General features: G+C 42.8%; 2 protein-coding genes across 2 annotated transcripts; both read left to right on the top strand.

Moving 5' to 3' along the window:
• Window positions 1–20,800: 20,800 nt before the first annotated feature.
• Window positions 20,801–30,354, top strand: LOC137049950 (meprin A subunit beta-like). The gene is made up of 12 exons (XM_067428699.1): window positions 20,801–20,834; window positions 20,916–20,988; window positions 21,086–21,203; window positions 21,433–21,611; window positions 21,741–21,959; window positions 23,677–23,832; window positions 23,915–24,139; window positions 24,209–24,649; window positions 24,793–24,963; window positions 29,640–29,748; window positions 29,988–30,084; window positions 30,154–30,354. The coding sequence occupies exons 1-12, from the start codon at window positions 20,829–20,831 to the stop codon at window positions 30,352–30,354; spliced, it is 1,995 nt and encodes a 664-aa protein (XP_067284800.1). The 5' UTR covers window positions 20,801–20,828.
• Window positions 30,355–34,999: 4,645 nt separating this feature from the next.
• LOC137049949 (mucin-2-like) lies at window positions 35,000–59,829 on the top strand. Its single transcript, XM_067428698.1, has 53 exons — window positions 35,000–35,179; window positions 37,890–37,966; window positions 38,086–38,193; window positions 38,276–38,368; window positions 38,458–38,565; window positions 38,654–38,761; window positions 38,850–38,957; window positions 39,046–39,153; window positions 39,235–39,327; window positions 39,417–39,524; window positions 39,612–39,704; window positions 39,796–39,888; window positions 39,977–40,084; window positions 40,174–40,296; window positions 40,384–40,491; window positions 40,583–40,675; window positions 40,764–40,856; window positions 40,938–41,030; window positions 41,122–41,199; window positions 41,281–41,388; window positions 41,478–41,585; window positions 41,669–41,761; window positions 41,849–41,956; window positions 42,045–42,152; window positions 42,241–42,357; window positions 42,446–42,538; window positions 42,627–42,734; window positions 42,823–42,930; window positions 43,019–43,126; window positions 43,216–43,323; window positions 43,408–43,500; window positions 43,589–43,696; window positions 43,786–43,893; window positions 43,978–44,070; window positions 44,159–44,251; window positions 44,341–44,448; window positions 44,538–44,645; window positions 44,729–44,821; window positions 44,910–45,017; window positions 45,106–45,198; window positions 45,287–45,394; window positions 45,483–45,590; window positions 45,681–45,788; window positions 45,872–45,964; window positions 46,048–46,140; window positions 46,229–46,321; window positions 46,410–46,502; window positions 46,591–46,662; window positions 46,750–46,821; window positions 56,937–57,127; window positions 59,158–59,281; window positions 59,379–59,635; window positions 59,705–59,829. Exons 1-53 carry the CDS (start codon window positions 35,000–35,002, stop codon window positions 59,827–59,829), a joined length of 5,682 nt encoding a protein of 1,893 aa, XP_067284799.1.
• Window positions 59,830–72,089: the final 12,260 nt, after the last annotated feature.

The following is a 72,089-nucleotide window of genomic DNA, read 5'->3' as shown; positions in this document are numbered from 1 at the left end:
TGTTTGACCCGTGGTTTATCAGTCGTTGTACGTATGTATTGTGGTGTGATGAGCTCCTTGTTTATCTTAGTTTTCCTCAGTAAATGTTCCTCCAAAAAGATCTGCTTCCTTGTCTGCTCATTCCACACTCATCGTTACAGAACGACTGATCAAAAATGGATCTAGCAGGACCATACCGGGACCACTTGAGTGCACTTTGTGCTATTTTTCAGAACGGGCGGTCAATAGAATGTTTTGTGGCGGAATTTTTTGGCTATCTGCCATCTCACTCACTTGGAGGAATCCTCTCTGATAGTCTGTTTCTGGAGCGGGTTGGACAATGACATCGCCCAGCTGATGCCATGGGAAACCATCGGATGGACCCTGGCCCAGTACATCGAGCAGGCTTTGCAGCTGTGTGGGTCGTCTTTCACTGTGTGTAAGGCAGAGGAGGATCCACCCTTAAAACATTGTTTTGAGCATAGCTCACCGCAGCACCAGTCAGCGACACGTTGGCCACGGTGGCCATCCGGGAGTGGAGAGGATTGGTGTCCAGTGTGGACGATCCACCGCTGACTTCAGCGCGAGTAGCTGGCATCCCGAGGCCTTCAGCAAGCCCGCCGCCTGCTACGCACTCAAGCCCGCCGCCTGCTACGCACTCAAGCCCCCCGCCTGCTACGCACTGAAGCACACCAGTTCCGGTGCCGCTTGACTCTGAGGTAGACTTTTTGATTATTGGTCTACCTGTAATGGCTACAGCCATTTTGTGTGTTTGGGCTGCACAAACTTCACCTATTTTCCCAGATGCAGCGGTGGCAGGTATTTCTGAACTCTCTTTGTTCCCAGATGTTTCTGCTGTGAGCACTATTTTGGAAAGTCATGTGATCTCTGATGCCTCTCTTATGGCCACTGACCTTGTTGCTGAACTCTCCCCGTTTCTTGGTGCCTCGGTTTTGTATGCTGACAATGTTTTTGAATTCTCTGAGTTCCCAGTTGCCTCTGTTTCGGTAACGGGTACCGTTTCCGAACTTTCTGTGCTACCTGACAGCTCTGTGTCCCCTGACTTTAGTATATGTCCAGCTGCAACCATAGAGACCACTTATGAACTCCTTGTCCATTTAGAGAGGACTAAATCTCCTGAATATTCTGCCAGCTCTGTCATGACTAAGGAGAAGGATTTTGAATTCCCCACCTGTCGCTCTTTGGCCTTAGGTGCCAATTCTAACCTGTCTGTTCCTTCTGTTATAGTTTTGTCAGTCTTTTTAGATCTGCCGTGGATGCCTCCCTGGCCGCCTGCTCTGCCTGCGCCTCCCTGGCCGCCTGACCAGCTTGTTCCACCCTGGTCCCTTGTCACGCCTGCTCCATTTCAGTCTACAGGCCCTCTCCCCCTCCACGGTCCTGGCCCTCCATCCCTCCCCCTGTTCTGCCGCCGTTCCACCTTCCATCTGGACTTTTTGTATAGGTTTCTTTGAGCATCTGGAAGCCGCTCTTAAGGGGGGGCTCTGTCACATTCCCTGTGTGTTTTTGTGGACTTTTATGTTATTTCCTGTTGTGTGTTTAGTTTTGTAGTCCTTTGTAGTTTTTCATGCTGATTTAGTTCTTCAGGTGTTTTCTATCTGTTACGCCCCCTTGTTTCCTTGTTAAGCTTGTGTATTTATAGTACTTGTGTTTCACCCGTGGTTTATCAGTCGTTGTACGTATGTATTGTTGTGGTGTCATGAGCTCCTTGTTTATCTTAGTTTTCCTCAGTAAATGTTCCTGCACGTAGCTCTGCTTCCTTGTCTGCTCATTCCACACTCATCGTTACACTGGTTATTTTAATGTTTTATTCGTCCAGTCTGGAAAGTAAATCCCTCTTTCATTTGTCCCAGACAAAGATTAAGGTCAAGCCCCTACAGACATCCCTGTTCATTTATGATTTTGTGCGTGCTGTAAAGCGGAGGTGATTGGTTCATCCCAGCTAACAATTTTAGTTTATACGAACGTTCCCATTGAGTTATAAAAACTTTTTCTGAATTTTCTAGGAACATTAAAATGTCCAGTTTGTGAAACGTTGGATTAACGTTCTCATTAGCTTATAAAAACGTTAAATAACGTTCTTATAAGGGTATGGAGTATGATCAAATAAAATATTCCCTTTTCCTTTAAAAGTACTTTCATTTGTTTATTGACATCTTATTCTTTCTTTAAAAAAATTAAACCACTTTTATAATTGACTTTTATATTTATTTTATATTTAATACATAATTAGTTTACTAGATTTTTCTTCTGATTGTAAAAAATATATATTTTAACGAAAATATAATTTAGGTGTATCATTAAGTTGTCACTGGATCTAAAAATGATGTATCTGAAGTTTAAGGCCCCATCCATACGGAGATGCGTTTAGCCGTATACGTATACATTTTGTACTGTATCCGCATTTCATCCACACGGATCCGGCGTTTTGGAAGCATGAATACGATATTTTTTGATACCGGGTCCCAGAGTGGATAAATCTGAAAACGACAATCTTCGGTTTTCGTGTGTATAGCGAATCCGTATATTTTGTCAAACGGTGATGTCATCACACTAGGTCCGGCACGGTGAAAGACTAAAGGAATACAACTACGGGCACCAGGCATGCGCAGATCAATATCGCGTCATTTAATTACCGTATCTGCATTATTGTATGGGTATGTTTTGGGTTGGGGTAGGTGTAGGCATTAATAAAACACACCTGTTAAGTAGCAAATGTATTTATTGTTATTTTATTGTGAGATTTTGCCTCACCTCCTACCACTGCTATACCCCTTCTAGCCACAACTCTTCTTCTCCGTTTTTGGTGTATTTCAGTGGCAGAATTACAGTGCCACACACTGCGCTGGCATGCAAACTACATCGTTTTTAGTCGGTTTTGGTAATCTCGTGTGGACGCAGATATTTCTTGAAACAAGGAAAAAAAAGATCAGATTGGGAAAGCTCTGGCTTCGTGTGAACGGGGCCTAAGAAAAAAGCTGTATGACTAATTTGTAATGACTAATACTTTTTTTTATTTTTATGTAGTAACGTTTTTAAAACGTTTCACTAACAATGTAAGAATAGCATTTTATAGCTAACATTTTTAGAACGTTACTCAATAGCAAAAAAAACTTTGAGAGAACTTCCAGGAAACGTTAGCCAGTGTTCTGAGAACGTTCCCTGTTAGCTGAGATGTCATGCGCGCCGCGCTGCCATTTGATTGAACTAAAGGCTTCAGTGATCTGTGAATGTAACGCCCATAGACTGTTAAAAAATAGGTCACGCCACATTAGACCAGCAAAAAATGTCGCGACAGCTCGAGAGATGTCAATACAGTCTATAAGAGCGCATTTCCAATTATTATTGTGAAGTTAATAATACGTTCAACTTTGCAATTCCACCACCCTGAAAGAAAACTCATCGGATCTACACGAGTCACATAAATTACATATTTTGATTAAAAACGGCAAATTTTGCCGAAAAGCGACTAGTTTGCAGGTATGAGAATAGCCAAATTTTTGACTTTAGACAATGATAATGACAATGTGAAATAAGTTTGTTTAAAAATTCATAAAAATTAAGCAAATCTCATCTACAGAAGTATTCACAGCCTTTGCTGAAGCCCCTTTGTGATCAAAACCATTCTTTTTTAACTGAACTTAATAATTATAATAATAATAATAATACATTTTATTTATAATGCACTTTTCTTAAAGCGCTAAAGTTAAGTTGAAATTGAGAGCTTTGGATTATACTGTAATGTTGAATGTCAATCATTAATGTTTTAAGAGATCCATTTCATAGAGTGTCAGTGATACTGGCCCTCATTCATTAAAAGATGAATATTGACAGTCTTTAAGTTGTTTCTACATTCATTTGGAGTGTAATTCAATTTCACTGTTCATCTTGACAGAAAGGCGAGAATCCATTATTATTCCTCGATATTTCAATTCATATAATAGCTCAAGTTTCTGTCCCTGGATGAATATGTCTGCCTACACATCATCATTTGACCTTTTAGTAAAACACAAACGTGATCTCATGTCAGAGTGTGGCGAAACACCACCTCAACATAAGAAGGACAACGCCTGATTCTGTAGCCCCGCCCACCGACTCGTGCCTGACATGACACGGACAAATGTCTAAGCAATAAACATACAGCATAAGCTTCATTCAGATTCCAATATTGTATATAATTGTGTAAATGAGACAAACTTCTAAGCAATTAACATACTGCATAAGCTTCATTCAGATTCCAATATTGTATATAATTGTGTAAATGAAACAATCTTCCATCTTCTATATAACTAGCAGAGTTTTTTCGTGATATGTTTTATACGTTGAAAGGTGTAACCACATATGGAGCTGCTCAGCAGGTCTGAAGTCTTTCCATTGTGTTTTCTTTTAACTTTACTGCAAGGTAATTAATGTTTGAAAAACCCAATTATACAGGAATGTACGGTGACGTATTGCTGCCACATTGCATATTATTTTTTTCTATTCAATTATGTCGTAATAACGAGATGTCGTTAAAAATTTGTTTTAGTTAAAACAACATATTTTCTCGTAATAGGGGAATGTGTTGTATAGTGACACAAAAAAGTTTACAAAATATGGTTTTATCCACATCAGAGAATTTATAAAGCGTATGTGCCTTTGTCACACTTCCATGTTTGAAAAGCAGGGCAAGCTCAGCGTAAAATAGGCTCTTCTGCTGCCTGGATCAGTGGCAGTGCCCATGGTACAATATTGTTGAAATTTATTGATAAAGCTAACAGTTCATAACAGATTAACCGTCATCTAAATCTCACAAACTTTTTGGGGCCATGGACCGCTAAAGATTAGCCTCAGTGGCGTAACTTTAACCTACTAATGACGGACCCCGGTGCAGCCACAAATATCATAAATATCTATAGGCCTAAATATATATATATTCAAGAAATGTATTAAAAACAAAGACATTTGGCTAAAAGAATCTGGTGAAATACTTTATTACACCTCACATTAAAAGCAAACTGTCAATGCCAATCCCTGGGGAGCGAGCGCCGTTCTTCCCCCGGAGGGTGGTCCAGGAGCAACGCGCGCCGAAAGGTACCCAGTGCGCAGTACACAGGCCTGCGGCTCCCGGCCCAATCGACGAACCGATGCCCACGGAGGAACTGGTCCCACCGGTACGAGCATGGTTGGCTGGCTGCACCGTCCATCAGGAACCGCCCCGCGGAGCCCCGCGAACGGAGGTGAAAATCAATGGGCGGCCGATTCTTGCCCTTCTCGATTCGGGGAGCTCGGTCAGTCTCGTCCAGGCCGCCATCCTACCGCTCCAGAAGAACTCCAAAGCCCAGCTGCCTATCACCTGTGTGCATGGCGAAACTCATCACATCCCGGCCCGCCGAGTGACGATCTCCACTGGCCCGGGCACCTGGCCGGTTGAAGTGGGGATTATGAAGGACCTCCCTGTGGCCGTACTCCTTGGACGGGACTGGCCAGCCGGCCAGGCCGGGAGCCGCCACCGAGAGCAGCGCGGTCAGAGAAGGCATTGGACAGCGGGAGAGATGGTGAGTCCCCCTCCCAAACTCCTAACGTCTTCTTTGATGTATTCCAACAGGTCCAGGAAGGGGGCTCCTTCGCGAAGGCCCAGCTGGAAGATGACCGCCTAAAGAACCGTTGGGCTCAGGTCCGGACAGTCGACGGCCAGGACCATCAGCCAGCACCCCATCCTCTCCCGCATTTCATTGTACGGAACGGCCTGTTGTACTTTGTCGCCCAGCGGAGGGGAGAGGTCAAAGAGCTCCTGGTGGTCCCAAAGCAGAAGACAGAGATGATTTTGGAGCTAGCCCATGGCCATCCGATGGCCAGTCACCTGGGAGTCGCCAACACCATCCAGCGTATCCGGGACCATTTCCACTGGCCAGGTTTGGATGGAGAGGTGAAGCGCTTCTGTCAGGCCTGTCCGACCTGCCAACGAACCGCACCGCAAGCCCTTCCCCTCAGCCCGCTCATTCTGCTTCTCATCTTCGGGGTACCTTTCGAGCGAATCGGAATGGACCTGGTGGGGCCGTTGCCTAAGTCTGCCCAAGGACATGAACACATCCTGGTGATAGTCGACTACGCCACCCGGTATCCAGAGGCAGTTCCCCTGAGGAAAGCCACGGCCCAAAACATCGCCCAGGAGCTTTTCCTACTCTGCATTCCAGCGGAGATACTGACGGACCAAGGGACCCCTTTCATGTCCCGGCTGATGGCTGACCTCTGCCGGCTGCTGCAGGTAAAGCAGCTCAGCACCACGGTATACCATCCGTAGAGAGACGGCCTCGTTGAATGCTTTAACCAGACCCTCAAACAGATGCCTACGCCGCAGCCTACCTCGATGACGTGATCATCAACTCTGAGACCTGGCAGGACCATCTGGAGCGGCTCCGGCGGGCTGGACTGACCGCCAACCCCCGGAAATGTCATCTAGCCCTCGCCGAGGCTCAGTACCTGGGTTTCCGTATGGGTAGAGGACTGATCCAGCCGCAACAGAAAAAGGTCGACGTAAGCGTCGCCCTGGCAGCCAACTAAAAACACCTGCACGCAATCAGCACAGGCCGGACCGTCACAGCTGCAGGCCATCACCACACTCCACAAAAGCCTTCACTCTGGGACACCAGTCTGAGCACGATCTCCATGCAGCACTACGCTAACGCTTGTCTCTCTCTTTCACCCAGACTGCAGCCTGTGACGCTCCGGCCACACCGCCACACCCACGTCACCGCTAGAACCAGGGCCCCCGGAGGAGGACACCCACATCGCACCTGCACCATGATCACCCATGGTTTGTTCATTGTTTCCCCAATAAATCCACCCTCTCGGGGTTTTGCACCAATTTCATTGTTGCGTGATCCTTCACCCTGCCACAATATATATATATATATATATATATATATATATATATATATATATATATATATATATATATATATATATATATATATATATATCTATATATATATATATATATCATAGGCTAATATTTAAATAGCCTAACTATGAAACTAAAATAGGCTACATTTACATTTTCGATGAAGACACTGGCTATTTATTTCCCTTTATGACAGTGGAAACAACTCCATCCTTTTTAGCAATACAAATAAGTTAAAAACATAATCATAAACTGTCTACTTTTATTTGTGTACACTCACAATAACAAAAATTTGCATGCACTCCAAAAACTGTCTTCATTTCAAAAAATATATTTTGTTTATTAAACACAATGCTTTAATTTTAAAAGCATTTCTAAATTCAGCTCATATTTCCAACAACGAAATTCCAAGCCAAAATAACGAAGTGGTAATAAAAAGACTTAGCACCATGCAAATTGTCTCAGGTTACACATGTAACCATGGTTCCCTGAGAGGGAACGAGACACTGCATCAAGCACTGCGGGAATACCTCTATGTGATTGCATCATGAAGCTCTCATGAAATCAGTCCAATGGCGTGACGGGACGTCATAGGCGGGTCACGTCATTGACCAGGAAACTATAAAGTACCCCTGAACCAAACAGTGTTAGCTTCTTATTTGTTGAACAAGTTGGTCACAGGGATGCCGGGAGTATGGCAAAGCGATGCAGGGTCATGTTCCCTTTCAAGGGAACTAGTGCTGCGTCAAGGTCTGTGGGAACCCGCTACCCACGCCACCATAATCCCAAGTGCCTGAACATCACGTGAAATCTTAGCGCACAGTACGTTACAAGCACTCGAGACCTTGGAGTAAAACTCCTGATAGCAAAGCTGTAGAAGCAGCCTGTGGCAAGCAGAGAGGCGAGGGAACGTGAGAGCGGGCTGGTCTCGTCTCACGGAGGAGTGATTGGAGCATAAAAGGAGAAGCGACAACAGTGCAAGATGAGAGAGGACCAGGCCAGGAATTTGAGTTGTGTTCTGTTTAGGTTTTATTATGTGTGTGCGGGCAGTCGTCCGTGAGGGACTGCCCGCAGTACTTTTGTTTATTTATTTTGATTTTGTCTTTTGAACGTTCGCTGATTCCTGCCTCCTTCCTTCCCTAAACTACGAACTTTACTACATACCCGTACTCCGAGTAGAGTGGGATCGCCTCGGACCCGTAACAGTGAAGGCTGACGAGCCAACTCATAAGCAGCAGAAATAGCCTCGACTATCCACTTGCTCAGCGTCTGTTTAGATGCGGGCTTACCTTTACTTAGAGACCGAAAACATACAAACAACTTATCAGACTTACAGCACAGGGAAGCTCTATGGACAATAATAGTCCTGGTCTGGGTTAAAAAATGGAGGCGAAGAAATTTCCTGCAGCATTATGGGGCCTACCCATAGACTGTAAAAAAATATGGACGTAGTATTAGTATTTATATGAAATACCTTCATGAAAATAAAATTGAAGTTGGCTTTGTAGCAATCTATAAAAATGTCTCTCTAAATCTTAAGTCTTACCCAGTGCATCCTCAGGTATGACTCAGTGTGATGAAGGCACATAGGCTATATCAATTCTCTAATGTGGATAAAGGCATAGTTTGTACACATCATTATACAACACGTCTTTATTATGAGAAAATATGTTGCTTTAACAATAAAAATATGTTGTTTTAATGTGATAACATCTCATTATTACAAGACAAATGTTGTTAAAACAACATCTCATTATTACGACATAATTGGGTGGATATGGCAGCAATGCGTCACCGTAGGAATGTGCTCAGTCATTCATGGCAAATTCTTATTTAACTACTGCTTTGTTTCAAAAGGTTTTATTGCATGTGTTACAAAACTGATCTGAATAACAGGTTGAAGATCCAGGCGCAGCTTTTATTTACGGGAATCCACATCCATAATCCATAAATAGGCACAGGGCCAAAAAACATGGGCAAACAAGGAAATCCAAATCACAGGCAAAAGATCAAAACCACTCTTATTTAACTGAACTTAAGTTGAAATTGATAGCTTTAAAATATAATGTAATGTTGAATGTCTATATATGTCTATGTTTTAAGAAATCAATTTCATAGAGGCATCAGTAGCAGTAGTGTCAGTGATACTGGCCTTCATTCATTAAAAGATGCCATTGAAAGTCTTTAAGTTGTTTCTATATTCATTTGGAGTGAAATTAAAATTTCACTGTTAATCTCCACAGAAATCTGAGAATCCATTATTATTCCTAGATATTTAAATTCATGTACAACCTCAAGTTCCTGCCTCTGGATGAAAACTTTAGCCTTCACATCATCATTTGACCTTTTCAGTAAAAACCGATGTGATCTTCTGACAGTACGTCTATTTTTACCAAAAGTGTGGTTCTACCACACGTACATTTATGTACGTTTTCAATCACACTATAAAGTACACTAACTAACGAATGGACAGCTCTAAGAACATAAACTATTTACGTATACGGGTGAATGTGTAGCAGTTTCCATATATAATTTTTTTTATTTTTTTATTAATGTTTTGATTGTGTAAAAACCCGATTCCAAAAAAGATGGGACACTGTACAAATTGTGAATAAAAAGGAATGCAATAATTTACAAATCTCATAAACTTATATTTTATTCACAATAGAATATAGTTTACATTAAATGTTGAAAGTGAGCCATTTTGAAATGTCATGCCAAATGTCGGCTCATTCTGGATTTCATAAGAGCCACAAAAAAGTTGGGACAGGTAGCAATAAGAGGCCAACTGAACAACTGTACAAGAACAACTGGAGGACCAATTTGCAACTTATTAGGTCACTTGGCAACATGGTTGGGTAGAAAAAGAGCCTCTCAGAGTGGCAGTGTCTCTCAGAAGTCAAGATGGGCAGAGGATCACCAATTCCCCCAATGCTGCGGTGAAAAATAGTGGAGCAGTATCAGAAAGGAGTTTCTCAGAGAAAAATTGCAAAGAGTTTGAAGTTATCATCATCTACAGTCCATGATATCATCAAAAGATTCAGAGAATCTGCAACAATCTCTGTGTGTAAGGGTCAAGGCTGTAAAACCACAACATGGGCTTAGGAATACTTCCAGAAAACATTGACGTCAACACAATCCACCGTGCCATTCGCCGTTGCCGGCATAGGCCCAAAAAAGAAGCCAAATCTAAACATGATCCAGAAGCGCAGCCATTTTCTCTGTGGCAAAGTGGAAACCTTTTCTGTGGTCAGACGAATCAAAATTTGAAGTTCCTTTTGAAAATTTGGAAAGGACAATCCAAGTTATTAGCGCTCAGTTCAGAAGCCTGCATCTCTGATGGTCTGGGGTTCATGAGTGTGTGTGGCATAGGCAGTTTACACATCGGGAAAGGCACCATCAATGCTGAAAGGTATATCCAAGTTATAGAACAACATATGCTCCCATCCTGACGTCATTTCTTTCAGAGAAGACCTTACATTTTCCAACATGACAATGCCAGACCAAAAACTGCATCAATTACAACGTCATGGCTGCGTAGAAGAAGGATCCGGCACTGAAATGGCCAGCCTGCAGTCCAGATCTTTTACCCATTAGAAAACATTTGGTGCATCATAAAGAGGAAGATGCGATAAAGAAGACCTAAGACAGCTGAGCAACTAGAAGCCTGTGTTAGACAAGAATGGGACAACATTCCTATTCCTAAACTTGAGCAGCTCGTCTCCTCAGTCCACAGACGTTTGCAGACTGATATAAAAAGAAGAGGGGATGCCACACAGCGGGAAACATGACCCTGTCCCAACTTTTTTGAGATGTGTTGAAGCCATGACATTTAAAATCACCTTATTTTCACCTTAAAATTATACAGTTTGTCAGTTTAAACATTTGATATGTCATCTATGTTTTATTCTGAATAAAATATTAAAATGTTAAACTTCCATATCATTGCATTCTGTTTTTATTCACTATTTGTACAGTGTCCCAACATTTTTTGGAATCGGGTTTGTATTTTTCATATCAATGATGTTATTTAATAAATGTTTTTAGTCACATTTAGTAAATGCAGTTTACTGTCCTTACTGTAATCTTTTTCCTATACAGTGAATGACAATCACAAATTCACAAAATAAATACATTTTATTTGTTTGCTGTAATCCAAATCTTCCGAATCCTGCGAGGAACAGATCCAAATTTAGCCATTTATCCAGTGATCTTTATCTCCTTTCTTAGCAGCGATCGTAAACATCAAATACTGAGCTTGACTTAGGAATTCAATATTGTAAAAATTGTGCAACTCAAGAAGCGCTACAATTTTTTAATTTCTTTTAATATGTTTTATGGCAGTGGTACTAAACGCTCATTGGCTCTCATCCACTTGATCACAAATTGCAACATGCCGTGTGGTTATTTTAACCAAATTGTTCTGTTGTGTTCATTTTGCAATCTAGCCGGTTTTCCAGTCAGTTTCAGGGCGGGTTTAAGGCAGTGCTGCAGGGCGAATTAAACTAATAAAGGACTATCACTCCACATGTGAACTCACAAAGCCTCTTCAGTGACTGGAAACTGGTATGTATCGCTCCTTTAGCTCCTGAGTTAATGGTCTCTAATATATATACAAATGCTTGTAGGTTAATAAAAGATAAGATTTATTAATCAAATGTGGTCATTATGATTTGCAGTGAGGATGTATTTATGTGCTTTTCTTCTGCTGAGCGTGGCTTTGGCTCTTGGTCATGCATTACCTCTGGTAAGTTATATAGTGTTCAGTCATTGTACATGTTGTCATTAGCCCTGTTCAGACGGTAACTGTTTCTCATGGGGTCGTAAGGTATTCTCATCATTTACAGGGGTTAATCTGGGATTTTATTGCTGTCTGAATCCAGTATGTCAGTGTTTTTCTCCCGCCACCTGTGTAAAAATCCTGGCTGAATGATCTGCTGTTTTTTGCTGTATATGTCAAGTCACCTTTATTTATATAGCACTTTTTACAATACTGATTGTTCCAAAGCAGAAAATACTGCAACAGAATTTGATTCGGTTGTACACCAGCTCTGGAGAAAACGGTGATTCATATAGTGTCAATGCAGGCAGATTAGTAATTTAGTGGATTTAAGTTTTCCCAATTAAGCAAGCCAAAAGCCAAAAGTGACAATGAATCTAAATCAGGATGAATTTATTAATTTTTGCAGTATAATTGTTAAACCAACAACATTTTTGGGGCGCCCTTAAGTTTTTCTCACCCATTCTAGCAGTTAGCATCAAGTGCTATATATCATTTAAACAGGTTTCAATCTTGCTCATTTGATGTCCCAATTTTACATTTATATATTCTGAGAATGGATTAAATTAATATAATTTCATTATCAACTAATGATAAAAAAATATTTCTGTTTGCTCAGGGGACCATCCCACGTGTGTTTCCTTGACAAATCAATACTGTATATTTTGATGACGCATCCACGCTGACTACGGAGCCTCTGAATGATCATTCTCGAGATGTTATACCTATGGAAAGCAGAGCTTTTCTTCTCTACGATGCAGTTTACAGCATACATATTGGATTAGCGGTTTAAAAGTTCTTAAACATTTTAAAACGATAGTTATTTTTCACCACATGCGGCTGCCTCTGTCTTTAAGGGTTAATGTTGTCCAAATCCACATCTATTTTTAAGTTTACAAGAAGAGATCAATACAAAGTTATATACATTAAATATATGAACCAAACAGCTTTGTTTATATCATGTAAATAAGAGTCTGCATTAACTTATTTCAACTTATTTATTACATTTATTTTTATTTATTTAATTTTAACATTTACCATTACAATTATTCTCCCATCCCCCTCCCCTCAACTTGTAAAAAAAAAGAAGTATATAATAATAATAAAATATATACAGGGAGGAAAATAAGTATTTGAACACCCTGCTATTTTGCAAGTTCTCCCACTTAGAAATCATGGCGGGGTCTGAAATTGTCATCGTAGGTGCATGTCCATTGCAGGTGCATTGCAATTACAGAGGTCAAACGTTTGCTGTAGTTTTTCAGCAGGTTTGCACACACAGCAGGAGGGATTTTGGCCCACTCCTCCACACAGATCTCTCGATCAGTCAGGTTTCGAGCAATCAGCCTCGACCCATCTTCAATGCTCTAATTGAGGGAAGGAGGTTGTTGCCCAAAATCTCGCAATAAATGGCCCTGATCATCCTCTCCTTAATACAGTGCAGTCGCCCTGTCCCATGTGCAGTAAAACACCCCCACAGCATGATGCTGCCACCCCCATGCTTCACAGTAGGGATGGTGTTCTTGGGATGGTACTCATCATTCTTCTTCCTCCAACCATGTTTAGTGGAATTATGACCAAAAAGTTCTATTTTGATCTTATCTGACCACATGACTCCTCTGGATCATCCAAATGGTAATTGGCAAACTTAAGACTGGACTGGACATGTGTTGGTTTAACCAGGGGAATCTTCCGTGCCATGCATGATTTCAAACCATGATGTCTTAGTGTATTACCAACAGTAACCTTGGAAACGGTGGTCCCAGCTCTTTTCAGGTCATTGACCAGCTCCTCCCGTGTAGTTTTGGGCTGATTTCTCACCTTTCTTAGGATCATTGAGACCCCACGAGGTGAGATCTTGCATGGAGCCCCAGTCCGAGGGAGATTGACAGTCATGTTTAGCTTCTTCCATTTTCTAATGATTGCTCCAACAGTGGACCTTATTTCACCAAGCTGCTTGGCAATTTCCCCGTAGCCCTTTCCAGCCTTGTGGAGGTGTACAATTTAGTCTCTAGTGTCTTTGGACAGCTCTTTGGTCTTAGCCATGTTAGCAGTTGGATTCTTACTGATTGTATGGGGTGGACAGGTGTCTTTATGCAGCTAACAAAACAGGCTTTAAACCGGTGCATCTAATTTAGGATAATGAATGGAGTGGAGGTGGACATTTTAAAGGCAGACTAACAGGTCTTTGAGGGTCAGAATGTTAGCTGATTGACAGGTGTTTAAATAATTATTTGCAGCTGTTATCATAAAAATAAATAGTTTAAAAAACCATATATTGTGATTTCTGGATTTTTTTTTAGATTATGTTTCTCACAGTGGACATGCACCTATGATGACAATTTCAGACCCCTCCATGATTTCCAAGTGGGAGAACTTGCAAAATAGCAGGGTGTTCAAATACTTATTTTCCTCAAAGTACAATTTACATATTCCATTCTTGACAGTGATATAATCAAGTGTTTCCTTTTGTTCTGTCTATTAGCTATCTTTAAATGTAAAAAGGCTTAATAGCAGCTAGGAAACATAGGTGATTTATACGGGTTTGACAGTGAGCAAAAATATTACAAATAAAAAATAAAATAAAGATTGCTAGAAAAGGCACATCTTCACAAAGTACATCATTTCACACCATAAGAATATTGCTCCAAAATGACAGAATCGAAGAGCTAACACTAGTGGCTTTAATGGTAAAAGAGTCCTATGAACAAAAAGTCACAGACATAAATAAATACTTAAAATAAATAGTATAGATAAAGCAGAGTAACTCTCAGGTGGATTTAAATAAAGTTATACACGCATTACGCCACCCTGGGAATTTCACCCAAGGAAAATAATGTCAAAGGACACAAGTTCGTTCACCCAATCAGATGCTCCGAAACATGGGTAATAGTACAAAACAATTCACTTTATTCAATCACATATAAAAACAGTCATTTAAAACACAGCCAGCCATAAGGGTTTGGCTCTTGAAGCCAATCACGCAAGGGTCAATAAATTGGGGCTTACCGGCAGGGTCAGGCTAATGGAAATTGAATCTGCCTACTGCAGAAACATTTCTTTCACCAGTGCACACAGTCACAGACGCACACCACTCTCTACTGATGGACACAGTACACAGTGAATAAAGCACCACCACCGTTAGAAAGAAATAGAGCCAGCCTCCCTGCCTTTGGCACCCAGACCCTGTAACACAAAACAAACTGGATAAAAATGTCACAATCATATGTAAGGGATAATGTCCACCCAGCCGGTTGTTATCGCAGAATAAACCCCTTAAGAGTGATCAGGACCCTGGCGCGAAGCGGAGCGTCACTCTGAAGGGGTTTATTCTGCGATAACAACCGGCTGGGTGTACATTATCCCGCTTATTACACGGCTACTAGTCTCAAATAAATAATTTTTAGACACAAAATATTGTCTCGAGATTAAATATTTTATTAGCTCTTACGCAAAGCTTCCGCGAAGAAAAACAGTTCCAACCTGCTTTAAGCCTTTATCTATTGCTGCTAAATGTTGAGAATGAATGCTGAAAGGGTTAGTTCAGCCAAAGATGAAACCAAGCCTATGATTTACTCACCCTCAAGTCATTATAGGTGTATATGACATTCTTCTGTCAGACAAATACAATCAGAGTTATATTTAAAAAGTCCAGGCTAACGTTAATCCCAGCAGTAGTTGGAGTTGTGTTTGAAGTCCATAAAAAATGCAGCTGTCCGTCAAATAACGTGCTCCAGTAAGGCCCCACCCCTCACCTATGGGCATATACAGACTGCATGCGCTACTGTACATCAGTAAGTATATTTGCGTCTAGTGCTGCAAGCGGGGCAAAGCTGGTGCCAAGGGCAAAGCTCCCCACTCTATGTTTCAGAGAACTGGGGTTACGAAAGTAACCTATTGTTCTCTTTCATCATCTTGTGTTCGAGATCTACCTATGGGAGAGACATGGACAGTTCCCAGATTGCCCAATACACTCACAGTGAGGTCCTATTAGCCAGAACAAGACATTCTCCCCCATGGGCAGTGCTGGACTTGTCTCATAATCATGAACCAACTGGCAGCAGAGCATATCCTGCAGTGATACACCCCTGAACAGAGCCCAAGAGGTGGCTAAGCCCCTCGTAGAATGAGCTTGGATGTTCCCTGGGGGTTGCAGTCCCTTTGATTCATAAGCCAAAATTATAGCATCGACAAGCCAATGTGAGAGGCATTGCTTAGACAGGGGATCCCCTTTGTTGGGAGGGACTCATGAAACAAAGAGTTGGTCACTCTTCCGAACGCACTGGTCCTAGCCACATACGTCTGTAATGCATGGAGGGCATTTAGCCTTGTATCCTCTGCAGAGGAAAGGTGCGGAGGGTGAAAAGCAGACAGCTCCAACACCTCCAATGTGAATGCAGGGAAACATTTCAGGATTAAGGCCAGATTAGATTTAAGGAAAACCTTATCTCCAACCAGAGAGAATTTAATGATCAAGGGATGGACAAGAGTGTGTGTAATTCACTGACAAGAGCAAGACTGCTTTGAAGGACAGCTTGAAATATTCTCCAGAGGCTCAAAAGGGAATTGAGACAGAGCTTCCAGCGCCATGGAGAGGTCCCTTTTAGGAATCGTTCTCCTAATGACTGGCAACGAGAGACTGGCACCCTTCATAAATCTGCAGATTAGAAAATGCTGTCCAACCGTTGAGTCCTCGAAACCTTGTCAAAATCTGCCAGATAGACCTTAATAGTGGAAAAAGGCCTGCCCATATCCATAAGATCTAGGAGGAAAACACAAGATATCAGGGACTGAGCACTGATATGAAGTGAGACCCCGCCCATCACACCACTCATCAAACACTTGCCATTTACAGCCATATAAGGACCGTGTAGAAACGGCCCTGGCATTCTGTATAGTAGCCACCATGCACAGGGGAAGTCCTAGCATGCTTAGGTTCGTCCTCTCACAGGCCAAGCCCAGAGAGCTACCCTGTCCGTGTGTGTGTGCAACATGACATCATGACTTTGCGTAAACATACACACCACTTTCTAAAGGCAAGTGGCGTGTTATCTATACGAATTTTGAGCGTGTATGTCTACGCCGTGTGATTCCGCGTGTATGTCTACGCCAAAACTAACCATCATCTCCGCGTGTATGTCTACGCCGTGTGATTCCGCGTGTGTGTCTACGCCGTGTGATTCCGCGTGTATGTGTATGCCGTGTGATTCCGCGTGTACGTCTACGCCGTGTGATTCCGCGTGTATGTCTATGCCGTGTGATTCCGCGTGTACGTCTACGCCGTGTGATTCCGCGTGTACGTCTATGCCGTGTGATTCCGCGTGTACGTCTACGCCGTGTGATTCCGCGTGTACGTCTACGCCGTGTGATTCCGCGTGTATGTGTATGCCGTGTGATTCCGCGTGTGTGTCTACGCCGTGTGATTCCGCGTGTATGTGTATGCCGTGTGATTCCGCGTGTACGTCTACGCCGTGTGATTCCGCGTGTATGTGTATGCCGTGTGATTCCGCGTGTATGTCTACGCCGTGTGATTCCGCGTGTATGTGTATGCCGTGTGATTCCGCGTGTATGTCTACGGCGTGTGATTCCGCGTGTATGTGTATGCCGTGTGATTCCGCGTGTATGTCTACGCCGTGTGATTCCGCGTGTATGTCTACGCCGTGTGATTCCGCGTGTATGTCTACGCCGTGTGAATCCGCGTGTATGTGTATGCCGTGTGATTCCGCGTGTATGTCTACGCCGTGTGATTCCGCGTGTATGTCTACGCCGTGTGATTCCGCGTGTATGTGTATGCCGTGTGATTCCGCGTGTATGTGTATGCCGTGTGATTCCGCATGTATGTCTACGCCCAAACGAACCATCATCTCCGCGTGTATGTCTACGCCGTGTGATTCCGCCACTTATTTAAAAAAAAAAAAATTTTATATAAAAAATTTGAATTAATATGTATAGCCTAATTTTATGTTTTGGAGCAACTAACTCCACTCCTACCCTAAACCTACCCACTCTCAACAATATAAAACACGTAACAGGCAAAAATGTACAGTCACATGTATTTATTGCAAAAACCGACCAAAAAACTGTATAAAAGTATTAACTGATGTTGCATTCCAAGTCTTCTGAAGTCATACGATATGTTCATGTGAAGAACAGAGTTGATCTTAATGTTTTAGTCGTTGAAATGATGATCGCGCCCCTTTGTGAACAGAACACACACGCACTCGTTAATATTTCTGATTCAAATGATACACGCGAGACGACAATGATAAAAATGACATGATCAGTCACGAGAAACAGGAGGGCCAATGGCATTTTACAATCACTGCTGACGTAATGACGCAATTAGTCACGAGACGCACGACAGCCAATGCTGTCAAAGCTGACCTGACGTTTCTTCCGGCGGCAATATTTGAAAATTATTATTAATCTTTGACGGATGGAGTCGATGTTCTGAGCGCTTTTGGGGATTTTCTTCACACAAATCAATCGTTTGGCCTCGGAACACTTGGAGTATTTGTACTTTCTGTACAAATTGTGCCTGCAGTCATATCTGCCTGTTATCCTGATTTTATAATACACAAATGGGTAGGTTAAGGGAAGCGTTTGAGTTACGTGTTCAAAATGTATCTGAATATGTGTGTGTGTCTACAAGGTAAATGGATTTATAAACATACTAAATTATGTTTTTTTGAAAATGCAGAATGTTTCTTGTGATGGGTAGGTTTAGGGGCTGTGTGTGTGTGATGGGTAGGGGCAGTGTAGGGGGATAGAATGAAACGGCGTTGATAAATCCGCTAAAAAACGTTTATGCGTCTTTATAGCACGCCAAAATGGCATACGAATTGCCGTGTCATACATACGCCATTTCATGAGATCAGTCTGGTGTGTGTGATAAATCTCCCTGTTCACTTGAGACAATAGGTCTGTGCGGATGGGGAGGCGCCACGGCTAGGCATGTAACAGAGGGATTATCAGAAAATAGCATTCCCCAAAGGGGTATCCTGTGCGTAAAAGTCTATGCTCTTCAGAGGCCTGTTACTCTCTGTGGAGCCGGCCACTCAATGTTGAGCACATCCATCCACGCAGAATGGGTGAAGATCCTTTGCGGCAATAAGAGCCTCACACTCGGCCAGGCAGGCCCGGGACAAGCTAGCGCCAGAAGAATTAGAAAGCGACATACCAGCGAAAAACTCAGAAAAGTTAGTGCTGGCAACTGTGGGACAGGAAAGACGAGCGAGAGCACGGGCGGTTCCGAAATCAGACAGAAGAGAAACTGGCAGAATAGAACTGTCACGCCTGGCGGAGGCTGATCTGACGATATTTACACAGTAAATTTACAGTAGCGCATACAGACTATATATATCCATAGGTAAGGGGTTTGGCCTTACTGGGCATTTGCTGCAGGCTCCTGTCTGTCTGGTCAGACAATTGGATGCTTCCGCAGAGGTCAGGTACGGATGCCGTTCCCATAGGTGGATCTCAAACACAAGATGGTGAAAGAAAACACTCACCGTCAGAATAAGGCTATTGTTGAAGTGATGTACAGCTGCTGATATCTTACACTAAATCTATTTCCTTTCTGTCTTGTGTTCATATCCTATGTTCTCAGGAGCCAACTGGTAAGTCCAGCACAGTCACATTGATCTGCTGTAAAGTTACTGTAATATGTTTCCAGCGTTCAGGATGAAATATCCTGTTTTAACTGCTCATTACTGTCAGATGAGGAGATTGCTCATTCATCATCTTACTTTCATACAGTTTCACTAAAGTTACATTTGGTCAATCACTCAAAGCACACAATGCTCATTCCCTCTCTGTGTCTTTTCATGTCTTCAATTATTTCCTCAAAGTCATTAATACGAAATGGAAGACCATTCCGGATATAAACAAAGGTAAAACTTTTATATACAGGTCATTCTCAAAAAATTTGCATATTGTGATAAAGTTCATTATTTTCCATAATGTAATGATAAAAATTAAACTTTCATATATTTTAGATTCATTGCACACCAACTGAAATATTTCAGGTCTTTTATTGTTTTAATACTGATGATTTTGGCATACAGCTCATTAAAACCCCAAATCTCGCTGCACTGACCCTACCCTTGATAAAACACAGTGGACCGACACCAGCAGCTGACATGGCACCCCAGACCATCACTGACTGTGGGGACTGGACACTGGACTTCAGGCATTTTGGCATTTCCTTCTCCCCAGTCTTCCTCCAGACTCTGGCACCTTGATTTCCAAATGACATGCAAAATTTGCTTTCATCCGAAAAAAGTACTTTGGACCACTGAGCAACAGTCCAGTGCTGCTTCTCTGTAGCCCAAAGTGTCTTGACCTGGGGAATGCGGCACCTGTAGCCCATTTCCTGCTCACGCCTGTGCACGGTGGCTCTGGATGTTTCTACTCCAGACTCTGTCCACTGCTTCCGCAGGTCCCCCAAGGTCTGGAATCGGTCCTTCTCCACAATCTTCCTCAGGGTCCGGTCAACTCTTCTCGTTGTGCAGCGTTTTTTGCCACACTTTTTCCTTCCCACAGACTTCCCACTGAGGTGCCTTGATACAGCACTCTGGGAACAGCCTATTCGTTCAGAAATGTCTTTCTGTGTCTTACCCTCTCGCTTGAGGGTGTCAATGATGGCCTTCTGGACAGCAGTCAGGTCGGCAGTCTTACCCATGATTGCGGTTTTGAGTAATGAACAGGCTGGGAGTTTTTAAAAGCCTCAGGAATCTTTTGCAGGTGTTTAGAGTTCATTAGTTGATTCAGATGATTAGGTTAATAGCTCGTTTAGAGAACCTTTTCATGATATGCTTATTTTTTGAGATAGGAATTTGGGGTTTTCATGAGCTGTATGCCAAAATCATCCGTATTAAAACAATAAAAGACCTGAAATATTTCAGTTGGTGTGCAATGAATCTAAAATATATGAAAGTTTAATTTTTATCATTACATTATGGAAAATAATGAACTTTATCACAATATGCTAATTTTTTTAGAAGGACCTGTAGTCTCAAGAACACAAATACATTTATATAAGCAGTAAGATAACTTATCTGTTTGTGTTTATGAACTATCACTTTTTCTAATGTTTTATTGGATCATATTTACTGTGATCTGAATACTCTTGTAGTTTTAGGGTTAAATCTCACAGAAGGAGACATCATGAAGGTAAGTCTGAACATATAAATGGAGGAAAGTCTATATACAGTATATAAGATCAGGAGATGTGATGAATGATCTGCTTTATAGCCTAGGCAAGGGAGCGTCATTCCAGGGAATCTGTGGGATATTCCCGTCCCCTATGAGCTGAGTGCCAATCTCAGTAAGATTTCTGATGCATCACTTACGCTTCCATCAACTTTTAAACACTTAATGTAACTTTTATATTGTTTTCCACTCAGTTTAGTTTGTGTTTCTAGGTCTGAACAGTAGAGGAGTCATTCTGAGAGCCTTTGAGCAGTTCAGACTGAAATCATGTATTGACTTTAAGCCCAGAGCCGCAGAAGAGTTTTACATCTCCGTGGAGAGTCGTGAAGGGTACAGTATGATTATAGTTACTCATCAACAATATTAGTGATATATTATTATAGACTGATCTGATGTAGCCTGTGCTGTACTGAACGTGTAGAGTCAAATATCTGACTTAATTACTGACCAGTCAAAAGTTATTATATTAGTTTTTATAATAGTTGTAATGAGATGTAGAGGATATCATTTGACAGGTATTTTTATATGAATGTGCTGGTATCTCTGACTGGATTGGCAGGTGTTGGTCATCTATCGGACGCACGTCTTCTGGTGGTCAGACTCTTTCCATTGGAAAGGACTGTGGAATAAAAGCCATTGTTGAGCACGAGTTTCTCCATGCACTGGGATTCTCCCACCAGCACACAAGATATGACAGAGATGATTATGTGACCATAAACTATGGAAACATCACCAAAGGTTGCCACATCACTTTATTATTAATTTGCTTTACGTAGCGAGTGTCATTATTACTAAAGAGCGCTTAGAGAAAATAAGCCATTCCTTATGAAGCATCACATTAATAACTGCTATAGTCTTTATTTTCAGGGTATGAGAGTTCTCTCAGTAAATCCAGTGGGAACGTGTCCGTCACCCAAGGCACCTCATATGATTATTACTCTGTGATGCATTTTGATAAAAACACCTTCAGCAACGGTAACGGATCCACGATCATTACCAAGAGTCCTGAGTTCCAGGATGTGATCGGACAACTAATGGAAATGAGTGAATCTGATGTGAATGAGCTCAACAAACTCTATAAAGGCAGTGAGTATTTGACTGCTTTCTTTTTAGGCTTTAATATTTTTGGTCTTTTTCATTTGTAGCTCTATATAAGACTGAAATTAAGTTGCAGTTGCCGCTGGGGGTTGTTGAATTACGGTGATCAGGAGGGGACATGTTCGGTTTGTGGGAACATGATATGTCATGACCTCGAGATCATATGTTGAGGGAATGATATATATTTCTCATGGACACAAGTTCAATGCCTAAACAACCACAGCAACCTGGAATTATCAGAAACAGATAGGCCTATAATACTTATTTTAATTAAGAAGTGTGTGTAAATAAGATTGTTAACATATTGCCATTATATTGTGTCTGTGAGCAATGGGGTCACGTAATGGAGAAAAACTGAGTGAGGACACAAATGGAGAATGATTTTTTTTTTATTCTAAATAATAAAATAAAACAAATATAAAAAACATCCGCGAGGGGAAAACTACATCAAACCAGCACAGGACAATGAAAGAAGGGTGAGGTGACAAGGATCCGGAGACATGACATCACATAAAGGCTGCATTTACACTGCAGATCTTGATGCACAATTGCGATTTGATGACTATATCTGCTTACGTAATCTTTTAAAAGCCTCCCGTATCTGATTTTGGCATTTACACCGTAAACTGGCGAAACAGCCAAAGATGTTCTTAACCGGAAAAGTAAGTTAAATGGCATGATATGCAATGGATATGCAATGGACAATGTATGCGTTATGTATACAATGTCTTGCTGTCTGCACTTTTCCACACATCTTTAATGGTCAGCAAAACATTTCTCTCATAAGGCGGAGAAACAGAGGAGAGCCCTTGACAGGGTTGGCAGGTTTTCGCAATAAAACCAGTCCAAATGCAACTCAAAACTGTGTTACTGTAGCCCAATTCTGCAGGAGAACCGCAGAACACTGACCTTTGATCGCAGTTGTTGTCCAACTGAGTTGACGTCATTCGCCTCCGTCCCTTTTTCAATGACGTACGACTCACATTTATTGGGGAATATTCGATTGGACCTCTAACATGGCAGACGCAAATGCATGTATCCGATTCAAAACATAATTATTACCACATATGAGTAAGGCCTGAATCTGATCTGAGGATATTGGAATCCATGCGTTTTATTACTGCTTACTCGTTCACATGTCATATCCGATCTGCGCCACATGAGAGGAAAAAAATCTGAAATGGGTCACTTGAACCATGCAGTGTAAATGGGGCCTAAAACAAGACAAAACCACCACATGTGCTGCACAGGACAAGACAGACATTGGTACCTATAGACAGCATTCAAATTAAGTTAATCAATAAATGTGAAAAGAATATGCCTTTTTTTTTTATCTATCACATCCAATAGTCTTTTTCAAAGTCCATTTACTGGTTGTTTATTATTTGGGTTTAATAGGCATAATCATAATGATCACAATAAATAAAGACTAGATCAGTGACTAGATTAAAAAGGCCTCGACATAAGGCTGACTTTACCTCGACAAAATGATCTCGTGGCCAGAATTTATTAATCGTTTGGGTGCACATGCGTTAATATATTTTGGCCACGGCAAAACTAAGTGGACTGAACATGTCCCCTCCTGTACACCGTACCGAATACCTCACCCAGACCAATACTTGATGTCAGGGAGAGCCAGGGCTATTGTGATGAACTGAAATGGAAATGAATTGATGTTGTCTCCTTGTGTTTGTGTGCACTGCAGATTCCTCCGTCTCTTTCCTTGACCACTGTAGTTTTGATGATGAATCTCTGTGTCAGACGAGCGTCTGTTCTGCTGCTGATTATGGCTGGAAGAGAGTGAACTCCGTGAAGGGCATCAATGTGACCGACCACACGTACTTGGGCAGAAAGCAGAACGGTCAGATCTATTACAGTCAGTCAGTAGAAATGCTCCACTTCCATCCACAGCTGCTACACACCTGTTTTCATGCCCGTTTCAGGCTCGTCTTTGTTCATGCACTTCAGCACTGAGGGCAGAAACCAGGGGGACGCAGCCAGATTGGAGAGCAAGACACTGACCCCTACAAGAGACTGCAAAGTCCAGTGTCTGCAGTTCTACTACTATCACAGCGGGCATCAGTCTGACCAGCTCAACATCTGGATCCGAGAGTACCAGAATGAAGCAGACAGCACAGGAACTCTCAGACTTATGGATCAGATCACAGGTCTGTCTCTTCTTCACTCACTCATATAGGCCTGTATCTCAGTGTTACTGACCGCTTCATTTCTTGCAGAGACCCCTGGGAATTACTGGAAGCTGCATCATGTGCCACTGAACGCCAATCAATCTTTCCAAGTTGTGTTTGAAGGCCGTAAAGGAGCAGGAAACTCCAGTGGAGGCTTTTCACTGGATGATATCAATGTCTCAGAGACCGAGTGTCCCATCACATGGCAGATAAGAGACTTTGCGAAGATACTGAACCATGGGTCGGGCAATTTCAGGATTCCCCTGTATTACTCCAGTGATGGTTATCGCTTTAGGGCTCTGTTATTAGTGGATGGAAATGATCTTAACATGGCTGTTTATTTGGCATCTGGTGTAAATGATGACAAGCTGCAGTGGCCTTGTCCATGGAGACAAATAACCGTCCAGATCCTTGACCAGAATCCACACATTCAGAAGCGCATGTCCTTTGAGCAAAGCATCACCACTGACCCTAATCTGACTCGTTCTGGTAAGATCTTTAATGCAATCTGATATTATTATCATCTTTATTTGTGTTTATATGCAACATTTCACTTAGATGAGAATCAAAATTATTATCTAAAGTTATTAGCTTTTAGGGTTATTTTAAAAGCCTTGTTTTGTTTTTAACAGGTGCTGGCTATTTCTGGGACAATCCTCGAAAGGCTGGAGTTCGAGCCTTCGTTGATGGCGAGTCTGTATTTTTAGGTGGAACAGCCTATATAAAGCTCCTCGCAACAGCTGATGTCACTAGAAGAGAGTTTATCAAGGGCGGTGACCTCATCATTCTCATCACCACACAAGGTAGGATTTGAGATCAGAGAACAGGTTTATCTGCTGTATTAAGAGCAAACTGGGCCTTATTAGAATGATATGGAGCCGAATCAGCCTCAGAAATAATACATTTACAAAAAACTAGGGCTGTCCCCGACTAAGGATTTACACATTCAAATCCGAATTGTCGAATCTCTCTATGGTCGGCGATTGGTCGAATCATCTATGTGTGTGTGAATCAGGTGTGAATGGGATGGGAGGGCCACGATACTATAATCAGCAGTTCAGAAGGGTAAAACTATTTTTATTTTCCTTTACACATGGCACACAGCAACAACTTTTAATAAAGCGACGAAAACTGCCTGCCAACTGAGAGACGAACAGACAATGGCTTTCTTATTTAGGTTTAAATAAAAGGTAATGTGGTGGATAAACATTCACATATACAGTTCCTTCTCAAAAGATTAGCATATTGTGATAAAGTTCATTATTTTCCATAATGTAATGATAAAAATTAAACACCTGCAAAAGATTCCTGAGGCTTTTAAAAACTCCCTGCCTGGTTCATTACTCAAAACCGCAATCATGGGTAAGACTGCCGACCTGACTGCTGTCCAGAAGGCCATCATTGACACCCTCAAGTGAGAGGGTAAGACACAGAAAGACATTTCTGAACGAATAGGCTGTTCCCAGAGTGCTGTATCAAGGCACCTCAGTGGGAAGTCTGTGGGAAGAAAAAGTGTGGCAAAAAACGCTGCACAACGAGAAGAGTTGACCGGACCCTGAGGAAGATTGTGGAGAAGGACCGATTCCAGACCTTGGGGGACCTGCGGAAGCAGTGGACTGAGTCTGGAGTAGAAACATCCAGAGCCACCGTGCACAGGCGTGTGCAGGAAATGGGCTACAGGTGCCGCATTCCCCAGGTCAAGACACTTTTGGGCTACAGAGAAGCAGCACTGGACTGTTGCTCAGTGGTCCAAAGTACTTTTTTCGGATGAAAGCAAATTTTGCATGTCATTGGGAAATCAAGGTGCCAGAGTCTGGAGGAAGACTGGGGAGAAGGAAATGCCAAAATGCCTGAAGTCCAGTGTCAAGTACCCACAGTCAGTGATGGTCTGGGGTGCCATGTCAGCTGCTGGTGTTGGTCCACTGTGTTTTATCAAGGGCAGGGTCAGTGCAGCTAGCTATCAGGAGATTTTGGAGCACTTCATGCTTCCATCTGCTGAAAAGCTTTATGGAGATGAAGATTTGGTTTTTCAGCACGACCTGGCACCTGCTCACAGTGCCAAAACCACTGGTAAATGGTTTACTGACCATGGTATTACTGTGCTCAATTGGCCTGCCAACTCTCCTGACCTGAACCCCATAGAGAATCTGTGGGATATTGTGAAGAGAAAGTTGAGAGACGCGAGACCCAACCCTCTGGATGAGCTTAAGGCCGCTATCGAAGCATCCTGGACCTCCAGAACACCTCAGCAGTGCCACAGGCTGATCGCCTCCATGCCACGCCGCACTGAAGCAGTCATTTCTGCTAAAGGATTCCCCACCAAGTGTTGAGTGCAGAACTGAACATAATTAGTTGAAGGTTGACTTTTTTAGTATTAAAAACACTTTTCTTTTATTGGTCGGATGAAATATTCAATTATTTTTAGATTTTGGGTTTTCATGATCTGTATGCCAAAATCATCAGTATTAAAACAATAAAAGACCTGAAATATTTCAGTTGGTGTGCAATGAATCTAAAATATATGAAAGTTTAATTTGTATCATTACATTATGGAAAATAATGAACTTATATCACAATATGCAAATGTTTTGAGAAGGACCTGTATTATCTTCATATACTCTATAGTGTATATGTATTATAAATATTGAGGATATATATAATTATATATAACAATATATATATAATTATAATTATATAAACACTCGCAAAAGAGCTGTTCAGTAATTCAGAATTAATGTAAATTAGAGGGAGTTGGTCTGATTTATCTGAAGGATTTGTGAGTCTGGACAACCAGTAGAGTCTTTGATCATCAACACAATGAAGACACAGTGTAATAAAATGAATGAAATTTATTAACAATAGATATGCAAGAGTAAATACTTCAACGATTAATAATGCTAGTAATGGATATCTACTTCTAAAGGATAGTAAACTAATAACCAAATATTAATGAATGAAACAATAAAACCAATAAATGATGTGAACACAGAATGGATAAATGCAATGCTGTTGAACAGAATGTTGCAATGGAAGAGAATTGTATGGGAATGCTTCTTATGGGAACCACCTAATGGTTCTGGCACATAGTGATAAATAAATGCTTATTTATCATTAAACAAATAATAAACCTATTAATTGTAACAACCTGACCTCAAGTAACTGTTATCTAAACGGGTTAGAAAACATATGCTGCATGTATAAACTAATGCCAAGGTCTCTAGAAAGAGGTTTGGTAAGTTTATATAATTACGTTCCACACAGTCGGGTGATCAATCCTGGCAGTAGATACGTCTTCCACTGGTTATGCGGGTAGCGTGCAGTGGGAAGGGCGGAGAGTTGCGAGTAGCCGTTGCCACCCTGGGCTGCAGGATGCAGAACTTTGGTTGCGCCAAGAGGGTCCTTAAACGTGGACCAGGCAGCTGGGTCAGTCGAATCTTCACAGGGTCCTTTGCAGGCTGACTGCGTCACTGAGGAGCCGTGTGGGACCGGCAATGTCTGCCGATGCAGAGGTCCTTGGTGGACTGGATGGGCTGCTGGAGGAGTCTTAAAGGTCAGATAAGATCTCTCAAGGAGAGAGCCCTTTTCCAGCTAGAGTTTGCAGAAAGCAATATAAAGGTTTTGCTTGCAAAAGCTTAACCTCCTCTGTCTTATAGTCTCTTTCCACGGCAGGTCAGAAGCTCAGGACGTGGTGTGTCTGTTAGTGTCTCCTTCCCCGTCGGGTTAGAAACGCAGAACGAGGGTGTGTCTACCCGGGGGACATATTTATCCCTTTCCGATGAGGAGGAGATTGAAATCCGGCGCCTTTCCAGTCCTGGAGTGTGATTGGCCACTGGGTTCTGAAGTAGGAACGGTGTTGCCCACCCTAGTGTGGAACTCATTTGCATAGCATAAAGTTGCATGTTAAAACAGTGTCTTAAATGTTTTACCCATGCATTATTTCTTTACCAAACCTCTTTTAAAATATAAAAGGCATCGTATGGAACAGATAGAGACCAAACTTGATAATAAACAGCTAAGTCATCGTCCACGCATTCGTTTATCTGTTAATGGACCTGTCCCGTGGACTGTTGTTTTTACAGTCAATAACCATTAACATAAACTGTACTTTGTGTTAAGATGAGGTGGATGAGTTGCAGTTCATATACATTTAAGACCTCCAAACATGTTTATGAATGGATTCAGATAGGCCTCTGTGGCCTCTCTTTTGGGGAATAGTCAAGAAAAATTGGAATTTTATGGCAGCACTTGCCTAAACCTTAGGAATGAGTTTGGAGGTTAAAATCCACTTGTAGACCAATGAGAAGTCCTCTCCTTGGTGGCGGTGGGTGCAGGGTCCCCCTTCCTGCCATGTAAGATGTGTCTGGCAGTTGTCTTGGCATCTTATCTGATGTTGCTGAACATTTGTTTATGTTCATTCACCAAGGGTCCAATCACAGTGTGGCACATCTTCTTCCACACCGGTAGTTAGGGAGGGGCCTTGCCATAAACTGGTCTCTGGAATGCCACCCTAACTGATGTTCACTACATATATATATATATATCACTATATATATATATATATCTCATAACATGTTGAAGCTGCGATCGAAATACAGAACATCACACAAATAAAAGAACATATTGATAAATAAACCGGAAAAAAAACTGCCTAGAGAGGAAAAGAACATGTTTAAGTACGTTTACATGCAATTTCTTAAGCCGATTGTGCCTAAAGGGGGTCGCACACCGGACGCAAAGCTCAGCGCCGCATCTCAGGTTCTCACACCGGACACGCACATTATATACACGCAAGCTCAATTTTGAATCGACTTCTGACAGAAGAGCTTCACGATGGGTGTATCTTGTAGCACAGGGTGAAATCAGTATGTACATTCATGATTTGAGGGAAAAATAATGTAAATTTTATATAAAACCTTGAGATGGAGCTCGGTGGCGCGGCAGGATTTTAAACAACTTCCTGAGTCGCCGTGGACAAGCACCGAATGCAGTCAATTTGAATGTGTTCAAATTTTAAAGGCGCCCTTAAAGGGGTCGCACACCGGACGCAAAGCTCAGCGCCACGCCACGTCTTTAAAATATTGAGCACCATGATCGGGTTCTTCATGTACACACATTTTAATGGGAACTCTTTTTCTAGCATTTTACCTTATGGGGGCATTATCCCTCACTCTACCCAAACTTCTGATCAGGCATTGAAAACAGCCACCACCACCACCTGAGGAAGATTTCCAACATAATCATAAATGTGTGATGGAAATTAAAATTGATACATACATATTTGTCTACAGATTTTACATTTATTTGGGTAAGATGCATTTGTGTGAGCATTTAGGAAAATATTTATGCTTTTACTTGTGCATTTATAAATAGTGTTTTCTAAATATATTATTTTAGAGGCTGATCGGGCTCCATAAATGATGATTAGTCAGGAATGATATTCCCCTTGTGTCTGATCTTTATGAATGTTGTATCGATCCAGATATCTCAGGGCTGCTCCAGAATGACTCTCTACCCTGCCCTAAAGCAATGGTGAAGAACTTCAACATTTCTACTGACGCAAGCGCCCAGCAGAGACCATGTGCTGTGAGGTGAATGTCCTTTTAGAAATAGGTCTCTCTTAGAAATGATAGAAAAATTTAGGATTTAACAGAATATGCGATACTGTTTGGATATGGTCACATCTTTAAGTCTGGGATGGAGTCACAGAATCCAGTCACAAATGTCTAAAAATCTTTAAAGAGGTAAGTTGTAGTCCCTTATTGAACATTTCACTGTTTAATTTGAGAAAACGTCTCGGGTTTTCAATATAACCCATGTTCCCTGAGAGGGAAAGAGACGGAGTGCGGAGTGGCCCACCCGACCGCTTCGCAGACTTCCTGCAAAGAGGCTCCCGAAAGGAGGGCTACCGAAGAGTGAAGGCAAAGGCAAGTTGCGCACCTGATAAGCTGTGGCTATTGCCTGGATGATCCAGTTACTGATAGTCTGTTTCATAGGCAGCCCTTTCTTGGGTGGACCAAAGCATACCAACAACTGGTCTGACTTCCTCCACTGGGCAGACTTCTCCAAATAGATCCTCGATGCCCGAACCGGGCAGAGAAGGTGAAGCCTCCCCTCACTGCCGTCACCTGAGGCGGGGGATGGAATGCCTGGAGAACCACGACCGTACTGTGTTAGATGGTACTTTGGGTACGTAACCCGGGGTAGGAAACAAGATGGTCTTAACTCCGCCTGGGGCAAACTCCAAGCAATTTGGCGTGACTGCCAATGCCTGGAGGTCCCCAACTCTTCGGTAGCCCTCTTCGGTAGCCCTCCTTTCGGGAGCCTCTTTGCAGGAAGTCTGCGAAGCGGTCGGGTGGGCCACTCCGCACTCCGTCTCTTTCCCTCTCAGGGAACATGGGTTATATTGAAAACCCGAGACGTTTTCTCAAATTAAACAGTGAAATGTTCAATAAGGGACTACAACTTACCTCTTTAAAGATTTTTAGACATTTGTGACTGAAAAAGTGATAGCAAGGAGAAAGGCCATCTTAAGCGTGAGGTTCTTGGCCTCGGCCAGCTCCAGCGGCTCAAAGGGGGCCTCAGCCAAACCCTCGAGCACTACTGCCAGATCCCATGTTGGAACCCTGGAATGAGCCATAGGCCTCAACCTCCGCGCCCCTCGGAGGAACCGTACAACCAAATGGTGCCTTCCCAGTGGTCCCTCACCTATAGATGTATGCAAAGCCCCAATGGCCGCCACATACACCTTAAGTGTGGACGGGGTACACATACACCTTAAGCGACCCCGGCGGAGAAACGATCTTGGAAAAACTCCAGCACTGAAGCTACTGCACAGTTAACTGGGTTCACCTCACGTTCTCTACACCAAGTGGAAAACAATTCCACTTCAGGTTGTACAGCCTCCTCTTGGAAGGAGCTCTGGAGCTGAGCAGGGTCTCAACGACACCTGCTGACAGACCCTCCTCTATGAGCTGTGCCCATTCAGGGACCAGACCCATAGGTTCATAACTCCGGCTGGGGGCTTAATATCGTGCCCCCTGCCTGAATCAGCAGGTCCCTCCTCAGAGGGATCTGCCATGGAAGGCCGTCGAGCAGGTCTATGATGTCGGAGAACCATACTCTGGATGTTCATCGGGGTGCTACTAAGAGCAGGCTGACACCCTCCCGGCGGACTCGCTCCAGAACTCCCGGGAGCAGAGCATTCGGGGGAATGCATACAGAAGCAGCCTCGGCCACGTCTGTGTCATGGCATCCAGGCCCAACGGAGCCGGATGCCTGAGGGAGAACCACAGTGGACAGTGGGACGACTCTCGAGATCCACTTCCACTGGGCCGATCCACTTGCATATGGCCTCCATCACCTCGGGATGGAGACGCCACTCCCCGGGCCTCAGCCCCTGCGTTGACAGGATGTCTGCTCCCTGATTTTGTTCCCCGGGGATGTACATCACCTCGAGGGATGCCAGTTCCCCCTTGAACCACAGGAGGACCTGATGCGCCAGTCTGTACAGAGGGCGCGACCTCAGAGCCCCCTGATGATACGATACCACGGCAATGTTGTCGGATCGTATCAGGACATGGTGGCCGCGGAGGTCCGGGAGAAAGCTCCTCAGAGCCTTCTAGACCACCAGCATTTCCAGGCAGTTGATGTGCCAAGATGAATGCCGGGTCCCCAACAGACCTCTCACAAAGCGGCCTTCCATGACCGCGCCCCAGCCAGTAAAGGATGCATCTGTTGAAACGGTTTTCCGGCAACATGATGCTCCCAATACTAGCCCTAGGGACAGAAACCAAGGTTTCTTCCATATGACGAGGGAACGAAAGCATCTGTGCGTTACCCTGATCATACGGAAGGGATTCCCCTTCGGGGAAAACCCCTTGGTCTTCAGCCACCACTGTAGGGGTCTCATGTGGAGCAGGCCGAGCGGAATCACGCTGGACGCTGCTGCCATGATACCCAGCAGTCTCTGGAACTGCTTAACAGTGAGGCTGCGGCCTAGCTCTACTCCGGAGACCTCCGCCAGTAAGGACTCGATACGTGCAGGGAACATTGTGCCCGCATCATTGTCAAGACCCATACGACTCCCAGGAACGTAGTCCCTTGGAAGGGCGTCAACACCCTTTGTGTTGAGTTCCCCCCCCCTCAAGCACCTCAAATGGGCCAGAACGACATCTCGCTGCCGAACCGCCATATCGTACGACCTGGCCAGAATGAGCCAGTCCTCGATATAATTGAGTACACGATGCCCTGGAGTCTTAATGGAGCCAGAGCTGCATCCATGCACTTCGTGAAGGTGCAGGGTGAAAGAACTAGGTCGAATGGAGAACCCGATATTGGTACGCTTCGCCCCCGAAAGCGAACCTCAGGACCTCCTGTGGGCAGGAAAGTCGGGGATATGGAATATGCGCCTTAAGATCCATCGTGACGAACCAGTCCTTTAACTGGATCTGCTCACGATGGGATAGTGAGCATCTTGAACCTGAATCTCCTCAGAGAACGGTTCAAGTACCTCAGATCTAATAATAGACGCACCCCTCCATCCTCTTTGGGAACCACGAAGTAGCGACCATAAAAGCTGGACTCCCTGTCTGGCGAAGGAATACACTATGTAACCTCCTTTACCATCAGGGAGCACACTTCCTGTTCCATAACCTGCCATTGGGCTGGGCACACCACTATTCAGGCCACACCGATGAACCCCGGTGGTGGAACGCTGAACTGCAGTCTGTACCCTTTGCCCACGGTACACAGGGCCCCAGCAGATATATTCGGGAGCATAACCATGCGCTGAGATATTCTACTAGGTCAACCAGCCTCTCAAGGCTGGTCTCTGGAACCCACCGAGCCTCCTGCCCGACCCCCTGAAGCAGTCACCAGGCAGGGCTTAGTCGGGGAGGATTTTCGGTGTGCGAACGCATTTGCTGCCCAGCTGCAGTCTTTCTAAGTCAATGTGGCCCGAGCCTCGTAGACGGCGGATGGCAGCATTGACTTCCAGAAAACTCCACAGAAGAGGCGACCACGGGAGAGGGGGCTGGCCAGCCGGCCACTGGGCTGGGCACACCACAATTCAGACCACACCAATGACCGGTATTGGAACACTGAACTGCAGTCTGTACCCTTTGCCCACGGTACACAGGGCCCAATTAGATATATTCGGGAACATAACTATGCGCCGAGATATTCTACTAGGGGAACCAGCCTCTCAAGGCTGGTCTCTGGTACCCACCGAGCCTCCTGCCCGACCCCCTGAAGCAGTCACCAGGCAGGGCTTAGTCGGGGAGGATTTTCGGTGTGCGAACGCATTTGCTGCCCAGCTGCAGTCTTTCTAAGTCAATGTGGCCCGAGCCTCGTAGACGGCGGATGGCAGCATTGACTTCCAGAAAACTCCACAGAAGAGGCGACCACGGGAGAGGGGGCTGGCCAGCCGGCCACTGGGCTGGGCACACCACAATTCAGACCACACCAATGACCGGTATTGGAACACTGAACTGCAGTCTGTACCCTTTGTCCACGGTACACAGGGCCCAATTAGATATATTCGGGAACATAACTATGCACCGAGATATTCTACTAGGGGAACCAGCCTCTCAAGGCTGGTCTCTGGTACCCACCGAGCCTCCTGCCCGACCCCCTGAAGCGGCCACCCGGCAGGGCTTAGTCAGGGAGGATTTTCGGTGTGTGAACAGGTTCGCTGCCCAGCTGCAGTCTTTTTAGAGGCGGCTAGAGCAGCATGCGTTCGCTGGAAGTCAATGTGGCCCGAGCGTCGTAGACGCCGGATCGCAGCATCGACTTCCAGAAAACTCCACAGAGGAGGCGACCTTGATCGCTCCCCGGGAGAGGGGCTTTATCTGACTCGACAGGGCCGCTTAGGGCGGCCACTGTGAATCCTTAGATGAAAAAAGCCCAGTGAACACAATTTGGATGATAGGCTGATAATCTAACTCCTCAAAGTCAGATAAATCCCATTTAATTCCTCAGAATTAAATGCCCCTAATCACCCCTCAAGTGAGCATGGTCTGAATGATAGGCTGATTAAACATATCCAACTCCTCAAAGTCAGATAATGTTTCATTTTTAATTCCTCAGAATTAAATGCAGCCATAATCTCCAGACGATACTGTTTAAATATGTATTTAACAAATCATCATCTACACGCTGCCTCAGCAACATGAGATTCGATTTGTTTACAACACATTTGGCTTTCATCCCACGAGATGAAAGACCACAGGCGCGAGGTTGAAACACTCGAAAACGCACTTTCTGTACGCTGCAAGATATCTCTCAACGAACACAGCCAGCACCCTCAGGCGCTGACTGCATGCCTCGCGCCAAACAGTATCTCATGTACACCGATCGCGTGTGTTCACTTTTTGTTGCAGACCCGTAATCCATGCGCTGCCTCGACCACGCACGATCGAGCCTTGCATTAAGAGGTGGTGAGCTCTCTTTTACTTCACCCCGTCGACGCTGAGCACATCTAATTCCTCCGAATCAGATCGCTCAAGCATCTGGTTCTCCACTCCGGGGAAGAGACGCATCGCGGGCTTCCGCACGGGGACGGAGAACACCGGGTTACTACAGGCAGCCCCATCGGGGACTGCCCGAGCACCCCTATTTATGAAAGAAGCAGCGTGCTTGGTGCTTACGTCACCCGCCACGATGCTGAGCACATCTAATTCCTCAGAATCAGACGGCTCAAGCATCAGGTTCTCAACCCCGAGGAAAGAGGCCGCAGCGCGGGCTTCCACGCGGGGACGGAGAACATCTGAACTGTCAGCAGGGACTGAGAAAGTGCCTCAGCAGCCCCAAGACCCGCTGACAAGTTAATTTGCGAGGCCAATGATCTGTCGCCGCGCTGCCTCAACAGATGCAGGACAGAACTACGAGGCTCACGAGCCTGCCAATACTCATTTGGACAAACAACACCAAATAGACAAACAATCCAACACAGAGCTAACGCTTCAGCTAACGCTGGAGAGCAGAAAGCTATATCTGCTCGTGCCCCCTTTATACCTCTGGGTATGCCGTCACTCGCTACGTCATGACGCAACACCAATCAAGATTGGCCTTGTTCAAATAAGCTTCAGTAGCGTCACGCCAAGGGCGTTCCCCGAAGTGTCATCTACGATGACGCAGTACGAGTTCCCTCGATAAAGGGAACTGTCGACAACTGTCATATCTTGAGCCTCAGGAAATCAAAGGTCTTCATGGCAACCCGTCAAAATAAAAGTTCAGAATAACATGAAAAAACAAATACATTACTATTATATATGCAAGTTACTTTAATTAATCAATCAATAAATAAAGAATACCATTTGTTAAAACACACAAACTCAAAGATCTTCATTCCAGCTGACAGAATAAAAGCTCTGTTTACTTTGAGATTATTACGGAAATTGCATAGTAAAGAAAAATTATGTTATGAAAAAAAAAGTTGGGTCCAAGGCAGTATCTCGGCTGAACTTTGATCAATCTAAAGGAAAATATGGGAACAGTGTCACCTGCAGGTTATAAGATATGAAAAATGGCTATTTCTGCACATAACTTCTGTTTGTCAGAAAATCATAATCGTGTCTATGGATTCCTCATGTCATGCCAAATCCGAAGATACCAGATATGTCAGGATCGGAAGAACCATATGTCCGCCATATTGAATTCATAAATTGGACTATATTTTAAAATATTTTATATATCTGCCCAAAAACTGGTGCTTATAGCTTTTGAAAACAAAGTTCAATATTTAATTTCTTTATGTAATTATATTCCTTGGTTTATGTCAATCTCAACGATATCTCATTTGTCATTTTCCAAACAGTTTTTTGACTACTTCCAATTGTGTCCAAAATAGGCCCAGATGATCTTTGAACTGAGCTACACAGACATGACTTGAGATGTTTGAGATTCGCTACTGATCCTGCAAAATTCATCTCTGAATTTGACTTTGCCTGTGTTTGTGTCTTTAATGCTGGTTAGCTTAGCATGCTAATCTGGTTAAATTTTGTGAAATCATTCTTACACTGAAACCTCTGCTGTTCAATGTAGGCTGTTGAATGTACCTGAACAATTAGCTCAATGTGTTACATCATGGATCCTGAATGCATTGTGTCGTGAGTTCTTCACTCAATGTGACACATACCCAGACTGCAAAGAGGTATTGTGGTAGGATGTGATGCAGAAGTTGCATCTGTTCCAAGCATTGAGAATGATATCATGTGAAGCTGTTAAATATAACATGCAATGTGTTTATATACAAAATCTTCATTTTTGTTGATTCTCATTTGAACTAAGGAGCTTCGGCAGGTTTGTAAAAGCATAGCTTCCCAGTGGCAGAACATGTATCTGACCCAGAGGTTGTAGGTTTGAGTCCTTGTGGGACAACTTTATAAAATTGTGTGTACTGTTCTGTCATTTCAATTCCTTTATTATTCAGGTAAGTGTTCTACTTAAGTGTTCGTCTTCCTCTTGGATTAGAAATAAGTGTGTTTTTGTTCATTTTGAGTTCATCCTACCTACCTACTTCTGAACCCTCTGATCCTCAAATACAGTCTATTCAATATATTGAAACTTGATTATGCCATTCAACACTAGATAGAAAGCGTTCAGAGAGAATCTGGTGCGTCTGAAGCCCTGTGGATTGCGAAATCAGACTCCAAACCATCAGTCCTTGTCCTCCTCGATCTGTCCACCCTCTCATCACTGGGCACCACAGGGATTCCGCCACTGGTTTGAGTCCTATCTCACAGGTAGGTCGCATGGAGGGGGGAGGTATCCAAAGCACATCTACTGACCACTGCAGTTCATCAGGGCTCAGTGCTTGGACCTCTCCTCTTTTCCATTTACACTACATCACTGGGATGCATCATACAGGCGCATCTCTTCTCATTCCATTGCTATGCTGATGACACACAACTCTACCTTTCATTTCAACCAGATGATCCCACAGTAGCTGCACACATCTCAAGCTGTCTGGCGGACATCTCGACATGGATGAAAGAACATCACCTGCAGCTGAGCTTCTTGCTTCCCTGCCAATCCGACTCTACAACATGACCTTCACCATCCAGCTTTAGTATATAATTAATTACCCCATCAAGGTCGATCAGAAATCTTGGAGTAACCTTTGATGACCAGCTGTCCTTCAAAGACCATACACAGCTTCTCATCCAGGCCCTGGTAATTTCTAGACTTGACTACTGCAATGCGCTTCTGGCTGGACTTCCATCCTGTGTGGTCAAGATGCTTCATGTGATTCAGAATGCAGTGGCATGTCTTGTCTTCAGTGAGACCAATAGTGCCCATGTTACACCTCTCTTCATCTCTCTGCACTGGCTACCACTTGCTGCTCACATTAAGTTCAAGGCATTGACACTTGCTCACAGATTTACCACAGGCTCAGCGAACACTCGCGGCTCAGCGAACACTCGCCACAGAGAGGCATAAAATCTATTTACAGAATATTTTCGTTCACTGTTCCTTGATGGTGGGACGAGCTCCTCAAAAACCTACATTTTCCTCTATTCCCTCCTTATTCTAGTTTAAGCTACTCTAAGCAATGTCCAAAACGTTATAAGCTATATCAATCGCCTTTTGTGATTTTTTTTTCACCTTTTCATGACGTTTCGCTTCATGTATTCCTCAGTTGTAAGTTGCGTTGAGTAAAAGTGTCTGCTAAATGAAATAATGTAAATCTGATGATAATAACCTGACAGTATTTTTGTTTGATTCTTAGAGCTCTTCCAACAACTACACCGATCTCAACAACTACAACAACACCAACTACAGCAGCAACAACTACAACAATGACTAGCACTGCAGCTACACCAGGACCCACTGATGAGTGAGACTACAACATTATTTTAAAGGTGCTTAGAGAAACTAATGCATCTGATAATAAAAACCTGACAGTATTTTTGTGTGTTTCTTAGTGCTCTTCCCACACCTCAGCCAAACTCAAAAACTACAACAACATCAACTACAGCAGCAACAACTACAGCAATGACTAGCACTGCAGCTACACCAGGACCCACTGAGGGGTGAGACTACGACATTATTTTAAAGGAGAAACTGATGCATCTGATGATAAAAAACCTGACAGTATTTTTGTGTGTTTCTTAGAGCTCTTCCCACACCTCCGCCAAACTCAACAACTACAGCAGCAACAACTACAACAATGACTAGCACTGCAGCTACACCAGGACCCACTGATGGGTGAGACTACAACATTATTTTAAAGGTGTTTAGAGAAACTGATCCATCTGATGATAAAAAACCTGACAGTATTTTTGTGTGTTTCTTAGAGCTCTTCTCACACCTCAGCAAAACTCAACAACTACAGCAACACCAACTACAGCAGCAACAACTACAGCAATGACTAGCACTGCAGCTACACCAGGACCCACTGAGGGGTAAGACTACAACATTATTTGTAAGGTGTTTAGAGAAATTGATCCATCTGATAATAAAAACCTGACAGTATTTGTGTGTGTTTCTTAGTGCTCTTCCCACACCTCAGCCAAACTCAACAACTACAACAACACCAACTACAGCAGCAACAACTACAACAAGGATGAGCACTGCAGCTACACCAGGACCCACTGAGGGGTGAGACTACAACATTATTTTAAAGGTGTTTAGAGAAACTGATGCATCTGATGATAAAAACCTGACAGTATGTTTGTGTGTTTCTTAGAGCTCTTCTCACACCTCCGCCAAACTCAACAACTACAGCAGCAACAACTACAGCAGCAACAACTACAGCAATGACTAGCACTGCAGCTACACCAGGACCCACTGAGGGGTGAGACTACAACATTATTTTAAAGGTGTTTAGAGAAACTGATGCATCTGATGATAAAAACCTGACAGTATGTTTGTGTGTTTCTTAGAGCTCTTCTCACACCTCCGCCAAACTCAACAACTACAGCAACACCAAATACAGCAGCAACAACTACAGCAATGACTAGCACTGCAGCTACACCAGGACCCACTGAGGGGTGAGACTACAACATTATTTTAAAGGAGAAACTGATGCATCTGATAATAAAAACCTGACAGTATGTTTGTGTGTTTCTTAGAGCTCTTCTCACACCTCAGCAAAACTCAACAACTACAGCAGCAACAACTACAACAATGACTAGCACTGCAGCTACACCAGGACCCGCTGAGGGGTGAGACTACAACATTATTTTATAGGTGTTTAGAGAAACTGATGCATCTGATGATAAAAAAACTGACAGTATGTTTGTGTGTTTCTTAGAGCTCTTCTCACACCTCCGCCAAACTCAACAACTACAGCAGCAACAACTACAGCAGCAACAACTACAGCAATGACTAGCACTGCAGCTACACCAGGACCCACTGAGGGGTGAGACTACAACATTATTTTAAAGGTGTTTAGAGAAACTGATGCATCTGATGATAAATCCTGACAGTATGTTTGTGTGTTTCTTAGAGCTCTTCTCACACCTCCGCCAAACTCAACAACTACAGCAGCAACAACTACAACAATGACTAGCACTGCAGCTACACCAGGACCCACTGATGGGTGAGACTACAACATTATTTTAAAGGTGTTTAGAGAAACTGATGCATCTGATGATAAAAAAAACCTTACAGTATTTTTGTGTGTTTCTTAGAGCTCTTCTCACACCTCCGCCAAACTCAACAACTACAGCAGCAACAACTACAGCAATGAATAGCACTGCAGCTACACCAGGACCCACTGAGGGGTGAGACTACAACATTATTTTAAAGGTGTTTAGAGAAACTGATGCATCTGATAATAAAAACCTGACAGTATGTTTGTGTGTTTCTTAGTGCTCTTCCCACACCTCAGCCAAACTCAACAACTACAGCAACACCAACTACAGGAGCAACAACTACAGCAATGACTAGCACTGCAGCTACACCAGGACCCACTGAGGGGTGAGACTACAACATTATTTTATAGGTGTTTAGAGAAACTGATGCATCTGATGATAAAAAAACTGACAGTATGTTTGTGTGTTTCTTAGAGCTCTTCTCACACCTCCGCCAAACTCAACAACTACAGCAGCAACAACTACAGCAGCAACAACTACAGCAGCAACAACTACAGCAATGACTAGCACTGCAGCTACACCAGGACCCACTGAGGGGTGAGACTACAACATTATTTTAAAGGTGTTTAGAGAAACTGATGCATCTGATGATAAATCCTGACAGTATGTTTGTGTGTTTCTTAGAGCTCTTCTCACACCTCCGCCAAACTCAACAACTACAGCAACACCAACTACAGCAGCAACAACTACAACAATGACTAGCACTGCAGCTACACCAGGACCCACTGATGGGTGAGACTACAACATTATTTTAAAGGTGTTTAGAGAAACTGATGCATCTGATGATAAAAAAAACCTTACAGTATTTTTGTGTGTTTCTTAGAGCTCTTCTCACACCTCCGCCAAACTCAACAACTACAGCAGCAACAACTACAGCAATGAATAGCACTGCAGCTACACCAGGACCCACTGAGGGGTGAGACTACAACATTATTTTAAAGGTGTTTAGAGAAACTGATGCATCTGATGATAAAAACCTGACAGTATGTTTGTGTGTTTCTTAGAGCTCTTCCCACACCTCCGCCAAACTCAACAACTACAGCAGCAACAACTACAACAATGACTAGCACTGCAGCTACACCAGGACCCACTGAGGGGTGAGACTACAACATTATTTTAAAGGAGAAACTGATGCATCTGATAATAAAAACCTGACAGTATGTTTGTGTGTTTCTTAGAGCTCTTCCCACACCTCAGCAAAACTCAACAACTACAGCAGCAACAACTACAACAATGAATAGCACTGCAGCTACACCAGGACCCGCTGAGGGGTGAGACTACAACATTATTTTAAAGGTGTTTAGAGAAACTGATGCATCTGATGATAAAAAAAACCTGACAGTATTTTTGTGTGTTTCTTAGAGCTCTTCTCACACCTCCGCCAAACTCAACAACTACAGCAATGACTAGCACTGCAGCTACACCAGGACCCACTGAGGGGTGAGACTACAACATTATTTTAAAGGAGAAACTGATGCATCTGATAATAAAAACCTGACAGTATGTTTGTGTGTTTCTTAGAGCTCTTCTCACACCTCCGCAAAACTCAACAACTACAGCAACACCAACTACAGCAGCAACAACTACAGCAATGACTAGCACTGCAGCTACACCAGGACCCACTGAGGGGTGAGACTACAACATTATTTTAAAGGTGTTTAGAGAAACTGATGCATCTGATGATAAAAAAACTGACAGTATGTTTGTGTGTTTCTTAGAGCTCCTCTCACACCTCCGCCAAACTCAACAACTACAGCAGCAACAACTACAGCAGCAACAACTACAGCAATGAATAGCACTGCAGCTACACCAGGACCCACTGATGGGTGAGACTACAACATTATATTAAAGGAGAAACTGATGCATCTGATGATAAAAAAACCTGACAGTATGTTTGTGTGTTTCTTAGAGCTCTTCTCACACCTCCGCCAAACTCAACAACTACAGCAGCAACAACTACAGCAATGACTAGCACTGCAGCTACACCAGGACCCACTGAGGGGTGAGACTACAACATTATTTTATAGGTGTTAGAGAAACTGATCCATCTGATGATAAAAACCTGACAGTATGTTTGTGTGTTTCTTAGAGCTCTTCTCACACCTCCGCAAAACTCAACAACTACAGCAACACCAACTACAGCAGCAACAACTACAGCAATGACTAGCACTGCAGCTACACCAGGACCCACTGAGGGGTGAGACTACAACATTATTTTAAAGGTGTTTAGAGAAACTGATGCATCTGATGATAAAAACCTGACAGTATGTTTGTGTGTTTCTTAGAGCTCTTCCCACACCTCCGCCAAACTCAACAACTACAGCAACACCAACTACAGCAGCAACAACTATAGCAATGACTAGCACTGCAGCTACACCAGGACCCACTGAGGGGTAAGACTACAACATTATTTTATAGGTGTTTAGAGAAACTGATCCATCTGATGATAAAAACCTGACAGTATGTTTGTGTGTTTCTTAGAGCTCTTCTCACACCTCCGCCAAACTCAACAACTACAGCAACACCAACTACAACACAGACTACACCAACAACTACAGCAATGACTAGCACTGCAGCTACACCAGGACCCACTGAGGGGTAAGACTACAACATTATTTTATAGGTGTTTAGAGAAACTGATCCATCTGATGATAAAAACCTGACAGTATGTTTGTGTGTTTCTTAGAGCTCTTCCCACACCTCCGCCAAACTCAACAACTACAGCAGCAACAACTACAGCAATGACTAGCACTGCAGCTACACCAGGACCCACTGAGGGGTAAGACTACAACATTATTTTATAGGTGTTTAGAGAAACTGATCCATCTGATGATAAAAACCTGACAGTATGTTTGTGTGTTTCTTAGTGCTCTTCTCACACCTCCGCCAAACTCAACAACTACAGCAGCAACAACTACAGCAGCAACAACTACAATACTGACTAGCACTGCAGCTACACCAGGACCCACTGAGGGGTGAGACTACAACATTATTTTATAGGTGTTTAGAGAAACTGATCCATCTGATGATAAAAACCTGACAGTATGTTTGTGTGTTTCTTAGAGCTCTTCTCACACCTCCGCCAAACTCAACAACTACAGCAACACCAACTACAGCAGCAACAACTACAGCAATGACTAGCACTGCAGCTACACCAGGACCCACTGAGGGGTAAGACTACAACATTATTTTATAGGTGTTTAGAGAAACTGATCCATCTGATGATAAAAACCTGACAGTATGTTTGTGTGTTTCTTAGAGCTCTTCTCACACCTCCGCCAAACTCAACAACTACAGCAACACCAACTACAGCAGCAACAACTACAGCAATGACTAGCACTGCAGCTACACCAGGACCCACTGAGGGGTAAGACTACAACATTATTTTAAAGGTGTTTAGAGAAACTGATGCATCTGATGATAAAAAAACGGACAGTATGTTTGTGTGTTTCTTAGAGCTCCTCTCACACCTCCGCCAAACTCAACAACTACAACAACACCAACTACAGCAGCAACAACTACAGCAATGACTAGCACTGCAGCTACACCAGGACCCACTGATGGGTGAGACTACAACATTATATTAAAGGAGAAACTGATGCATCTGATGATAAAAAAAACCTGACAGTATGTTTGTGTGTTTCTTAGAGCTCTTCTCACACCTCCGCCAAACTCAACAACTACAGCAGCAACAACTACAGCAATGACTAGCACTGCAGCTACACCAGGACCCACTGAGGGGTGAGACTACAACATTATTTTATAGGTGTTTAGAGAAACTGATCCATCTGATGATAAAAACCTGACAGTATGTTTGTGTGTTTCTTAGAGCTCTTCTCACACCTCCGCCAAACTCAACAACTACAGCAACACCAACTACAGCAGCAACAACTACAGCAATGACTAGCACTGCAGCTACACCAGGACCCACTGAGGGGTAAGACTACAACATTATTTTAAAGGTGTTTAGAGAAACTGATGCATCTGATGATAAAAAAACGGACAGTATGTTTGTGTGTTTCTTAGAGCTCCTCTCACACCTCCGCCAAACTCAACAACTACAACAACACCAACTACAGCAGCAACAACTACAGCAATGACTAGCACTGCAGCTACACCAGGACCCACTGATGGGTGAGACTACAACATTATATTAAAGGAGAAACTGATGCATCTGATGATAAAAAAAACCTGACAGTATGTTTGTGTGTTTCTTAGAGCTCTTCTCACACCTCCGCCAAACTCAACAACTACAGCAGCAACAACTACAGCAATGACTAGCACTGCAGCTACACCAGGACCCACTGAGGGGTAAGACTACAACATTATTTTATAGGTGTTTAGAGAAACTGATCCATCTGATGATAAAAACCTGACAGTATTTGTGTGTGTTTCTTAGAGCTCTTCTCACACCTCCGCCAAACTCAACAACTACAGCAGCAACAACTACAGCAATGACTAGCACTGCAGCTACACCAGGACCCACTGAGGGGTGAGACTACAACATTATTTTAAAGGTGTTTAGAGAAACTGATGCATCTGATGATAAAAAAACTGACAGTATGTTTGTGTGTTTCTTAGAGCTCTTCCCACACCTCCGCCAAACTCAACAACTACAGCAACACCAACTACAGCAGCAACAACTACAGCAATGACTAGCACTGCAGCTACACCAGGACCCACTGAGGGGTGAGACTACAACATTATTTTAAAGGTGTTTAGAGAAACTGATGCATCTGATGATAAAAAAACTGACAGTATGTTTGTGTGTTTCTTAGAGCTCTTCCCACACCTCCGCCAAACTCAACAACTACAGCAACACCAACTACAGCAGCAACAACTACAGCAATGACTAGCACTGCAGCTACACCAGGACCCACTGATGGGTGAGACTACAACATTATATTAAAGGAGAAACTGATGCATCTGATGATAAAAAAACCTGACAGTATTTTTGTGTGTTTCTTAGAGCTCTTCTCACACCTCCGCAAAACTCAACAACTACAGCAGCAACAACTACAGCAATGACTAGCACTGCAGCTACACCAGGACCCACTGAGGGGTGAGACTACAACATTATTTTAAAGGTGTTTAGAGAAACTGATGCATCTGATGATAAAAACCTGACAGTATGTTTGTGTGTTTCTTAGTGCTCTTTTCACACCTCCGCCAAACTCAACAACTACAGCAACAACAACTACAGCAGCAACAACTACAGCAATGAATAGCACTGCAGCTACACCAGGACCCACTGAGGGGTGAGACTACCACATTATTTTAAAGGTGTTTAGAGAAACTGATGCATCTGATGATAAAAACCTGACAGTATGTTTGTGTGTTTCTTAGAGCTCTTCCCACACCTCCGCCAAACTCAACAACTACAGCAACACCAACTACAGCAATGAATAGCACTGCAGCTACACCAGGACCCACTGAGGGGTAAGACTACAACATTATTTTAAAGGTGTTTAGAGAAACTGATGCATCTGATGATAAAAACCTGACAGTATGTTTGTGTGTTTCTTAGAGCTCTTCCCACACCTCCGCCAAACTCAACAACTACAGCAACACCAACTACAGGAGCAACAACTACAGCAATGACTAGCACTGCAGCTACACCAGGACCCACTGAGGGGTGAGACTACAACATTATTTTAAAGGTGTTTAGAGAAACTGATCCATCTGATGATAAAAACCTGACAGTATGTTTGTGTGTTTCTTAGTGCTCTTTTCACACCTCCGCCAAACTCAACAACTACAGCAACACCAACTACAGCAGCAACAACTACAGCAATGACTAGCACTGCAGCTACACCAGGACCCACTGAGGGGTAAGACTACAACATTATTTTAAAGGTGTTTAGAGAAACTGATGCATCTGATGATAAAAAAAACTGACAGTATGTTTGTGTGTTTCTTAGAGCTCCTCTCACACCTCCGCCAAACTCAACAACTACAACAACACCAACTACAGCAGCAACAACTACAGCAATGACTAGCACTGCAGCTACACCAGGACCCACTGAGGGGTGAGACTACAACATTATATTAAAGGAGAAACTGATGCATCTGATGATAAAAAAACCTGACAGTATGTTTGTGTGTTTCTTAGAGCTCTTCTCACACCTCCGCCAAACTCAACAACTACAGCAGCAACGACTACAGCAATGACTAGCACTGCAGCTACACCAGGACCCACTGATGGGTGAGACTACAACATTATATTAAAGGAGAAACTGATGCATCTGATGATAAAAAAACCTGACAGTATTTTTGTGTGTTTCTTAGAGCTCTTCTCACACCTCCGCAAAACTCAACAACTACAGCAGCAACAACTACAGCAATGACTAGCACTGCAGCTACACCAGGACCCACTGAGGGGTGAGACTACAACATTATTTTATAGGTGTTTAGAGAAACTGATGCATCTGATAATAAAAACCTGACAGTATTTGTGTGTGTTTCTTAGAGCTCTTCCCACACCTCCGCCAAACTCAACAACTACAGCAGCAACAACTACAACAATGACTAGCACTGCAGCTACACCAGGACCCACTGAGGGGTGAGACTACAACATTATTTTAAAGGTGTTTAGAGAAACTGATGCATCTGATGATAAAAACCTGACAGTATGTTTGTGTGTTTCTTAGAGCTCTTCCCACACCTCCGCCAAACTCAACAACTACAGCAGCAACAACTACAGCAATGACTAGCACTGCAGCTACACCAGGACCCACTGAGGGGTGAGACTACAACATTACTTTAAAGGTGTTTAGAGAAACTGATGCATCTGATGATAAAAACCTTACAGTATTTTTGTTTGTTCCTTAGAGCTCTTCCTCCGCAGAACTCAACAACTACAGCAAAGACTAGCACGAGGGCTACACCAGGACCCACTGATGGGTGAGACTACAACATTATTTTAAAGGTGTTTAGAGAAACTGATGCATCTGATGATAAAAACCTGACAGTATTTTGTTTGTTCCTTAGAGCTCTTCCTCCGCAGAACTCAACAACTACAGCAAAGACTAGCACGAGGGCTACACCAGGACCCACTAAGGGGTGAGACTACAACATTATTTTAAACAGTGACAGCCCAACCTAACAGAGCATTAAGCCCCGTTCACACCGCCAGCGACCCCCATTGACAAAGCGACACAATCCCATTAATTTTAACGGAGCGCTGATGACTTCCGGCAACACGAGCGACAGTGACCGTTGGCGACAGTGAGACACACGACAAAAGTTCCGAAATTTCAACTTAATGCAAATGAGAAGCGATTTTCATGAGTGACAATCAATGGGAGTGAAGTCAGTGGAGTGCACGTGATCCGTCTGCTGTACTGCTACTGCGGTGTCGTGTCAAGATAGAGAAGTTGATTTCAGCTGTTAGCAATCTCCCTGTTCTTTACGATATGTCTCTGCGTACATACAGAGACACATTTAAGGATGACGATCTGCTAATGACGTTTATAAGCAACCCGTAGTGGGAAACATGAATCCCTGGTTGCTGGCGACATGCAGCGACAAAATCATGGCGGTGTGAACGAGGCTTTACTTTATGACAAGAACAGAATCTGCTATGGCAGCGATACGATGAACAGGAGTTTCACATCATAACCGTAAACAGGGCTGGGTATTCATACTCGTTTCCCAATACACTTTGAGAAACTGTGATTTGATTATGATGCATTTGGATGTGTTTCAGTGACAATCTCTATTTGCTTTGATTATGAATTCGTTTTTTAACAACTGAGGACATTCAAAAGGGTTTCTAAAGCGTCTCAAAAGTTGAAGGATTTGTGTCCTGTGAGTGATTCAGACAGTGTCTGAATTATTAACTAACAGAACTGCCTTAAAATATAAATTTTTGTGTCAATCACACTACACTGGTTGCTCTCTTTGTTTTTGACAGATAAGTAATATATTGCATAGACATTATAATTGTACATTTGTAAATAGGTCTTTTTCTATTGCATTAATGCTGTTTATCTTCCCACCTCTCCTCTTTTAACTTGAGTGTGTGCCTATTTTGCAGCTCCAGTGTCAGGACGGCTTCCTCTCTGATCATCCTGATGCTTTGCTTTCTTTTGCTGGAGATTTAATCATGACGAATCACCATTATCACTGCTCTACATCTGAATACACAAGATTTCAATCTGTCTGTGTTATTAATTATAGGAGATTCTTACATATAGAATTGTTACCAATATATTGAGATTTGAGTTGTTATTGTAATCAATGTACGATTCAGACATTCTCTGTAGAGGTTTAAACCCCTGGACCCGAAGATCGCGTCCTGCATGTTTTGCTGTATTTTTCTTCATGATAGTGTAAAACAACTTAAAATACTCCGTCATTCTTGAACTCACAGACTTGAACGATATGTCTTTACAAAGCTTAAAATGTCTACTTTTATTTATGTACACTCAAAATAAAAACTAAATGTTGTGCTTTTCGCTAAATAAAGAAAACGAACAGGATGCGCGTTCTCCAGTCGGTCTCCCTGTGAAGTCCTTTCTGAAATGGGTCTGAAAATATACTCAGGACTAAATATAATAAAATATGGAATAAACTGCTTAAGTATTGTAGAGCTTGTAGTATGAATTTTTCACATGCAGTTACACATTGTCGGTTAAAAACAAGAAAGTGGCTGTAAAAACATGGAGTGGCTGGTAGATTTTGAAATTTCCATCCCTGATGAAGACTATTATATAAATGCATCTAACACTATCCACATCCCCCTTTTTCTCAGGAAACAATACTCTCTGTTTATAGAATATATGAACACTAAATATAGATCTTGTAAGGGTTGGTGGCCTACAGTGGTTCATAATTTGTTCTTTACCAAACTCCAACTGTTTTTGTAAAGACTGAAACTGATCTTTTTTATTCTGAAAGTTGTCCCAAAAAAATTAAAAGTACATTTAAAATGTGCATCACTTAGTAAATTTGTATTAAAATTATATTCAAAAGGGCTCGAATCTTTAGCAGTCTACCTTTTACAACCTCTTCCATTACACAAGAAAGGAGATTTAACCAATCAGTGACAAACTTATAGGTGACGTCAAAAGGACACTAGGTGGCGAGCTAGTACTTCCCGAACAGTCAAGCAGAGTTAAGAGAAGGACACACATCACATGTTCCTGTATACAAGCTTCAAAGTTTACCTTCTGTGTGTGCGTTCATGATAAAATGTAAGTCTATTTACTTAAAGATGTTTGTTAGTATAGTAATCTGCAGTGTTACAGCAATGATTAAATGATCGAATTGTTTATCTCCGTTGTATGACTGCCATAAATATAGCAGATACAGAGTTATTTAAGTCGTTGAGTTGTTGATTTGTATTACATTGTGCTTGTGGTTACCTAGTGCAATATTAACAAGTATACAATATCGGTCGTATATTTCCGTGATCCTGTCGATATATGATGATGACTAAGCATTTACTCAGAGACACGAGGTGTTTCTCAATGTCAAGGATCCTTCCTTGACATTGAGAAACGCCTACGGATAATCCGCGATCCCCATTATATGTGCTTCAAGCGCCATCTAGCGGCGAAGTTCGGTAGTGCAGTCCAGACCCTGATAATTGTATTGATTGCATAATGTAGACATGTATATTACTATTATGTATGTATATTGTAATTATTTATTGTAATATGTTATTCATTTGTTTATTTCAGACCACACTCATGCTAATAGAAAGTAAAGACGAGTATTTTGAATTCTGTGATGTGTTTTGATTGATTGACACCCTGTGGCGAGCACAATCTCCTGATCAGCTGATTAGTACAAACTCCTTTACAGTACTACTTGCAAATAAAATGGCAACACCTCCACTAAGTGAAGTTTTATGACTTAAAAAAGAGAGCCTTTAAATTCTTTAGTCCACTCAATAGATTTTGTAACATCACTGTGTGTCTCCTGCACAAATAAAACATACATTTTCTTCTGATTCATAATTTCATATAGAGCTGCATGTTTTACAAAATCTCTGGCTCCATTTACATTCAGGGATGCAATGCGAATGTCACCCATATGAAAAAGAAACAAAACATAAAGAAAAAAGCAGCCAATAAGGGCTAGTAATTTTGGCCAGTTTACTGCCATAAAACGTTCAGTTGTTGTTGAAGTTTGGTGACAAGTTTTTTCAAACGATACTCTTTCAAACATCCCTCGCTCATGAAAGTCCTCCTGTTTTCTACAAAACGTTTATTGTCTGTAAAGTAGTCAGCTACCTGTACACCCCTTAGTTTTTTTGTCAGTTTTAAAAACTTCCTGATTTCCTCAGTGTCATAATCTTTGACATGTCCATTCATTCTGAGAACAACTAGACGCACCAGAATCAGAAAAATCACTCTCGTTGCCAATATCATTTGCGAACGTCCGTTTAGGCCTGCAGTAGGTCCGAGTTGTAACGTTCGCGAACGTCCGCATTTGGTCCGCTTTGTAAAGCCTTGTTTATACTTTCGCCTGTCTCTGCTGCGCGAGCCTCCGCTGACTGTGCGCACTGTGAAAATCATGTAGTAGGAAGATAATTAGGAGGTTATTGTATTCACCTTCCACTCCTAAAACTTGTGCAATCAAACTCCATGTCTTGTCCTTTTTGGAATTGTCCTTGTAAAAAGGATTTGTGGTGTCATATAACACTGTGTGTTTTTCAACTTCCGGAATAATTCTCTCGTCATCCATTTCTTGTCTCCTACCAAGGATATATTGCCAATATACAGTCTTGTTCAAAATAATAGCAGTACAATGTGACTAACTAGAATAATCAAGGTTTTTCATATTTTTTTTATTGCTACGTGGCAAACAAGTTACCAGTAGGTTCAGTAGATTCTCAGAAAACAAACAAGACCCAGCATTCATGATATGCACGCTCTTAAGGCTGTGCAATTGGGCAATTAGTTGAATTAGTTGAAAGGGGTGTGTTCAAAAAAATAGCAGTGTGGCATTCAATCACTGAGGTCATCAATTTTGTGAAGAAACAGGTGTGAATCAGGTGGCCCCTATTTAAGGATGAAGCCAACACTTGTTGAACATGCATTTGAAAGCTGAGGAAAATGGGTTGTTCAAGACATTGTTCAGAAGAACAGCGTACTTTGATTAAAAAGTTGATTAGAGAGGGGAAAACCTATAAAGAGGTGCAAAAAATGATAGGCTGTTCAGCTAAAATGATCTCCAATGCCTTAAAATGGAGAGCAAAACCAGAGAGACGTGGAAGAAAACGGAAGACAACCATCAAAATGGATAGAAGAATAACCAGAATGGCAAAGGCTCAGCCAATGATCACCTCCAGGATGATCAAAGACAGTCTGGAGTTACCTGTAAGTACTGTGACAGTTAGAAGACGTCTGTGTGAAGCTAATCTATTTTCAAGAATCCCCCGCAAAGTCCCTCTGTTAAAAAAAAGGCATGTGCAGAAGAGGTTACAATTTGCCAAAGAACACATCAACTGGCCTAAAGAGAAATGGAGGAACATTTTGTGGACTGATGAGAGTAAAATTGTTCTTTTTGGGTCCAAGGGCCACAGGCAGTTTGTGAGACGACCCCCAAACTCTGAATTCAAGCCACAGTACACAGTGAAGACAGTGAAGCATGGAGGTGCAAGCATCATGATATGGGCATGCTTCTCCTACTATGGTGTTGGGCCTATTTATCGCATACCAGGGATCATGGATCAGTTTGCATATGTTAAAATACTTGAAGAGGTCATGTTGCCCTATGCTGAAGAGGACATGGCCTTGAAACGGTTGTTTCAACAAGACAATGACCCAAAACACACTAGTAAACGGGCAAAGTCTTGGTTCCAAACCAACTAAATTAATGTTATGGAGTGGCCAGCCCAATCTCCAGACCTTAATCCAATTGAGAACTTGTGGGGTGATATCAAAAATGCTGTTTCTGAAGCAAAACCAAGAAATGTGAATGAATTGTGGAATGTTGTTAAAGAATCATGGAGTGGAATAACAACTGAGAGGTGCCACAAGTTGGTTGACTCCATGCCACACAGATGTCAAGCAGTTTTAAAAAACTGTGGTCATACAACTAAATATTAGTTTAGTGATTCACAGGATTGCTAAATCCCAGAAAAAAAAATGTTTGTACAAAATAGTTTTGAGGACCAGAGGACCAGTGTTGCCTCTCATGGACCCCCTCCAGGGAAGAGTAGGGCGCAGAGGAGGCAGGACGCCCACAGGAAAAGAAAGGATGGGGGAGGTGAACCAGAACCACCGCAGGGGACAGAATGGCAGGTTCCCGCCCCCTAGAGAGCATTAGCGAGCAAGCCTGTCTTTTCCCTGTTTTCTCCCTGGGCGAAGGCAAGGTTTCGTATCTAGATGCCCGGGTAGCTAGCATAACTCATTGTCAGGTAAGCAGGCCCCTCCAGGCCTCCCTGAAGTTTTGCCGTTGGGCAGCAAGCTGTATGTCTGATGTAGGTGGCTAAGTAGGTAGTAGGTCTAATTAGGCCTCCCTGATGTCAACTAGCATTAACCACTAACAAGTAGTAGGCCATACAAGGCCTCCCTAAGAGCTTACTGTCGCGTAGTAGGCCCCATCAGGCCTCCCTGAAGGTGGCCTCTTAAGTCTGCATGATTAGGCGGATAGCAGAGTCTGCAATTAGGTAGAAGACCTTGCCAGGCCTCCCTGAGGGATGACTAGTTTGACTGCTATCAAGTAGAGGCTACTCTGGGCCTCCCTGGGAAAACGGGTTCCTAAGGTAGGAACTAATAACTGGCTTTTTGCTGACATCTAGTGGGTACTGCTATCAGGTTTCCGGCTTAGCTGGCAACATCTGAGGGCGGTCACAATAGACTGCGTCTCGTTGCCATACCTCGGGCCGGACAGTCCCTTTAGACGAAGGATGGTGTCGTGTTGCTAGGTGCCCTTATATACTTGCTGGTTGCACGACTATGACATAGCCTGTCACCCCCCCATTTTGGCAAGTGGTTCATTTTGACATTCCCCAAATAAAAGGACTGGTGCTCGCAAGTCTTTATGGGTAGACACATAAGTAACACATCTAAAAAGCCAACGCTTAAGAGTTTGCGTGGGGTCCCGTGTTAAAACAAATACAAAAATATTAAAATATATTTTTAGTGTATAAAATATTATGTGACTGTAGTATAACAACTTATAACCACAACTAATGTGAAGCCACAAGTCTGGCCATGCTTTATTTCAAATCTGAGGATGAAATCTCTAAAATCATGCATTTTACAACCCCAAATCAGAAAAAGTTGGGACAGTATGGAATGTGTAAATAAAATAAAAAAGAAGTGATTTCTAAAATTACTTTGACTTGTATTTCATTGCAGACAATATGAACAAAAAACAATTTCATGTTTTGTCCGGTCAACTTCTTGTGATTTGTAAATATGCATCCTTTCCTGTCATTCAGACCTGCAACACATTTCAAAAAAAGTTGGGACAGGAGCAATTTAGGGCTAGTAATGCAGCATCCAAGAAAGATCTAATCCTTTAGGAGCAAAGATGGGCCGAGGATCGCCAGTTTGCCAACAAATACGTGAGAAAATTATTGAAATGCTTAAAAACAATGTTCCTCAAAGAAAGATAGGAAGAGATTTGGATATTTCACATTCAACAGTGCATAACATAATTACAAGATTCAAGGAATCTGGAGGAATATCAGTGCGTAAAGGACAAGGCCGCAAGCCTAGGCTGAACAACCGTGATCTCCGATCCCTCAGGCGGCACTGCATCAAGAATCGGCATTCATCTAGAAGTGATATCACCACATGGGCTCAGGACTACTTTGGCAAACCTTTGTCAAGTACCACAATACGTAGTTACATCCACAAATGCCAGTTAAAACTGTACTGTGCCAAAAGGAAGCCTTATGTTAACAGTGTCCAGAAGCGCCGTCGACTTCTCTGGGCTCGGAGGCATCTGGGATGGACCATCACACAGGGGAAATGTGTACTGTGGTCAGATGAATCAGTATTTCAGGTATTTTTTGGGAGGAATGGACGCCGTGTGCGGAGGAAGAGGGTACGGGTACTTGACTGGCCTGCCTGCAGTCCCGACCTGTCTCCAATAGAGAATATGTGGCCCATTTTGAAGCGCAAAATGCGATCAACGAAGACCCCGTACTGTTGCCCACCTTAAGACTTGTTTGCAGGAAGAATAGGACAAAATTACACCTGAAACACTTCATCACTTGGTGTCTTCAGTCCCTAAACGTCTTTTAAGTGTTGTGAAAAGGAATGGCAACATTACAAAGTGGTAAATGCTTTACTGTCCCAACTTTTTTTGAAATGTGTTGCAGGTCTGAATGACAGGAAAGGATGCATATTTACAAATGACATGAAGTTGACCAGACAAAACATGAAATATTTTGTGTTCCTATTGTCTGCAATGAAATACAAGTCAAAGTAATTTTAGAAATCACTTCTTTTTTATTTTATTTACACATTCCATACTGTCCCAACTTTTTCTGATTTGGTGTTGTATGAAGCATATTGTATGGCATGTCATGTGAGTTTTTAGCAAAGGCTAAGAGAAGTTGCTAATCATTATGTTATTGGCCTGTAAAACATACTTGCAGTCTACTAACTAGTCTTTCATCTGCTCAATTCACAGTCTATTGTTTTCACTCAATTAACGTTTCACATGTCTGTCATGAATGACTTAATCCTCATTAATCTTTTATAGTAACTATTTTATTTATATTTAAGTAGGGCTGGGCGATAAATCGATTATCGATTAATTCGAGTTTGTAGTTTCATGTCGATTTTTGTAAATAAAAATATATTTTTTTTTCTTTAAAATCCGCCGATGCTCCCTCTGGGCTCCCGTAACGGCTCAGCCCTCCCCCACGCGTTTGCCAGTGCCACAGAGATACACAAACAACAAGGATAGCGTCTAACAACATACAGTGTCATTGGTTCAGTATTTCACAGAACTATTAACAAATACCCCGCTGCAAAGTGTGTTTGAAGTCTGAACGGAACTGCGCTCATTTGAGCTGCGCGGACAACGAATGCAGCGCGAGCTCATACACGGGCCGATCTCAGGACAGACACAATACACAGCGCTGGAGATCCAGAGAGAGAGCGTTTAAATTCACCACAGAATTAATAACATTGCTACTGTGATCTAGTGGAAGCGGTCGGCGCAAAATTATCTGTTATGAACCACAGATATCAGATCAAACAGAGCTGACGCGGAGACAACCTCAGCGAAGGTCAGGGGTTTCAGTCACAAATCACCAACATTCACCATGATTTACTGTAGTAAAACCACATGGATTTAATGTTGCGGTCATTATTTATCTTAGGATTCGTACAACCTTTTGAGAATGAAATTCAAGCACTTTCCAATGGTTTCGTAGGCTACACTTATTTGTACACTTACTGCACTTATTTCCAGCACTTCAAAGCTCTAAATATCCAAAATATGCTATTTTTAATGTGATGGTTTGTAAAACTAAAAGTTTAAAGGGGTTTTGTGAAAGAAATAGTATTTTAGTTAATTTTTTTAAAATGTTTAATTCATTTTGTGGCAAACAAGCGTTTTTTTATTAAAAAAGATATGCAGTGCCCACCACTATAACCAGCAGAAGAGCACTTATTGATTTATTAGCCATTTCCACTCCCTAATATATGGAGAAAAGTACGAAGTCACCAAGTCTCATGAAAAAACTCAATTACACAGAAAGCAAGTAAAGAGCTCATTTTATAATAACTGAAGCTGTCGGTCAGTTCAGCGTGAGAATATTGAAGAACAATGGTCTATATATAGATCTATATTTAATAATATCATTAGCATATTATTAAATAGCATAACATTTAAATTTCCCTATTCTTTTTTGCACATTACTGTTGTTAATCTTAAGGGTCCGTGTTAAGATGAACCCACCCAGCTAGGTTCATCTTACTCCAAGAAATCTTGGAGTAATCTTTGATGACCAGCTGTCCTTCAAAGACCACATCTCAGACAGCTCGGTCATGCAGGTTTGCATTGCACAACATCAGAAAAATCAGACCGTTCCTTACAAAGTATGCAACACAGCTTCTTCTCCAAGCCCTGGTCATTTCTAGACTTGACTATTGCAATGTGCTTCTGGCTGGACTTCCATCTTGTGCAATCAAACCGCTGCAAATGATCCAGAACGCTGCAGCACGTCTTGTATTCAATGAGCCCAAAAGGGCTCATGTCACACCTCTATTCATCTCTCTGCATTGGCTACCACTCGCTGCCTGGATCAAATTCAAAGCCCTGACTCTTGCTCATGGATCTTCCACAAGCTCAGCACCCGCATACTTCGACTCACTCCTACAAGTCTACACACCCACCAGAAGCCTTCGCTCCGCTAATGAGAGGAGGCTTGTGGTACCATCACAGAGAGGCATGAAATCCCTCTCTCGAACTTTTTCTTTCATTGTTCCTGGTTGGTGGAACGATCTTCCGTCCTCCATACGCACGACAGAATCACTCGCTTCATTCAAAAGACAGGTAAAAACTCATCTCTTCCATGAGCACTTAATCCTATCATTAAAAAAAAAAACCTAAACTCTTCATCCACTACTTTTCTTTTCTTCTCCACTTTTTCTGTTTTTTGCTCCTCTGGTATTTAGGGCACTTTTTGCATTTTTCTTTACCTCTTCTTGACTGATTGCTTCCTGTACTCCTGAGTTGTAAGTCACTTTGGATATAAAAATGTCAGCTAAAGTCATAAATGTAAATGTATATGTAAATGTTATTAGCTCCGTGTTTCAGGAGTTGCCAATGTTTACAGCAGAGAGATGAGAACAGCATCACCAGATGGAGCAGGAGTATTGTCACGTCGATTCACGTAAGATGATTGACAGCTCTACAGTGAATGAGAAAGCTCTGAGATCATAAGTGACTTGAACCAGGACATGTACAGCAAGTCTGTTTATGTCATTCAACTATTAATAAATCAGTATAATTCAGTGAGAAATTAATAGAAATGTTCTCTTTCTTCATCTCGTTTCGAGATCCACCTATAGGAAGGGCATCCTTACCTGACCTCTGCGGAAGCATCCAATTGCATCAAGTCTGACAAGACAGGCAGGAGCGTGCAGCCAATGCCCAGTAAGGCCTACCCCTTACCTGCGGGCATAAATAGGCTGCATACGCGACTGTACATCAGTTGACATTCGCTTCTCGCGATCTCTGCACTGACACAGTTCGGTTGGATTTGCGCTGCTCACTTATTGTCTGCAGGAGGATCAGCCAGATCAAATATCGCCAGATCAGCCTCCGCCGGGCATGAGAGTTCAATTCTGCAACATTCTGTGTCTGCATTCGGAGCCGTTCGCGCTCTCGTCCGTCTTCCTGATCCACGGCTGCCACCACGGACCTTCCGAGTTTTTCGCGGGTAGGCCGCTCTCTCAGTCTGCTTCTTCTGTCGCTAGCCTATTACGGGCCCACCCGGCCGCGTGTGGGTCTCTTATTACCGCTAAGGATCTCCACCCTTTCTGTGTGGTCTGCTTGGGCCTCAAGCATGCAGAAGAGGCAATAGAGAACCCGGAGAACTGCAGTAACTGCTTGGTGCTGCCTAGCTCCTGCGACGCATGTCAAAACCCAATAAAAAGCTAATATATATATATATATATATATATATAAAATAAGTATTATTATATATGCTCAATTTCTCTTTTTAAAATCTTCTCACGAACGTCTGCTGTCAGTTGTCACAACCTGATAGTCCACAGGTTAAGTTGTCTTTACTTTTACGCAATATTTCTACCGCCCACGCCCCGCATTTTGTGATATTTTGGCCCATTATGGCCGTGATTCTGATACTTTTGAATATCAATTGGAGGGGTTTTGTTATTCAGACCTGGCAACCCTGTTCCTCGGTTCGCCCTTCGTGCACTTTGAAGGCCAGGCCTGGCCTGCCCTTCGAAGTGCATGGCCTTTGAAGTGCGCACCCTTCACTTTGGGACACAGCTATTGTCTTGGTCAGTTATTGTATGTTGTAACCCGCTGTTGGTGAGTGGTTTGTCAAGTTTAAGTCAAGTCTTTTGATTGTTTTTTTCCAAGTCTTTGTTTTATGTTTATGATTTAATAAAAAGACTGCACTTGGGTTCTCAACCTCGCCTCTTCAGTGGACAATCGTTACAGATTTGTGATTATTTGTAGTGATGGGCAGACCGGGGCTTCGTGAAGCACTGAAACAGTTGAAGCAAATGTGCCGAAGCTTCAAAACAACATCTGACACCCTTCCCCATGATGCCATCTAGTGGACACTGGCGTGTATTGATCTGAAATAACCTTGACAGTGATCTACTACTGTATTTAAAAAACAAAACAAAAAACATGTTTTTATCATCTGTCTGACAACTACTTGGTTTTGTAACCTGTAGCCTCATCATTGTAAATAACTTTAGTCTTTTGTTTTTGTTTCTTTGTCATGAAAAATTAGATTATTAAAAGAAATAAAGCCACAATGTGTCATTTGTTACATAACATTTGTATTCAAAAATATGAATTGCTCTGCTGGTGAAGGACTTAGTCAACTTATAATTTCTCCAGCCTTTGAAAAAATTCTCTCACAAGGTGGGACACTTTTTGCTGGCATGCACAAATATTTTTTTAGCAAGTACATACAAATGAGAGAAAATTACTGAAAATTAAGTTAATGGATCATGCATTCTGGGCCAACACAATACACACATCTCACTTTATGTGGTGTTTCCAAAAGGAGCCTAGCCTAAATATAACTAACCAAAGTGAACTATAAATCTCACTTATACCACAAAATCTTTCTCTTCTCACAAAAACCCACGAGGTGAAGATGGATTATCTTCACTTTTAAACTGTGGGGAATGAGGTTCATTCAGATGTGTGACTGTGTGGTTTGTTCCCGCCCCTTTTAATCAAAGCAGTTTCGACAAGCGCACCTGATGAAACACTTCGGCGCTTCGTTTAGCTGTAGTCACGTGACATGGGTGTTTCGAATCACAGCTCGGAGCAGTGTTTCGACACATCTGCGCTTCGGGATCTCGACACAGCGTCGAATAGTCAGGTTCGCGTCAGCCATCCCTAATTATTTGTAATTTTGTCCATTTGACTTGCAACAATGTTTTAGGACATCCATTAAATTGAATTTCTGTATTTGGTTATACTGAATATTTTGCAGATACTCTTCATGAAAAGGGCGGTTTAAAACCAGCAATGATTGTTGCTTTAATATAATACAATTTATTTTTAATGTTTCCAGACACAATGTAAGAGTTTGTGAGATCTTCATCTATTCTCAACCTTGACCAGTTTATTAAGTACATTGATTTAACGGCTTACTGCCAGACATCATTTTAATCTGACCACATCAAACTTTTGACCAATGACAAATGCCATGTATGCTTTTGCCCTTTGTTGTGCTATATGTTCTTTTAATCACAGGATCCCTGCTGGACAAGTTCACATCCTGTGTCCTTAGAGAGAGGGACAAGCATTTTGTTCTAACCTTCAGTGACTGTTCTCCAGGTGTGAAGTTTTCAATGAACGTTTTGCATATCAATGATTGGTGAAACACCATTCAGTGATTTCCTTGACCACTGTAGTTAAGCTTTGGAGGCTTCTCACTGGATAATGAACTAGAAATGCTCCACTTCCATCCACAGCTGCTACACACCTGTTTTCATGCCCGTTTCAGGCTCGTCTTTGTTCATGCACTTCAGCACTGAGGGCAGAAACCAGGGGGACGCAGCCAGATTGGAGAGCAAGACACTGACCCCTACAAGAGACTGCAAAGTCCAGTGCCTGCAGTTCTACTACTATCACAGCGGGCATCAGTCTGACCAGCTCAACATCTGGATCCGAGAGTACCAGAATGAAGCAGACAGCACAGGAACTCTCAGACTTATGGATCAGATCACAGGTCTGTCTCTTCTTCACTCACTCATATAGGCCTGTATCTCAGTGTTACTGACCGCTTAATTTCTTGCAGAAACCCCTGGGAATTACTGGAAGCTGCATCATGTGCCACTGAACGCCAATCAATCTTTCCAAGTTGTGTTTGAAGGCCGTAAAGGAGCAGGAAACTCCAGTGGAGGCTTCTCACTAGATAATTAATAATAATAATTATAATAATAATGTTACATTTATATAGCGCTTTTTCTGGGTCCTCAAAGCAATTTACATTTTTAGAAGTGGGGAATCTCCTTAACCACCAATAATGTGCAGCACCACCTGAATGATGCAATGACAGCCATATTAACTGCCCACAAGTAGTGGAGTATTTAAGGTTAAAATGGTGAACATGGTTTAAATTCCAAGGCAAAGAGGCAAAATAGTCATTTTGTGTGTGGAATATTATTAATTTTCATTTGTAATGCTATGGTTTACCCACTAGGTGCCGGTATGGCTCTTTAAGACATATAAACATAACTATACAGGTCCTTCTCAAAAAATTGGCATATTGGGATAAAAGTTCATTATTTTCCATAATGTAATAATAAAAATTTAACTTTCATATATTTTAGATTCATTGCACACCAACTGAAATATTTCAGGTCTTTTATTGTTTTAATACTGATGATTTTGGCATACAGCTCATGAAAACCCCAAATTCCTATTTAAAAAAATAAGCATATCATGAAAAGGTTCTCTAAACGAGCTATTAACCTAATCATCTGAATCAACTAATTAACTCTAAACACCTGCAAAAGATTCCTGAGGCTTTTAAAAACTCCCAGCCTGTTCATTACTCAAAACCGCAATCATGGGTAAGACTGCCGACCTGACTGCTGTCCAGAAGGCCATCATTGACACCCTCAAGCGAGAGGGGAAGACACAGAAAGACATTTCTGAACGAATAGGCTGTTCCCAGAGTGCTGTATCAAGGCACCTCAGTGGGAAGTCTGTGGGAAGGAAAAAGTGTGGCAAAAAACGCTGCACAACGAGAAGAGGTGAGCGGACCCTGAGGAAGATTGTGGAGAAGGACCGATTCCAGACCTTGGGGGACCTGCGGAAGCAGTGGACTGAGTCTGGAGTAGAAACATCCAGAGCCACCGTGCACAGGCGTGAGCAGGAAATGGGCTACAGGTGCCGCATTCCCCAGGTCAAGACACTTCTGGGCTACAGAGAAGCAGCACTGGACTGTTGCTCAGTGGTCCAAAGTACTTTTTTCGGATGAAAGCAAATTTTGCATGTCATTCGGAAATCAAGGTGCCAATGTCTGGAGGAAGACTGGGAGAAGGAAATACCAAAATGCCTGAAGTCCAGTGTCAAGTCCCCACAGTCAGTGATGGTCTGGGGTGCCATGTCAGCTGCTGGTGTCGGTCCACTGTGTTTTATCAAGGGCAGGGTCAGTGCAGCTCGCTATCAGGAGATTTTGGAGCACTTCATGCTTCCATCAGCTTTATGGAGATGAAGATTTGGTTTTTCAGCACGACCTGGCACCTGCTCACAGTGCCAAAACCACTGGTAAATGGTTTACTGACCATGGTATTACTGTGCTCAATTGGCCTGCCAACTCTCCTGACCTGAACCCCATAGAGAATCTGTGGGATATTGTGAAGAGAAAGTTGAGAGACGCAAGGCCCAACACTCTGGATGAGCTTAAGGCCGCTATCGAAGCATCCTGGGCCTCCAGAACACCTCAGCAGTGCCACAGGCTAATCGCCTCCATGCCACGCCGCACTGAAGCAGTCATTTCTGCTAAAGGATTCCCCACCAAGTATTGAGCGCATAAGCGAACATAATTAGTTGAAGGTTGACTTTTTTTGTATTAAAAACACTTTTCTTTTATTGGTTTTATTGGTATATATATATATATATATATATATATATATATATATATATATATATATATATATATATATATATATATATATATATATATATATATGTGTGTCTCTATTGTGCATTATTCCCCATCCCGGTCCAGCTCCAGCTTCTCCCGCTCAGCGCAATGAAAGTTTAGAAAAGTGTTTTCTTCTGGTCTGGCTGATAATTAAAATTTCTGTTGTTTCTGATGTTAAACTTAAGTTATGTTATTGGTCTATAAATAGGCTATAGTTGTAAAAAGCCGGTAGGCTAATGTATAGACCAATTTATTTTCATTTACACATTTTAAATTACATGAAAAAAAAAAAAAATATATATATATATATATATATATATATATATATATATATATATATATATATATATATATATATATATATATATAAATGTGTTTAATGTAGCTACAAATTATAACGTGGATTACAAAAATAAACAATGTAGGCTATAGAACAACCACTTCTCTTTAATTTAGCCTATGTTTGAAGTTAACGAAAATGAACAATAGACAGCAGTTCATTTAATTTACAAATAACTTGTATAAAAAATAATAATAAGCTAATAATATAGCCTAGCCATTTAAATTGTTCTGTGTCGGCCATGCATTAAGCCTTTGGAGAATCGATCTTTGGGTGACCGTCATCAGTGAACATTCATTCATTCATTCATTCATTCATTCATTCATATAAAAAACTTTATTTTAGCATCTAAGTCAGCAGTTTTCATTTATTTGCATTTTTTTCTTATAATTCTGAGTGACAGATGTCACATTTGATTTAGCCTATTTTTCTGTGATATTTGTTTTAGCTACGGTGTTGACAGTAGCCTAGGCTATAAGAAAAATAAATGATTGCACGGACAATTCCTATCCCCAGTGTCTCTCTTTCTGTAAGGGAAATTTAAAAGATTCAAAATCTAAATTTAGCTGGATCAGTCGGGTCAGGAATAAAATAATGTATAGCGGGTGAGCACGGAGTGAATTTTATGCGCGAGCGGAATGGTGCAGTTCGGAATAGCCGAAGCGGGATGAAAATACAGCCCCGCGCAGATAATATTTTGAAGGCTATTTAAAGAAAGCGTATGAAAAAAAGAAAGAAACAGCGAAAAAGGTGATAATGGACTGATTCCTGTTCTTGAGAAAATGGTTGAGAAAATAGCATTTAAAAATTGGGAAATTAAAGTTGATCTTGGTTGTTTAGGGCAGGGAACTGGGAACTGTGCGAATGCACTAGACGTTATATTTACTTCAAGCGCTTGCGCTGTTGTGTTCAATAGTATCCAGGATACACTTGAGTTACCGACCGCTATACTGTCTTACTGGGAAATCTGATCGAGTGCCGCGGGAATGCGGACCACCAGTGTGCTATGAATTCTAGGATAGGGAAGGCTGTGAAGTTGTAAATGGACTGCATTTATATAAATGGACTGCATTTATATAGCGCTTTTATCCAAAGCGCTTTACATTTTTGCCTCACATTCACCCATTCATACACCGACGGCGATGTCAGCCATATAAGGCGCCATCCAGCTCGTCGGGAGCAGCTGGGGTTAGATGTCTTGCTCATGGACACTTCGACACTTGGTCAGGTGGAACCGGGGATTGAACCACCAACCTTTCGGTTTGTAGACAACCTACATGAACCACTGAGCCACTGCCGCCCCGGAAGGTTGTGGGAAGTTGTGGGAAGGTTCCATCTGCTGTACCCTTCCTTTGCCTGAGAACCGAAGGGCACATTTTGAAGTCACTCATGAATTGCAGCAGCCTTCGTCGCACCGCTGTGACACAATCGCACTTCAAATGTGGCCTTCAGAGGTGCAGCCTTCACACTGGGACAGCCTTCGTAGTGCCGCTGTGATGTAATCGCACTTCAAATGTGGCCTTCAGAGGTGCAGCCTTCACATTGGGACAGCCTTCGTAGTGCCGCTGTGTCGTAATCGCACTTCAAATGTGGCCTTCAGAGGTGCAGCCTTCACATTGGGACAGCCTTCGTAGTGCCGCTGTGACGCAATCGCACCTCAAATGTGGCCTTCAGAGGTGCAGCCTTCACATTGGGACAGCCTTCGTAGTGCCGCTGTGACGCAATCGCACTTCAAATGTGGCCTTCAGAGGTGCAGCCTTCACATTGGGACAGCCTTCGTAGTGCAGCTGTGACGTAATCGCACTTCAAATGTGGCCTTCAGAGGAGCAGTCTTCACTTTGGGACAGCCTTCGTAGTGCCGATGTGACGTAATCGCACTTCAAATGTGGCCTTCAGAGGTGCAGCCTTCACATTGGGACAGCCTTCGTAGTGCCGCTGTGACGTAATCGCACTTCAAATGTGGCCTTCAGAGGTGCAGCCTTCACATTGGGACAGCCTTCGTAGTGCCGCTGTGTCGTAATCGCACTTCAAATGTGGCCTTCAGAGGTGCAGCCTTCACATTGGGACAGCCTTTGTAGTGCCGCTGTGACATAATCGCACTTCAAATGTGGCCTTCAGAGGTGCAGCCTTCACATTGGGACAGCCTTCGTAGTGCCGCTATGACGTAATCGCACTTCAAATGCGGCCTTCGAAGTACATCCATGAGGCAGTCCAATTCAACCTCTGGTCAAGATATGGTAAAGAGGAGGCAGACTTTGCAATTCAAGAAGCGGAGAAAGCCTGTGACAGCCAAAGAAATCCCTGTCACTGCTATCAATTGAGATGGCTATGAATTATAGCTGGATAGAGCAAGGAAGCTAATCCATGATGCAAGTGAAAGCCTGAAAGACTGGGAAAAATGGATCCCACATGGGGAGACTGCAGACTTGAAAAGCAGAGTAAAAGATCTGAAAATATTCGGCAGCAATCTCAAGGCCAGAAGGGCAGAATTCCTCACCGCACAGAAAATTGCAGAAGAGGAAAGAAGACAGAGGCTCAACCAACAGCAGTTCCACAACCAGTGGTGAGAATAAAGCCAACCAGTCTACCTAAATTCACTCGGTTTAGAAGGAATTTCCACAAATGGAGGAAAGACTGGGAGAGTCTGCAAAAGCAGGGAGAGCCGACTGGTTCAGTGGAGGTGAAGAAGTTTCAACTCCTTGACAGTGTGGACGAGAGAATATGGAGAGACCTGGGCCTGTCAACATACAACAGTGCTGAATACATGTTTAGAGTACTCCAAAACAGGTATGGAAACAAGCCAACAATTGCCTTGGAGATAATTGAGGACCTGGAGAGGATCTCTCCTTTGAAGTCACACCAACCAAGGAAGGTAATTGACCTAATTCAAGCTGTGGAAAAGGCCCTGAATGACCTCACAGAGCTTGAAAGCAGTGGAGCCATAAGGAATCCCCTTGTCATCAGATCCATAGAGAGTAAACTGCCGGATAACATGAAGTTCAAGTTCAAGAGTTTTATTTGTCACATACACAGTTATACAGAATACAACCGGCAGTGAAATGTAAACAGGTCCGCTCCATGGACAGCAAATAACAATTAACAAAAAAGCACAATAAATTATAAAATAGGAATAGGATAAAATAGGAATAGGATAAGGTGCTATATATATACATATGTAAAATTATGAATAAATCAAGTAAAAGAAATAAGAGATGTGGAATAAAATAAGTGAGATAAAGTAAACTGGAGACTATAAAAATAAATACGTGGATAACAGAAGTGCAGGAGTGTAATGTGCAAACAGCATTATAATGAGTAGTTACATGGAACAACAAGAATAAAGTGAAGTGCAATATCAGTATGTGAGTTTGTTAATACTGAGTGAGGTGAAGTCACATGTAGTTAAGTGACAGCGTTCAGGAGTCTGATGGCCTGTGGGAAGAAACTCCTCCTGAGTCTCTCAGTTTTGGCCATCAGGCTACGGAAGCGCTTACCAGAAGGCAGCCGGGTGAAGTGGGCGTTGGCCGGGTGATTAATGTCCTTGATGATTTTTATAGCTCTACCTCTGCATCGTTTGATGTAGATGTCCTGCAGAGACGGGAGAGCTGACCCTGAGATGCGCTCGGACAAGCGCACCACTCTTTGCAGGGCTTTGCAGTCGTGACTGGTGCTGTTACCATACCACGCTGTGATGCACTGAGTCAGTAAACTTTCTATCGCCCCTGAATAGAAAGTTTTCAGGATAGCTGGTGAGACCCGGAATTTCCTCAGCTGGCGCAGGTGGTACAGTCTTTGCCTGGCCTTTTTCACCTGAGACTGGATATGTGCAGTCCAGGTCAGGTCCTCGGAGATGTTGACACCCAGGTATTTGAAGCTGCTCACTCTCTCTACTGGTGTCCCGCTGATCATGAGAGGGGAATATGACCGTTGCTGTCTCTTTCTGAAGTCCACAATCAGTTCTTTGGTCTTGTTCACATTCAGAAGGAGACAGTTGTCTTGGCACCATGATGTCAGTTGCTCCACCTTGTCCAAGTATGCGGTCTCATTGTTGTTGGAAATGAGGCCCAGGACAACAGTATCATCTGCAAACTTGATGACAGAGGTGGAGCTGTGTGTGGACAAACAGTCATGCGTGTAGAGAGAGTAGAGCAGGGGACTGAGGACACAGCCCTGTGGAGCTCCCACACTCACAGTGATGGAGGTGGAGGTGAACTGTCCTACTCTCACCACCTGAGGTCTGCCAGTGAGGAAATCTTCAATCCAGTGACAGAGAGAAGAGTTCAGTCCGAGATCCAGGAGTTTGTTAGTTGGCTTAGTTGGCATAGTTCCCATTCTTGCTGTCGATGTGTGTGAGGGAGGAGTGGAGGACGTGAGAGATGGCATCTTCAGTCGATCTATTGGGACGATAGGCGAACTGAAGAGGGTCCAAGGTGTCAGGGATGGAGGAGCAAATGTTGTTTTTGATGAGTCTCTCAAAGACCTTGTAAGAATGGATTTCACCTGAGAACAAACTAAAGGGATTAAAGCTGCAATAAAGACAATAAAACTTCACTATCTGAATGCAAGAGTAAACAAGACTGCACCTGGCCCAATCCTATTTCCTCACCCCTGCCGAGATATGACCCTCTCACCCTCTGGGTCACATGCAAATATCACAGATACTGCCACAAGCTGTTTCTGTATGGTCAATACAAAGACTTTTGGTGTGATTGGTAAACAGGTTTCATTCTCACATCAGGGGAACTGGTGACATTCCAGCTCTAGTAAAACAGGTCGTAAAAGAAGGACAACCGGGTTTGTTCCTCTGGTGTAGGAGATGCTCATAAAGATCTTTTGATAAACATTTGCTGTCAGGCCTCAAGGATAGGTGGGACCATTTGGGTCTGAGAAAAGAACCAAGAGCTGCATAAATATTTGGGTGCTAAATGTTTATTGTTCTTTGATCTGGGGGAGTATTTAAGGGAAAGGAGCAAACCGCTCAAGGAAGCATCTGTAATCAGAACTTCCCACACTGTTCCCGTGTGTTTCTAGAAGCCAGGTAAAATGATGACTCTTTGAAACTATGTATATACTATTTTATACTTGAGTAACATTGTATGCTGATCAGTTGTGTATCATTGTCTTTTAATTTGACTATATTTTGATGATTTTGCCTGGCTAAATAAACATTAACTTTGATTAATCTTGTATTATTCTAAGGCCGCTTCTTTTAGTACGATCAAATGGAGTCTGGTATTTCCGCAAACGTTGTCTCGGCGCAGATCAAACAGCAGGACGCAATGGCGGGAGCATGGAGCACCACATTAGCGATAATCTGATTTCTGACTGTCACTGTATTAGCAAGTTGCAGTTCCTGTGATTATTATTCCCATTACGCTTTAAGATGAGTAAGCAGGCGCAACCACTTAAAGGTAAAATATTCACTCTGCAATCCTCTGACTAATATCAGAACCGGCTCGTTTGTGTTTGAGAATGTAATTCGCGAAACATATCTCTAAGAGATATCGGGTGCCTTGATGAACGAAGATAGTGAGAAGTAGAGATACTCAGAGAGATCAAAGATCTAAATTAAATCACAACTAATCATACGATCAGCCGTAATTTATAAATGTAACAAACTCAAGGAAACTACATACAATTAGAGTCAGATTAAATTAAAACATGGAGTCAGATTTAAAATTGGATCTTCACACTTTAATAAATTACAGTGTCCTTTATAGAAGCGCCCGAAAAGACGAACACGCAGTATTCCTTCGACCAGCTGTTGGATTCCTTCGTTGGGCCAAACAGGTGGAGTTTACAACCTTCATGACTAAAGACGTGAGAGCCACTGGGCGATAGTCATTTAGACAAGAGGGTTTACTGTTCTTAGGGACAGGGATGATGGTGGATTTTTTGAATAAGGTTGGGACCACAGATGTAGCAAGGGACTCATTGAAGATGGATGTGAGGAGTCCGGCGAGCTGATCAGCACAGGACCGCAGGACACGACCTGAAACGCCATCCGGACCAGCAGCTTTCCTAACATCCACACGTTTGAGTGTCCTACGAACTTCATCCTCCGAGACAGAGATCACGTGATTGTTGCAGCTCTGAGTGTTTCTGTCTGACGCGTCACTCGGCAGTGTCGCGCTGCCGCGATTGCCATCAAAGCGAGCGTAGAAAGAGTTTAACTCGTTCACAAGCAACGGGTCTGGGTGTCATTCATGGTCAATCCAAGAAATGGAGTTACACTTGACAATTACTTCGACAGCCTTTTAAAAAATTTTAAAGACACGAGGACATTCTTTTTTTTTCTCACTTTATTTTGATTTTCTCAACAAAAACAGAATACATCAAACAAAAACATACAAATCCACGAGGACATTCTAGAGAAACTAGACCAGTTGGGTGTAAGTAAAATGCCTGAAAAGAAAGCTACGTACCCGGAGAAGCGGTATGCCTTCACAAGGTCCACAAGAAAGGGAGGATGCGTTGTGTGTGGAGAGGAAAAGAACCGTGATAAGATCTTCTTTTGTAAGCAGTTCAAAGAGCTAAAGCCTGGTGAGAAGCTGAATGCTGTCGAAAGGCTGGGAGCATGCAGAAGATGCCTCAGATGTCATGGAGAGGATGATGAATGTACGTACACTTACCTGTGCAGAAACAGAGACTGCAGGAGAGGAAGCTCCTCGGATCACCATTTCTTTCTCTGCCTTAAAGGAGGGGTCAAGGGGAAGGAACACATGAAAGTGGAAAAACCCAGCACCAGGAGGCAAACATTCACAGAGGAGCAAGAGAAATTAATAGGTGATCTTACCCCGGACATAGCAGAAAAGTTCAGGAAAGCTTTCACCAACATGGCTGCAAAATCCCACTGCACTGGAAGAAGCCTTCCTGGAATGATGGACTTAAGCACACGTGAATTACCAATTATTCTTATGCTTCTCGAAGTAACCACCAACACAGGGCAGAAAATTGGAACTCTCATTGACTTAGCATCAGACACCAACTACATCACTCACATAGCTGCCAAGAGACTGAAGCTTCGAAGTGAAAAGATCATGGAGTTGGAGGCATGGCCATGAAGGTAAAGACCAAAAGATACTTACAATGTAAGAGTCAAGACACCTAGAGGCTGGGTTGGATGAAATTGCAAAAGTTCACAGAGTAATCAATGCACAACAACTCAAGAAGTTCTTCCCTGATACCAACCTGGAAGATCTTCACAGACCAGAACATGTTGAGCTTCTTATAAGCCACTGTGAAGGAAGAATTGCTCCACAGAGAGTAAAGGTAGTAGGAGATCTTGTCCTGTGGGAAAGCCCTTTAGGAAAGATCATTGGTGGAGCACATCCAGACCTCTGTGAAGTAGTGGACATGGCCCCGCACAATTCTGAAACTCATTTTGCACGATCAATGAGAATCACAGCAGTGAAGTATCAAGAAATTGATTGCTGAGATTTAAGAATCGAGAGCTGAAATCAGAACCACTGTTATTGGCAGAGAGTTCTTGGACTGGTGGAAGTGGGACAGCATTGGTGCGGCCTGCAAACCCATGTGTGGAGGATGTTGTTGTGGTGGTAACTGTCAACCAGGAGGCAAAGACATGACACTTAGTGAAGAAAGAGAGCTTGAGATAATCAGGCAAGGCCTCAGGTATGTGGAGTCAGATGAGCATAGTCAGGAGCCTCACTGGGACACAAAATACGCTTGGATTGAAGATCCAAGTTCCCTGCCCAACAACAGAAGTGCAGTGGAAGCCACGTGTCTGAGGACGGAAAAACAGCTCAAGAGTGTGGGGGCACTGGTAACAACTGCGCCCTGACAGAGGAGACCAGGGAAGGACTCGCGTTCCACTGGGGTCTGCTCTGAGAGGGGGCTGGCGACAGAGAGGGACGAGAGCGGCATGGCCCGGGGGCGGCGCACACTGCCGTCACCAGTCTATGGGTGCTCAGGGATGGGTATGTCAGTTCTTTCTTTACAATAGGGTGCTGCCGCCCCGTGGGGCAGCAGTGGAACGAAAGATTCTTCCCCGGCCCTCCACCGGGGAAAGGAGCGGTCCTGCCACCATCTCCTGAAAAGAACTGCCCATCCTTGAGCTGTCCACGTCAGGAGCGCCGCTAGACTGACGTTTAGCGGGCTGCGGGGCTGGAGCGGCTTCCTGCGGCGCGGCGCGGCCCGGGAGCGGGGGGAACCGCAGGAGGCCGCCCTCGGCGGCGAGGAGGCTGAGGCAACTGTGCCGGCGGCGCTTTAGGTGCAGCAGGGGGAAGCGATGTGCGAGAGGGCGGGAGTGGCCCGAGGAATGATCGTCGGGGTTCTTAATACCACAGCACCGCCCTCAGGTCACCCTGGCCACCAGCCAAAGTACCACCTCTCTCGGAGATAGTAGATCGGGGTGTGACAGAGGGGTCTCTCTCTCTTTGCAGAGATCATTGAGTCTCGACCACAACTTCGCGATGGTCATGTTCCCGCAGAGGGAACACAGCACATCCACAAACACTGTCCAAACGTGCTGAAGCCCAAACACGTCGAGCAGTGAATGCGCCCCAAAGACAGCAACGGATATCGATCGCACCCGGAAGTGCGTGGGCAAACCGTCTTGAAAAAGACATGCCACAAGCAAGCTCTTTTTGTGAGAGGAAAGCTCTTCAGAGTGCCGAAGCGCCCAGGGAAAACACACAAGGCTGTTGCAGATCACTGCACAGATCCGCAGGCAGGCAATGTGACCGCTGGAACGCGCCGTTACACCAACACCCTGGAGAACCGCTCGTCTCGAAGACTGAAGAGAGAAATTCAGCATTCAGGCTTGCAGGAGTGAAGAGATGCTCTTGTCTCCGAAGCAGAAACATAATGTGATCATGTCAGCTACTTCTTTATATACCCATGTGGGTAGGCGGAGTTACGCATGCAAATCTTGCATGCCCATGGTATTGGCACTGCTATTGGGCGCTTTCTAAGATCTCGAAGATGATTGGCTTCTAGGCGAAACCCCCATTCGTCAGTCACTGACATTACATTGGAGTGACTGAACAAAAGGGAACAACCACTTCTCTTTTATTTAGCCGTCACATTTTAAGTTACATAACGAAAATAAACAATTTATAGAATTACATTGAAGAAAGTAAAATTACCAAATATTTTTTGTTTTCTGGTAATTCAAGATTATATTATTAAAAAATCTAATAAGTAAATAAGTAAATTAAAAGAAAGGAAGGTTTATATGAAAAAAGAAATTCATGTAAAATGAATTCATTTATCTTTTAGAATACATACCTGCAAACTGACAAGTGGTGAAAAAGGTGACATGTTTCCGAATTAAACACTTTCATAGGGATCTGGGGCATTGCCTCCCAGTAGCATTTTTTGTGTGTTTTTAACATCTAATCGAAGCATTTTTGTGCACTATGACAAGAAAATAATGGTAAAAGGTAACATTTGCTTCAAGTAAAAAACTGTAAAAAAAACTTTTACACAAATTTCTCAATTTGATTTGATATTGATTAACTTCGGGTCTGTCAGTATGTACAGTGATGGTTCAATGTATGGGGGGATTTTTGGTGGTAAATATTCTGCCTCCCAGTAGATTCTGAAGTAATATTCTCATCAGTGTTCTATCAGCTTTTAGATTGGCCTACTTAAATCTGCATATTTGTAATATTTACCCCAGGGCGTTATTTAATGTTATGAGATTGATATTCTAAATGTTTGAATATACAAATAAAAAAATGCTATGATAATTTTAAACATGAAACTAAACCGCCAATAGATGGCAGCAAGTTTTAATGTTTTAATTACAGAGCCATCTGCGGTCATTCAAATTATTCATATGAAACGCTGAGTGTTGCTTTCCTCTGGAACTATTTTCGTTGATGAACTCATTGGTGAAATAGAACAAAAAAATGCAAGTAACTTAATATTATTTAGGCTACACAATTCATGGTACACAATTCACGATTGCAGTGTATTTGCAATTATAATAATGTTCTGCAAAAGAGCTCCCTAACTCGAATTGTGTTATTAACAATATCATAAATTATAAATACAATTAATAACAACAACTCAGTCTACCCCAGTATGTTTCTTCTGTGAGTTTATATTGCTGCTCACTTGTTTTATTTGTCCGGTCTGGAAAGTAAATCCCTCTTTCATTGGTCCCAGACAAAGATTCATGTCGAGGCCTTGCAGACATCCCTGTTCATTAAAGGTCCC

This window comes from Pseudorasbora parva, chromosome 20 (genome assembly GCF_024679245.1).
Source record: "Pseudorasbora parva isolate DD20220531a chromosome 20, ASM2467924v1, whole genome shotgun sequence".
NCBI lineage: Eukaryota > Metazoa > Chordata > Actinopteri > Cypriniformes > Gobionidae > Pseudorasbora > Pseudorasbora parva.
Note: the sequence above shows the minus strand (reverse complement) of the source record. Positions and strands in the feature narration are given on the sequence as shown.

Coding starts and splice junctions, on each gene's coding strand:
- LOC137049950 (XM_067428699.1), top strand. Junction 21,960..23,676: donor CAACAAACTCTATAAAGGCA/GTGAGTATTTGA, acceptor TGTGCACTGCAG/ATTCCTCCGTCTCTTTCCTT. Junction 24,140..24,208: donor ACTTATGGATCAGATCACAG/GTCTGTCTCTTC, acceptor CATTTCTTGCAG/AGACCCCTGGGAATTACTGG.
- LOC137049949 (XM_067428698.1), top strand. CDS start 35,000: ATGATCTGTCGCCGCGCTGCCTCAACAGATGCAGGACAGAACTACGAG. Junction 37,967..38,085: donor AACAACTACAACAATGACTA/GCACTGCAGCTA, acceptor TGTGTTTCTTAG/TGCTCTTCCCACACCTCAGC. Junction 43,894..43,977: donor ACACCAGGACCCACTGATGG/GTGAGACTACAA, acceptor TGTGTTTCTTAG/AGCTCTTCTCACACCTCCGC.